The sequence below is a fragment of the Oncorhynchus clarkii genome, chromosome 1, assembly GCF_045791955.1.
Source record: "Oncorhynchus clarkii lewisi isolate Uvic-CL-2024 chromosome 1, UVic_Ocla_1.0, whole genome shotgun sequence".
In the NCBI taxonomy this organism is placed as follows: domain Eukaryota; kingdom Metazoa; phylum Chordata; class Actinopteri; order Salmoniformes; family Salmonidae; genus Oncorhynchus; species Oncorhynchus clarkii.
The window spans coordinates 33,108,885-33,180,973 of record NC_092147.1 but is presented as its reverse complement, the minus strand read 5'-3'; the positions used below and the strand labels follow the sequence as shown (position 1 = coordinate 33,180,973).

The window sequence follows — 72,089 nt, the reverse complement described above, 5'->3', positions numbered from 1 at the left end:
TTTATTTAATCAATTTTATATTCAGGCTGTAACACAACTAAATGTGGAAAAAGTCAAGGGATGTGAAGGCCAGTGTGATCGGCCTACTTCAATTTTTTTTCAAACTAAAGGAAAGGAATAGGTTATCCCTTTCAGGGTCAATAACAAGAGAAAAACAACGTAAAAGCACTTGCCATCACTGTGTTAATTGAGAATACAATTAATGTGATTATCTAGGCATCTTTGGCCTGTTATGGTTCTCAATCAGAGGCAGCTGTCAATCGTTGTCCCTGATTGAGAACCATACTTAGGTAGCCTGGTTTCACTTTTGAGTTGTGGGTGCTTATTTCCTGTTTAGTGTTTTTTGTCTTTCACCTTACGTGACTGTTCATTTGTTATTTATTGTTTTGTTCAGTATTTCGTATTAAAACAAGATGAACACTTACCACGCTGCACCTTGGTCCTCCTCTCTTTCTCCCAACGACGAACGTTACAATGTGTTGGAGTGGAATGTTGTGATGGTGTTTGATGAGACCACAGGGCCTCATTTACGCCATATCCAACTAACTAATGTCGTAGAGAAAGAGACAGGTGAAGTTAAACTAGCCCGGGTCATTGGAAATGGTAGATTGCTCATATTTTGTGGTAGCCAGGATCAGCAAGGGAAGATTCTGCAAACGGAAAAGCTTAATGGGAAGAAGATTAAAAGCCATGTACCTCGTGCTTTTTGCAAGGTTGATGGGAGCCATCACTGGGGTCCCAACATCTATGTCCACAGATGATATTGAAGAACATGTGAAGGGAGGCAGAGTGATTGAGGCCAAAAGGTTAATCAATAGGAAAGAGGGTCAAAGAAGTGAAAGCTTATCAGTGATGCTGAGGTTTGAGAAAGTTTTGCTGAAAAGTACAGATAGGAGTTCTTAGTATCAATGCTAGAGAATTTGTCCCATATGCACTGCAGTGTTTTAAATGCCAGATAATGGGACATGTAGCTGTTCAGTGTAAAGGAAAGAAAATATGTGCCAAGTGTGGAGAGGAACATGATTACGGAGAATGTGGAAGCAATGTGAAGGTTAAGTGCTGTAATTGTGGGGGAGAACACAGTGCAGCATTTGGTGGATGCCAGCTCCAGAGAGAGGCTAGAGAGGCTCAGAGATATAGGATCAGTCATGATGTATCATATGCAGAGGCTATAAGACAGATTGGTGTAACTACAGTGCGTACTCATGGAGTTTATATGGATGTTCCTGTAGTAAGTGGACCTACTGTCTGGGCTGGTGCTTCTGATGGTCCAGGCATGGTTTCGAGGCCTGTTCAGAAATCTTGCGCTCATTAACGTGTGGTATAATAATAATAAAGTTGACTTCATATCTTTTATTGGTAAGGTTATCCTACACGACTCGTGTTGTGGAAAATAGAAATGTCAGGTTGAAGGTTATTGTGGATACTGCAAAAGAGATATTGTGGGTAACAGATGTTACTGTTGAAATGGTTGTTGACATGCTGAACAATCCTAAGGTTGGAATGTTTCAGCATGATATAGATCATTTAACGGGGTAGAGGGGTTGGGGAAGGCTGTTGGTGGAGGGTGTGGTAGAAGTTTTTCAGGATTTATTTGGTTTTGTATTTTTAATGGCAATACAGGCAATACAGATTGAGCATGATTGATCGTACAGTACATTCCAGCACAGTAGGTGGCGGCATGCACTTTAAATGTTTGTTTGAGGACCGTCATGATTTCGTAGAAGGAGGAAGAAGACGAAGAAGAAGGACTTTTATAGCTTATGGAGCATTCAGAAACAATTGTCCTGGTCATAGCAATCATCATGTTGTCTTGTTCACTTGTCAGTTCCTTATTTACATTTATCTAAGTGTGCGTTCTCTAATTCTCTCCTTCTCTCTTTCTCTCTCTCGGAGGACCATGCCCCAGGACTACCTGACATGATGACTCCTTGCTGTCCCCAGTCCACCTGGCTGTCCTGCTGCTCCAGTTTCAACTGTTCTGCCTTATTATTATTCGACAATGCTGGTCATTTATGAACATTTGAACATCTTGGCCATGTTCTGTTATAATCTCCACCCGGCACAGCCAGAAGAGGACTGGCCATCCCACATATGCTCTCTCTAATTCTCTCTTTCTTTCTCTCTCTCGGAGGACCTGAGCCCTAGGACCATGCCCCAGGAATACCTGACATGATGACTCCTTGCTGTCCCCAGTCCACCTGACTGTGCTGCTGCTCCAGTTTCAACTATTCTGCCTTATTATTATTCGACCATGCTGGTCATTTATGAACATTTGAACATCTTGACCATGTTTTGTTATAATCTCCACCCGGCACAGCCAGAAGAGGACTGGCCACCCCACATAGCCTGGTTCCTCTCTAGGTTTCTTCCTAGGTTTTGGCCTTTCTAGGGAGTTTTTCCTAGCCACCGTGCTTCTACACCTGCATTGCTTGCTGTTTGGGGTTTTAGGCTGGGTTTCTGTACAGCACTTTGAGATATCAGCTGATGTACGAAGGGCTATATAAATAAATTTGATTTGATTTGATTTGATTTGATTTAAACAAATAGATCATGGATATAGCCTACCAATTAATGGGTTGTCGTTTAGGCTGCAGAAATGGTCATTAAAGTGTTATTCTTTGAGACAGATCGACTGTGTGGTGCTGTGATTGTCTTTTCAATAAGCGTGTGAGTGAAGGCATTAGCAACACGTACCTTTCTCTATTGTGTCTGATGTGTTGGGGTGTAATAGTCCACCGTTCACCTCATTTCAGTAGGCTAAACAGTTCAATAGTCCCGTACCCCATCCGTCCTACATCATCTATTAAGAGGCTGTCCTGTAGTCTATACATTTAATCAATTGTTATTTCAACCATTCTCCTTGTCCATGTTATCCAGGATTTGCGTAGCTTCTTTTGCTGATTTCAGTGTGATGTCTCTTTCCTTCCGTTGCCATTTGACCTGTAGTTGTGCGCTGGGGTACACCAAAGTGAACAGGTTTCATTTTTCCACATTGCTTTTTATTTATTGGGGTCAAATTTTCTGCGTTTTATAGAGTTCTCTGCTCATGTCATTGTTGATGTAGATTCGATGGCCCTCAAACATCAAAGGTTCGACTCCCGACTTTTTGGCTTTGATGGCCAATACAAAGATTTGAACGACAAAAGATTTGAATGGCGATGAAGTCCTCCATCCTGTTTAGTCTTTCAGTAAGCCCCATCCTGTTTAGTCTTTCAGTAAGCCCCATCCTGTTTAGTCTTTCAGTAAGCCCCATCCTGTTTAGTCTTTCAGTAAGCCCCATCCTGTTTAGTCTTTCAGTAAGCCCCATCCTGTTTAGTCTTTCAGTAAACCCCGCTGTTTAGTCTTTCAGTAAGCCCCATCCTGTTTAGTCTTTCAGTAAGCCCCATCCTGTTTAGTCTTTCAGTAAGCCCCGCTGTTTAGTCTTTCAGTAAGCCCCATCCTGTTTAGTCTTTCAGTAAGCCCCATCCTGTTTAGTCTTTCAGTAAGCCCCATCCAGTTTAGTCTTTCAGTAAGCCCCATCCTGTTTAGTCTTTCAGTAAGCCCCGCTGTTTAGTCTTTCAGTAAGCCCCGCTGTTTTTGTTCATCCATGGTTTGCTAAAACTTTTGGTGTGATTTTCTCCAGGGTTAAGCCGGATTCTGACTCCACGCATTTACCCAGGTCAGTCATAGCAGTTATATCAGTTCTTCATCTGCTTAGACAGTTTCTCATTGCCAGTGCGCATTTCTGTTAATAGTGTCTCTAAACTCACTTTAGTCAAGTTGTCAGCTACTTGATCACATTGTTTTGTAATGTTTGTTTGTCTCTATTTCTCAATTTAGGATTTGCCTTAACATGCAGTTTCTAACATAACCTTTCAGTTATTTCTTGACTTTCGAGTCGAGTTTCCTATTTGAGGCATATTTTTTGTAAAGAAAGGGAAAATAGTACCACAGTATGAATCCAAACAGAGGTCAAACAGAGGTCAAACAGGGAAATGGTTCCAATCGTTTTTCCACCATTCATTTTTCCCATGGTGGACTTTAGAACACTTCAAATAAGGGCTGTGTTCCATGTAGGCTTACCCTGACATGAAGTTTTGATAACAGTGTAGGACAGTGTAGGACAAGATTACTTTTCTCAATATACTGAATTTGCCTGTATTTACCCCCAAAAAATGAAATGATAATTAGATGCTAATGTGGCTACCATAAAGAACTACAAATGCCATGATAATCTGGAAAGGTAAGAATCTCTGAATTAACTCCATAATGTTAGCTAAATGTAGTAATGAATAAATTGGCTACATTTCTTTAAACAGGCAATTCTGTGTACTGTCCTGTGCACCTTCACCTGACTACCTCATGGTCACCATACAATAAATGATTGTTTTCTATAAACATTGCATTGGAGACGAAATATAGTTTACATGTTGTCAACAATCTAAACCAACACCATCTGTTTTGCCCCATAGTTGCGCACGCATCAGTTTTGTTGCTAAACAACCAACCCGTCTATTGAGCAGCGTTGCTTTATGAGCTAGGTGGTGGAGACCAACTACAGTGCTGCGCAATTCGCAGCAATTTCACCAATGCAGGCAGTGACTCTACCTCCGTCAGCAATGCCTTTTGCTTTTACCGCTGTGACACTCTTTTTGCCTACGAGCCCAGTGTGAACCGACAGAGTTCGCCCATTGGTTGTTGCGTCACATCGCCTGAACAAAGAAACGCACCCAGAGTGGGGTGTGTGTTTGTGTGCATCTGTCTGTGTCTGTGTCCCTACTGTTTGCTAGGTGGATTTGTCTGAATATAATCATAAAGCCTTGTTCTTGTCACCTGGTTAGTTTGTGTCCAGGGGGATGTTATGAGATAAGCTGGTATTTTATTATGTCAGCACACAGATATCCATAGCATCCAAGGAACCTATTTTCTCATTCCTGCCAAGACATTTAGGATACAGAAAATCCCACTAGATTACCCCATGTAACACTTGGGATTCAAACCGGTGACCCTCCGGTTGGGATAGGATAGGAACCAGGTAGGAGGAACTTTAATATCCCCAATGGGAAAATTGTCTTGGACACATAGTACTGCTGTAAACAAAAATAGACACTGGTCATTACACACTCAACATAATACATACAATTTGAGATTTCAGTCGAACTTGGTATTCCGGGCCAGACGGAACTCCTTGTCGGTACTCCTTGTCCCAGTTTGTAATCTCAACATATTCAAAGCTGATCACTATTGTTCCTGTTCCCAAGAGCTCCAAGGTAACCTGCCTACATGACTATAGCCTTGTAGCACTAACAGCTGTAATTATTAAATGCTTTGAAAGGCTGGGCATGACACACATCAACCCCATCATCCCAGACACCCTAGACCCAATCCAATTCACATACCTCCCCAACAGATCCACAGATGACACAATGTCAATTGAACTTCACACTGCCCTCTCCCACCTGGACAAGAGGGGAAATAACTATGGGGAAATGCTGTTCATAGTATACAGCTCAGCATTTAACACCCTAGTCCCCTCCAAGCTCATCACCAAGCTGGGGACCCTGGGACTGAATTCCCCCCTCTGCAACTGGAACCTGGACTCCCTGATGGGCTGGCCCCAGGTGGTGAGAGTAGGCAACAACACATCCACCACGCTGAGTCTCAACACGTGGACCCCTCAGGGGTGTGTGCTTAGTCCCCTCCTGTACTCGCTGTTCACCCACAACTGTGTGGTCACTCACGACTCCAACACCATTATCAAGTTTGCTGACGACACAACGGTGGTAGGTCTGATCACAGATGGTGATGAGACAGCCTACAGGGAGGAGGACAACAACCTCTCCCTCAACCTCAGTAAGACAAAGGAGCTGATTGTGGGCTATAGGAGAAAGAGGGGAGTGTGCGCCTATACACATCGACGGAGATGTTGTGGAGCTGGTCGAGAGCTTCAAGTTCCTTGCCATCCATATCACTAAGGAATTAACATGGTCCACACACACCCGCATAGTCGTGAAAAGGGCACGACAGGGCCTCTACCCCCTCAGGAAACTGAAAAGGTTTGCATGGGCCTTCGGATCCTCAAAATGTTATACAGCTGCACCATCGAGAGCATCTTGACTGGCTGCCTCACAGCTTGATATGGCAAATGCACCGCCCTTGACCGCAAATCGCTACAGAGGGTGGTGCGGACAGCCCAGTACATCCAGGACCTCTATATCAGGCGATGTCAGAGGAAGGCCTGAAAAATTGCCAAAGACTCCAGCCGCCCAAGCCATAGACTGTTCACAATGCTACCGTCCTGCAAACGGTACCAGGCTTAGAGACAGCTTCTTACCCACAAGCCATAAGACCGCTAAATAGCCAGACTGCTACATAGTCAATTAATAGACTATGTAGATAACAAACTATCTGCACTGACTCTCTCTCACTGACCTTACGCACAATCACTAGACTATATATACACACTTACTCACACTACATTAACAGTCCCACACAAAACCCTCAGACATTCACATACACACGCACACACACGCATAACAGACATTGCATAACACACATGCATACCGACACAACACAAACACACATTACACACACACTAAAATTTGCTGCTGCTACTCTGTTCTTTATTTTACTCCTATTTTTATCTATCCTGCCTTCATGTACATTACATATCTACCTCAAAAACCTTGTACTTCTGCATATTGATCTGGTACTGGTGCTCCCTGTATATATCTCCGTTCTTGTGTATTTCATTGTGTTATTGTTAATTAGAAACTACACCAGTTGTATTTGGCACGTGACAAATAAAATTTGATTTGAAATGACCAACCGTATCTCTGTAACTACATGGTCAGGAGATCAGGAGCATTTTTTCTGTTCAACTCTATGTAGGAAGTAGAGGACCCTGGAGCAGACACTCTCTAGTTGGACCTTCCAGCTAAATACATTGTCCATACACACCTAGGTACTTGTACGAACTAACCTGTGCTATGTTGGCATTGCGGACAACCACAGATTTGAGGTCAAACGCCATCTCTTCCATTTTCTTTACATTAACAAGGAGATTTTTATTTTTTTATTTTTTTAACCTTTATTTAACTAGACAAGTCAGTTAAGAACAAATTCTTATTTTCAATGACAGCCTAGGAACAGTGGGTTAACTGCCTGTTCAGGGGCAGAACGACAGATTTGTACCTTGTCAGCTCGGGGGTTTGAACTTGCAACCTTCCGGTTACTAGTCCAACGCTCTAACCACTAGGCTACCCTGCCGCCCCGGCAGATGGTGCTCATCACAACACGACAAACTTTTGGATCTCTGACCTGTACACAGTAGTATCAGCATCTTGATACATCTGACCAAGAACGTCGGTATCTTCTGAAAGCTTGACATTGTAATTATCAGGATTACCGCCGGTGCATTAATTTGTGTACAGTGTGAAAAAGACGGGAGAACTCACACAACCCTTCGGGGCCCCAGAGTGCTAATGTCTCAAGACTCAGAGAGTGTACCTTTAACTCTAACCTGGATCCAGCTAGTCAGGAATGAGTGTTATCACCTAATGGTGTAGGGTTTAACACCCATCTGCTTCAACTGGCCCTCTGGTTGCAGACTTGACTGCCATTGCATGCCATTTGTGGAGACTGCCTTTATTTATGACCGTAAACAGTAAACACTGTGGATGCTGGAAAAAACATAAATCACCGGGGAGGCTACATCATGATAGTATCAGAGAAGTCAAAACATTGTGTTGAGAGAATGAATTACTGTTACCAGAGATATGCTTCTCTGTTTCCAGAGATATGCATGTCAGTCTAAGCACTGGAGATTAGACAGGGTTAGACTGTGGCTTGGTAGTAGGGGCTGGGATGTGACTGGGTTAGTTCGGGCTGGGATACAGGACTTTGAGAGAAGGCTGGGGCTGTGTTAGGTTGGGGTATAAGGAAATGAGAGCACCGAGGCTAGGTAAAGCACAGGGTTGTGTTGAGTCTGTCATGTGAATGACCTATGGTGTAGCAGCGGCTGGGGGGGGGGGGGGAGACATGGAGAGGAACAGGCAGCAGCATTGTGTTGAGAACCGACATAGTAGCAGAAAGGTTACTGAATAAATAGAACACAGTGGAACATCTGCTGTTGACCAAACATACCCCAGGCACTTCTCAGTAGACTACATTCTCACTCACACACACACACAAAAACGTAGTCCCTCACTCACTCATCCTATAGCACACAATACACTCCTTAATCAATCAATCAATCAATCAAATGTATTTATAAAGCCCTTTTTACATCAGCCGAAGTCACAAAGTGCTATACAGAAGCTCAGCCTAAAACCGCTAACAGCAAGCAATGCAGATGTAGAAGCACGGTGGCTAGGAAAAACTCTCTAGAAAGGCAGGAACCTAGGAAGAAACCTAGAGAGGAACCAGGCTCTGAGGGGTGGCCAGTCCTCTTCTGGCTGTGCCGGGTGGAGATCATAACAGTACATGGCCAAGATGTTTAAATGTTCATAGATGACCAGCAGGGTCAAATAATAATAATCACAGTGGTACTAGAGGGTGCCACAGGTCACAGGTAAATGTCAGTTGGCTTTTCATATTCGATCATTCAGAGATAGAGACAGCAGGTGCGGTAGAGAGAGAGCGAGTCGAAAACAGCAGATCCGGGACAAGGTAGCACATCTGGTAAACAGGTACGGCGCCCTTAACCACTGTGCCACCCGGGAGGCCCCGAAAAATGCCTTTTAAGACTATGACCAACAATGTTCTATGAATCTTAATGGATCAAATGCTTGCACTGTTGGGTTTGTGGTGATAGCTATGAGAACCATTCCAAACAATCAGAAGGATCTGAAGGCTCTGTTTAAGAGACTACGAACCTCCTGTCTCTAGCTGACATTACTCACACTCAGGCACCTGCCTCCAGGTTCTTTAGTGTGTTTTTCCCTGGGTATGGAGTTTCTGTGCCCTAGACCAAATCTCTAGACACTCAGAGAAAATTGGAAATGTTGCTCGAAATGCCGTGAAACAATTGAATGAGGAATTAAAAGATTTGCGTAAATTGGCTCTGCAAAACAGAGAGGCTCTTGACTATCTTTTGGCAGGTCAAGGGGACACTCATGCAATCATTGGCGATGAATGTTGAACTTTTGTCCCAGATCACTCTTCTAATATGACTGATCTTGCCAAATACATTGCCACTGTTGCTAAGAATAATTCCCCACAACTAGAGTGGGCGTCTCTGTATCTTGGTTGGAATCCCTATTTGGAAGTTGGGGATCCCAAATTGCCAAATGGGCTGCAGCATGTGTTTTTTGCTTAGTTTGCATAATTTTGTTAATAACATGCTGTGTATTTTTTATGAATTCACTCCCGTTAATAGAAGTATAACCTGTATTATGATGATAGTATTACCATACTAATTAGATTGTATAACCTAGAATGAAGGATTTCAAAGTGTCTATCTCATAAAAAAAATTATGATTATTATCATAGAAGATAAATGTAGGGAATGTGGATGAAAAATGTATAGTCAATAAAAAAAGTGGTCAGATGAAGCAGATGCTAAGCTACAGGACTGTTTTGCTAGCACAGACTGGAATATGTTCCGGGATGCTTCCGATGGCATTGAGGAAGCATCCCGGAATGGCTATGCCCTCCGACAAACCATCAAACAGGCAAAGCATCAATACAGGACTAAGATAGAATCGTACTACACCGGCTTTGACGCTTGACGGATGTGGCAGGGCTTGCAAACTGTTACAGACTACAAAGGGAAGCACAGCCAAGAGCTGCCTAGTGACACGAGCCTACCAGATGAGCTAAATTACTTCTATGCTCGCTTCGAGTTAAGTAACACTGAAACATGCATGAGAGCATCCGCTGTCCCGGACGACTGTGTGATCACACTCTCCTCAGCCGATATGAGTAAGACCTTTAAACAGGTCAACATTCACAAGGCCGCAGGGCCAGACGAATTACCAGGACATGTACTCCGAGCATGCGCTGACCAACTGGCTAGTGTCTTCACTGACATTTTCAACCCCTCCTTGTAATACCAACATGTTTCAAGCAGACCACCATAGTCCCTGTGCCCAAGAACACTAAGGTAACCTGCCTAAATGACTACCAACCCGTAGCACTCACGTCTGTAGCCATGAAGTGCTTTGAAAGGCTGGTCATGGCTCACATCAACACCATTATCCCAGAAACCCAAGACCCACTCCAATTTGCATACCGTCCTAACAGATCCACAGATGATGCAATCTCTATTGCACTCCACACTGCCCTTTCCCACCTGGACAAAAGGAACACCTAGTATGTGAGAATGCTATTCATTGACGACAGCTCAGCGTTCAACACCATAGAGCCCTCAAAGCTCATCACTAAGCTAAGAACCCTGGGACTAAACACCTCCCTCTGCAACTGGATCCTGGATTTCCTGACGGGCCATCCCCAGGTGGTAAGGGTAGGTAACAACACATCCGCCACTCTGATCCTCAACACAGGGGCCCCTCAGGGGTGAGCGCTCAGTCCCCTCCTGTACTTTCTGTTCACTCATGCCTGCATGGCAAGGCACGACTCCAACACTATCATTAAGTTTGCCGATGACACAACAGTGATAGGCCTGATCAACGACGAGACAGCCTATAGGGTGGAGGTCAAAGACCTGTGCCAGGACAACAACCTCTCCCTCAACGTGATCAAGACAAAGGAGATGATTGTGGACTACAGGAACAGGAGGACCTGGCACACCCTCATTCTCATTGACAGGGCTGTAGTGGAGCAGGTTGAGCGCTTTAAGTTCCTTGGCGTCCACATCACCAACAAACTAACATGGTCCAAACACACCAAGACAGTCGTGAAGAGGGCACGACAAAACCTATTCCACCTTAGGAGACTGAAAGGATTGGGCAAGGGTCCTCAGATCCTCAAAAGGTTCTACTGCTTCACCATCGAGAGCATCCACTGGTTGCATCACTGCTTGGAATGGCAACTGCTCGGCCTCTGACCGCAAGGCGTTATAGAGTGTTGTGCGTATGGCCCAGTCTTTAATTTCTTTTGGAGATTATTTCCTTTTCAAACAACCAAAAGTGACCAGGTGTAATCTGAATAAAGGGGAAAAGGCCATTCTTGAACATAGATGAGACATTCCTATTATTAACTATTAAAGCATTAGACCTCTCACTAAACATTAGACCTCTCATGTTAACATTAGAAGCCTACTCCCTAAGTTTGTTTTACTCACTGCTTTAGCACACTCTGCCAACCCAGATGTCTTAGCCGTGTCTGAATCCTGGCTTAGGAAAACCACCAAAAACCTTGAAATTTCCGTTCCTAACTATAACGTTTCCACCAAGATAGAACTGCCAAAGGGGGCGGTGATGCAATCTACTGCAAAGATAGCCTGCAGAGTTCTGTATTACAATCCAAGTCTGTACCCAAACAATTTGAGCTTCTACTTCTAAAAATTCACCTTTGCACTAACATGTCTCTCACTGTTGCCGCTTGCTATAGACCTCCCTCTGCCCCCAGCTGTGCCCTCGATACCATATGTGAATTGATTGCCCCCCATCTATCTTCTGAGCTCGTGCTACTAGGTGACCTAAACTGGGACATGCTTAACACCCCGGCCATCCTACAAACTAAGCTTGATGCCCTCAATCTCACACAAATTATCAATGAACCTACCAGGTACAACCCCAAATCAATAAACACAGGCACCCTCTTAGATGTCATCCTAACTAATTCGCCCTACAAATACACCTCTGCTGTTTTCAATCAAGATCTCAGCGATCACTGCCTCAATGTCTGCATCCATAATGGGTTTGCGACCAAACGACCACCCCTCATCACTGTCAAACGCTCCCTGAAACACTTCTGTGAGCAGGCCTGTCTAATCGACCTGACCGGGGTATCCTGGAATGACATTGACCTCATCCCATCAGTAGATGATGCCTGGCTATTCTTTAAAAGTGCCTTCCTCACCATCTTAAATAAGCATGCCCCTCTCAAAAAATGTAGAACTAGGAATAGATATAGTCCTTGGTTCACTCCAGACCTGTCTGCCCTTGACCAGCACAAAAACATCCTGTGGCGTTCTGCACTAGCATCGAATGATATGTGATATGCAACTTTTCAGGGAAGTTAGAAACAAATATACACAGGCAGTTAGAAAAGCTAAGGCAAGCTTTTTCAAACAGAAATTTACATCCTATAGTACTAACTCAAAAAAGTTCTGGGACACTGTAAAGTCCATGGAGAATAAGAGCACCTCCTCCCAGCTGCCCACTGCTCTGAGGCTAGGAAACACTGTCATCACCGATAAATCCACTATAATTGAGAATTTCAATAAGCATTTCTCTTCGGCTGGCCATGCTTCCCACCTGGCTACCCCTACCCCGGTCAACTGCCCGGCACCCGCCACAGCAACCCGCCAAAGCCCCCACCATTTCTCCTTTACCCAAATCCAGATAGCTGATGTTCTGAAAGAGCTGCAAAATCTGGACCCCTACAAATCAGCCTGGCTAGACAATCTGGACCCTCTCTTTCTAAAATTATCTGCTGAAATTGTTGCAACCCCTATTACGAGCCTGTTCAACCTCTCTTTCGTATCGTCTGAGATTCCCAAAGATTGGAAAGCTGCCGCGGTCATCCCCCTCTTCAAAGGGGGTGACACTCTAGACCCAAACTGCTACAGACCTATATCTATCCTACCCTGTCTTTCCAAGGTCTTCGAAAGCCAAGTTAACAAACAGATTACTGGCCATTTCGAATCCCAACATACCTTCTCCGCTGTGCAATCTGGTTTCAGAGCTGGTCATTGGTGCACCTCAGCCACACTCAAGGTTCTAAACGACATCATAACCGCCATCGATAAGAGACACAGTAATGTTACTGTGCAGCCGTATTCATCGACCTGGCCAAGGCTTTCGACTCTGTCATTCACAACATTCTTATTAGCAGACTCGACAGCCTTGGTTTCTCGAATGATTGCCTCGCCTGGTTTACCAATTACTTCTCTGATAGAGTTCAGTGTGTCAAATCGGAGGGACTGTTGTCCAGACCTCTGACAGTCTCTATGGGTGTGCCACAGGGTTCAATTCTTGGGCCGACTCTCTTTTCTGTATACATCAATGATGTTGCTCTTGCTGCTGGTGATTCTCTGATCCACCTCTACGCAGACGACACCATTCTGTATACTTCTGGCCCCTCCTTAGACACTGTGTTAACTAACCTTCAGACAAGCTTCAATGCCATACAACTCTCCTTCCGTGGCCTCCGACTGCTATTAAATGCAAGTAAAACTAAATGCATGCTATTCAATCGATCACTGCCTGCACCTGCTCGCCCGTCCAGCATCACTACTCTGGACGGCTCTGACTTAGAATACGTGGACAACTACAAATACCTGGGTGTCTGGTTAGACTGTAAACTCTCCTTCCAGACTCACATTAAGCATCTCCAATCCAAAATTAAATCTAGAATCAGCTTCCTATATCGCATCAAAGCATCCTTCACTCATGCTGCCAAACATACCCTCGTAAAACTGACCATCCTACCGATCCTCGACTTCGGTGATGTCATCTATAAAATAGCTTCCAACACTCTACTCAACAAACTGGATGCAGTCTATCACAGTGCCATCCATTTTGTCACCAAAGCCCCATACACTACCCACCATTGCGACCTCGCTTCATACTCGTCGCCAAATCCACTGACTACAGGTTATCTACAAGTCTCTGCTAGGTAAAGCCCCACCTTATCTCAGCTCACTGGTCACCATAGCAGCACCCACTCGTAGCACGCGCTCCAGCAGGTATATCTCACTGGTCACCCCCAAAGCCAATTCCTCCTTTGGTCGTCTTTCCTTCCAGTTCTATGCTGCCCATGACTGGAACGAATTGCAAAAAGGTCTAATGCTTTAATATTTAATCATTTCTGCCCTCCGAATTCATATTCGTTATATAAATAGCCCCTTTTAATTTTGTCTGGCTTGCCATTCCAAATAAAATGGAATATTTTTTGCTCATATAATTTAAAAAGCAGGTCACTACGTGTAGGCAAAACCAACCAAGGAAATTGGTTCACCTCTGATATGACTAAAGAGTTAATCAGGGTGATTTTTCCACAAATAGACAGGTATTTTCCTTTCCATGGTGGCAAGATCTTATCTATTTTTGCTAACTTTCTATAAAAATGTATTGGAGCGAGATAATGTCTTTATTTTGGGATTTGTATACCGAGTATGTCCACACCTCCTCCTCCTCATCTCCTTTACCATTTAATTGGTAAACTACACAGTAATGTAAAATGTGAATTTTATTTAGTGATCCAATACATAATATAGTAAATACACTTATCATAATTTGGTTTTAATCCAGAGAGGATAGCAAAAGTATCTAGATCCTTTGAGGCCGTGGAGAGATTCTAATTGTGGTTTTAAAAGAAAACATGTATCATCAGCGTACAATGATGAAACACCTTAGTTTTTAAGCCACAGATTTCTAATCCCTTAATATTATTGTTTGATAAAATTTTAACAGCTAACATTTCGATGGCAATAATAAATATAGTGGACAACCTTGTTTTACTCCTCTAGATAGTTTAAAACTTTCTGAGATGTAGCTATTATTTACTATTTTACACCTAGGGTTACTATACATAACTTTAACCCATTTTATAAGAGATTCCCCAAAATTGAAATATTCTAGGCATTTATATAAACTCCAGTTGTACTTTATCAAAAGCCTTTTCAAAATCAGCTATGAAAACCAGGCCTGGTGTCCCCGATATTTCATAGTATTCTATTGTTTCCAGTACTTGTCTTATATTATCTCCAATGTATCGTCCATGTAAAAAACCTGTCTGACTAGGATGAATCATATCTGACAATACTTTTTTAATTCTATGTGCCAAGCATTTTGCTAGAATTTTTGCATCACAACACTGAAGTGTAAGAGGTCTCTAATTTAAACTTTTATATACCACTTGGGTCCTGTTTCAGTAATACTGATATCAGACCTTGTTGCATGTCTGATAATCAACCATTTATATAGGAGTGGTTAAAACATGCTAATAAAGGTCCTCTGAGTATATACAAAAAAAACGTGTATACTTCCACTGGTATGCCATCCAGCCCTAGAGTTTTCCCAGACTGAAAGGCTTTAATTGCATCAAGAAGTTCCTCCTCTGTAATTTGTTCTTCACATGAGTCTTTCTGTACAGATGTTAATTTTACATGGTTATTAGGATAAAAAAATCCATACAATTAGTTTCAGTTAGTGGAGATGGACTGAAACAAAAACATATTCTTAAAGTACTTTACTTCCTCTTTCAAAATATCATTTGGTGAATCATGCGTGACTCCATCATTTGTAACAACTGTCTGTATGTTAAGCAAAGTTTCTATCAGAACAATGTTCTCCTTTTTAAGTTCATTCACTTCGGGTTCAATCGTATTGACTGTCCCTTTTAGCTTGTTTGTTTCCTTCTCCAATGTCGCAGATTTTTCGTCACTCATCTCGAGGCTTGCCTTCAACTCTTTTATATCCTTACTGACTAATTCAAGCATACCCAGTTTGTCATTTATTGATTTTAACAGATCGGTTTCGACCTTTACCATTCCCGGTGGTGAAAATATTAAATTGTCTGTCTGTAGAAGAGTCACGTTTTCGTTTTGAAATCGGTTCCCCTGTTTTACTCTCCATCATGTTTGGGTGTTGCTTGTTTTCGTAATATTTGTCGATAAATGTCTCTCGTTTTAAGATTTGTTTTGTGTTATTATCCAGATTGAAGGATATCACCCACCAGATTGTGTAGTGCTAATATTTAGTCTAACTTGCCGATATTGAATATTACGTTTTTGTCTTGAGGTGCTCGACATAACGTTCAGTCCGCCATTACCTGTCTCAGTCCCGCCCTCTCTGTGTGTTCTTTGTCACGTTGCCGAGTGTGTGTAGGCCCTGTTGCAATCAGACAAGACATTAACACCATAGAGAATTATTTATTTCAGCTTTTATTTCTTTCATCACATTCCCAGTGGGTCAGAAGTTTACATACACTCAATTAGTATTTGGTAGCATTGCCTTTAATTGTTTAACTTGGGTCAAACGTTTCAGGTAGGCTTCCACAAGCTTCCCACAATAAGTTGGGTGAATTTGGGTGAAGTACGTTCATCTCTAGGAGACAGAACACGTGTCCTTCCTGAGCGGTATGACGGCTGTGTGGTTCCATGGTGTTTATACTTGCGTACTATTGTTTGTACAGATGAACGTGGTACCTTCAGGCGTTTGTACATTTCTCCCAAGGATGAACCAGACTGGTGGAGATCTTTTCTAAGGTCTTGGCTGATTTCTTTTGATTTCCCCATGATGTCAAGCAAAGAGGCACTGAGTTTGAAGGTAGGCCTTGAAATACATCCACAGGTACACCTCCAATTGACTCAAATTATGTCAATTAGCCTATCAGAAGCTTCTAAAGCCATGACATCCTTTTCTGGAATTTTCCAAGCTGTTTAAAGGCACAGTCAACTTAGTGTATGTTAACTTCTTACCCACTGGAATTGTGATACAGTGAATTATAAGGGAAATAATCTGTCTGTTAACAATTGTTGGAAAAAGGACTTGTGTCATGCACAAAGTAGATATCCTAACCGACTTGCAAAAACTATAGTTTGTTAACAAGAAATTTGTGGAGTGGTTGAAAAACGAGTTTTAATGACTCCAACCTAAGTGTATGTAAACTTCCAACTTCAACTGTATACACAAGGTCCTGTGATACTCCTAATCCTATTGTGAAATAGAAAACAACATTTAGCATTTTTAACTGACATGTTCAGGTTGTACTTCCCAATTCCAAAGGTTTTCTCATTTTAGAGGAGCTGTAGAGAAGGCGCAGTGTTGCATAAAAAATTGTTAACTTGCATAAAATATCTCCCTAAGCCTTTGGGTGCGGGATCCTCTTAAGTATAATCCATAGAAAATTAAATGGACAGCGCTTTGAAGGACACATTCAATAGGCACAATGTCACATCCAAGAGTCAGTGGTAGAGCTCTGAGGTAGTAGAGCTATGCAGCAAGCACTCGGGTGAATTCAGGGCTTCATGATGCACATTGCTTTAAGGGAAATATCCCCATCCAGTACAGTAAACCCCCCATGCCTCAATAATAGTCTCTTCTATCAGAAGTCATCCCTTTTTCCCCATCTTAATTAATTATATTAATAAAACCATGTTTTAAACTGAAATAAAGTGTAACATTGGTGCACCCTGTCATTGTCAATAAATAAGCAAGGTCCTGATTACATACAAATACTGTATGATCACTGATATTTAACAAGATGTGTGTGTGTGTGTGTGTGTGTGTGTGTGTGTGTGGACTGATTCAGACTTGGGTGAGTGGACTCTCTGGCTAACCAGTAGTACTGTGGACCTCCATGTTAAGATTTAAGTACCTCTGCACTAGTTCAGGAGTGTCTTCTTCCAGGACAGTTAGTACTATGTTCTGTATTTCATAATCACCACACCCTCAAACAGTTTGAATGACAGGAGATATCACCCAATGGTATGTCAGGAATCTCCTCTGTCCTGCCCTCTCGTTAACCAGTCGACAGCTGTAAATGGCTGATGCGAGGAGTGGGGACATTAAAGTGCGCCAGTTTCCTTGATTTCCTTGTGGCCACGGATGTGTCGTCGTGAGTTACAGCTGCGTCGTAGTGGGTTATGGCTGCATCATTGTACAATTTGGCTGTGTGGTTGTGGGTTACGTGCCACTGCGTTGAGTGCGCCGGTTCCACATGCCACGTTTAGAATGGTAGTGATGCAGGAAGTTCCTCAGGTAGATACGCTCCACCTCCAGACCCGACTGCAGAATCCTGACACAGAGCAACAGAATGCTATTAATGATCAGATTGTTAGAGCAGGCATGAGCAATAAAACACACACAGACATGCACCAAACAACCCAACACAGATAAACAAACAAACACACACACACCTGTCCAGCAGCTCCCAGTCCTCCCCGCCCCAGCGGTCAGTGAAGTCGTGTGTGTTCATGCCTCCTGCTGCATCCAGGTCAGACTTATAGATCCCCAGCAGACCAAACCCATTCACCTCCCAGTAACCTGGAACACAGCGAGAGACGAGAGAGAAATAAAGAGAGGTGGAAGTGTGTGTGTGTATATCAGTGGAGGCTGGTGAGAGAATCTATAGGAGGACGGCCTCATTGCAATGACTAGAATAGAGTCAATCATGTGGTTTCCATATGTTTGATGTGTTTGATAACCATTATATTTATTCCATACCAGCCATTAAAATGAGCCTGTCCTCCTATAGCTTCTCCCACCAGCCTCCTCTGATGTGTATGTGTGTGTGCGTGTACCTCTGGGCTCCTTGGGCGTAGCCCCACAGTCCAGTCTCATGACGATGGGGGCGAAGGCCATGTGTCCCTCCACACAGTGTTTCCTGACTGAGTCGATGATGGAGGGGGGGAAGTGGATGTGAAGGTCACACAGAAACGCTATACTGTGCTCATCCTGGGGAGGAAGAGAGAATATTTATGCCCATTTCATGAAACTAAGGACACAAAACAGGACACACCCTGTGATGGTGTCACTGAGGATGTCATACTCACAGTGATGAGGTCGATGCCAGCCTGTAGACCAGCGGAACGCTCAAAGTTTCCACTCAGTTTCACGTACTGGTACCTGGTACACAGAGGCATGAATCAGGGGTGAAAGTAAGCCATACGATTAAAACATTAGCCTATCACAATAAATAAAATAAAGATGCCAACAAAACTGTAGGCTATAACACCATCATTTACCATTACCGCATCTCAGCCACTTGAAAAATGTGTAAATTGAGTTGAAAACGGGTAGTATGTGCTACAAAATCTGGTGTGGTTTCGTCTCTGCGATGAGAATGTTGTGACATTTTGCCAAGGCATAGATGAATGTCCGAGACAGAGACAACAGTGGAATGCATCAACCTAAACTCAATCTAGGCTCCATGTGTCTCAATTCCAAAATGTCATTCCACTTTTTTGTGATTTGTAACAGATGTCTTTCCATCACTGTTTGGATGCTGAAGTTATTTTAGAGTGGAGGAATGTGCCCAGGTAGTCTACGGGAGCCTTTAAGGTGATTTGTTTGACAATGTTATTAACATTTTATGACTTGTGCTTATGGCACACTCTGCGTACCTGTGCAGCGTGGATGCCTTTAGTGCTGCCTCTATATCCATGTCAGTGCTGTTGTAGTCAGTGATGATGAGGTTGAAGTAGGGGTCTCCAGTGGTCTGGTAAAGACCCTCCATGTCAACTATCAGCTGCTGCACCCAGCGGGCCTGGTTCTTTACTGAAACACACAAGCACGTACACACAGAGTAATACATCCTTATGTCACCATACAACATTAGGAGAGTAACAGTGTGTGTGTGTGTGTGTGTGTGTGTGGTACCTGGTACTATGAAGTGTACAGTGGCAGCCGGGTTCCAGTGGAAGCCTAGAGGCTTGCATAGCAACGTCTCAGGGGCACGGCGAAGGACTCCCCTGGGGCGAGATCGATTATGGCGAATCAGAGCATAGATGTAGTGTGACAGACGAAGGTGTTGGCCAGTCATGTCCCTTAGCTCCAGCTCCAGGAAGTACCTGCTGCCCTGAATCCCATCCACTTTCCTCTCAACATTCAGCACACGCACCAGGGAGAAATGCCTAGGGAGGGACAGAGGGACAGGGTTAACACAAACTTCCACACACACATATACTGTACACACACGCGCACACACACACTGACCTGTTGTGTCTGTGGTTTAGTTTGTCCATGAAGGCATTGACGACAGGCAGAGCATCACTAGGGCGGAGCAGCAGGTTACCAGACACGTTACAGCTTAGGTCTATCCAATCAGAACGCATCGCCTGGAGGTTAACAGGGGTCACCTGGAATGTCTGAGCCCAGTTCACCTCAGGGTCAAACACCGGTGGAGGCGTGGAGTCATAAGCCAGCCCCTCCTCCTCTTCAGAGTCTCCCCCAAGACTCCATAAAGACTCACTCACACCCATCTCCTCCCCCTTTCTCTCACCCTCCCCCCCTCTGTCAATCCCTTCAACCAGATGGTTCCTTCCTCTGACCTCGCCAGGGGGAAGAGCCCTGTGGACTGTGTTGTCATAGTCAGGTTGCGGTCGTGAGTTTATACGTGTTTGTGCTCGGAGGATGATATCTGTATCTAGGTCCTGGACTCTCTTCCTAGTCACAGTTGCTTTGTGGTACAACTTCACTAGAGGTGATTTAATCTTAGTCCCACCCCTCTGACCAGGCTGTTGAACGCGCCGGCGCCTCCCTTGCAGCTGGGGTAGCCGAACTTGTGGTCTGTCTCTGTCTGCTGATCTGTCTGCTAGTCCGTCTGCTGGTCTGTCTGCTAGCTTTTCTCTGTCTGCTGGTCTGTCTCTCTCTGCTGGTCTGTCTCTCTCTGCTGGTCTGTATCTCTCTGCTGGTCTGTCTCTGTCTGTTGGCATGTTCTGGTCTAGTTTTTGTGGTGAAGGTAAAATCTTTAACCCAGTTGAGTTCTGTTCTGCTGGTCCCTCTCTTGGTCTGGGTTGATTTTGGTCTGCTGGACCCAGATCTTCTCTGTCTGCTGGATTCCCTCCTGGTTTCTGTTCCCCTTTTCGGGACTTTTTTTTTTGTGCTGGTCTGAGCTGTTCAACTGGTCTATCTGCTGGTCTGTCTGCTGATCTCAGCTTTTCTTCTGGTGTATTCTGTATAGGTTTATGTGACCCAGGACCATGAGGGATCTCTAACCCATCCAGTTCTGTTGCTCTGGTCTGGACTACAGCTGCTGCATTAGATCCTCTCCTCTTCCTCCTCCTCCTCTTCTTGTATGTGAGAGTATCAGACATGTTTCTATGTGTAGGTGCCCTGTCGGCCTGTGGCAGGGAGAAGAGTTTGCGTTGTCGTCTCTTGGCGTAATCGTCATAGTCGTCTCCATAGTCAGGAGGGGTGTGGTCTGTCTCACTAGCCCCTCCCACATTTGGAGGAGCCTCGCCATCTAACCCCTCCTCTGGGACCGCCTTTCTCCTCATCAAGATGCCAATATCTACCAGTCAACACACAGATGGAGAAGAGTGTTCATATAAAACGAACGCTGACCGATGACATTTCATATACTTTTTAACAGAAGAAAAATGTATGTGTGTCTCCCCTACCTCTGGCTCTGTTCTCTCCCTCCTGCCCCTCTGGCTCATCCAGCCGCATGTACCTGGAAAAGCCATACCTAGAGAGTGGAGATAAGGAAGGGAGTAGAAAGGGAGAGAATTTCATCATTGCACTCTGTCTGTCTCTCTCTCAGACACCATTATCCATAACATCTGTGATAGCACCCTGCCCTCTGCTGGATCGTAATGGTAATGACCTCATACAGGATAAGCCTCTGCTCAGACCAGGGCCCGGTTTCCCAATAGCGATGGAATTTAGGCTAACGAGCATTTTAAAGATGCATCTTTCCTACAACGGCCAAAGATGTAACATTCGTTTCCCAAAGAACCACGCAGAGAGAATGTTAAGTTCGTCATTAAGGCATAGTGTTGATACTGATAGGATCGAAAGAAAGGCTGCGCTGCATTAGTATCGGTCTTATTGTGGATGGCTGTTCACAAATCTAAATGTGTATTTAAACCCAATAATGGTTGAATTAAAGAAGTTTAAGCTGCCTATCAATCATTTTTTTTGAAACCAGTGGAGAGTCAGTGAAAAACGTGCTCTTGCAACAGCTGCATAGTGCGGATTACAGCCTATGGAATAAAAGTGGGGCTTTTATTGTTCAATCTGATTCATGCTGATAAAAAAAGATATATCCGTAGGCCTAATGGACACATGCTAAAGCTCGCACACTTTTGATAGACTTAAAAGGGGCAATCTGTAGTTGCTACATCCATCTTTTGACTTATAAGTTATATACAGTTGAAGTTGGAAGTTTACATACACTTAGGTTGGAATCATTAAAACTTGTTTTTCAACCACTCCACAAATTTCTTGTTAACAAACTATAGTTTTGGCAAGTCGGTTAGGACATCTAGTTTGTGCATGACACAAGTCACTTTTCCAACAATTGTTTACAGACAGATTATTTCCCTTATAATTATCTGTATCACAATTCCAGTGGGTCAAAAGTTAACATACACTAAGTTGACTGTGCCTTAAAACAGCTTGGAAAATTCCAGAAAATGATGTCATGGCTTTAGAAGCTTCTGATAGGCTAATTGACATAATTTGAGTCAATTGGAGGTGGATGTATTTCAAGGCCTACCTTCAAACTCAGTGCCTCTTTGCTTGACATCATGGGAAAATCAAAAGAAATCAGCCAAGACCTCATAAAAAAAATGGTGGACCTCCACAAGTCTGGTTCATCCTTGGGAGCAATTTCCAAACACCTGAAGGTACCACGTTAATTTTTACAAACAATAGTACTCAAGTATAAACACCATGGGACAGCGCAGCCGTCATACCGCTCAGGAAGGAGACGAGTTCTGTCTCCTAAACTTCTGACTCACTGGGAATGTGATGAAAGAAATAAAATCTGAAATAAATCATTTTCTCCACTATTATTCTGACATTTCACATTCTTAAAATAAAGTGGTGATCCTATCTGACAGGGAATTTTTACGAGGATTAAATGTCAGGAATTGTGAAAAACTGAGTATAAATGTATTTGGCTGAGTTGTATGTAAACTTCCGACTTGAACTGTATATATATATATCCATTGATTCTTGAAGAATATAACTTATAAATACCTCATGAGCTTAGTTCAACTGTCACACTCCATGGGAACCCAAAATATTAGCTTGTTTTACTCCAATGTTTGTGAACATTGTGAATGTAAACAAACACTGTACAGCCTCATAACATGGTTAAAACAATAACTTTATCATGGATGGTCAGACCTTGTATCCATAGCTCTGTTTATTCATCTGAGAGTGGTTACATTTCTCCAGGCGGGCAGGTGCGGGCAGCAATCGGTTGAAGAGCATGCATTTCGTTTTACTAGCATTTAAGAGCCGTTGGGAGGCCACGGAAGGAGTGTTGTATGGCGTTGAAGCTCGTTTGGAGGTTTGATAACACAGTGTCCAATATATCCTCCAAACACTGGCTTCGAGGTCATTATCAGTTTTATATAAAGTGTTACCGACATATTTTCATTAACTTTATTTTGATGATTTTATTCATACTATTTCATCCTTCCAGAAGATATAGTCCCGAAACAAATCTAGGGTTGCTACCCAAGCCGGCTGGTCGGTCGTTCTATTGGTTCGGTTGCCAGAGACGCGACCCAGCTGTTCGTTCCAAATGTTCCATTGCAAAACTGGCTGACAGCGTTCTTATCCCTAACTTGCTAGCTAGCCAACTACAACTAACTTACAGTCACGTCAAACAGTGCAGACAACAGTAGATGCATTTGTTTAAGCTGTTTTCTAGTGACATTTATTTGGATACATCCATAACAATGAACTAATGAGGCGCGATTTCACATGGCATAGAAAATGTACTCTCTGTTAGGACACTAACGTTATTCAGAGGAGCTAACCAACAGCACAATTAACACAATAACTTCAAACTGAAGCTGGAAAGACTGCAAATTAGCTGCACTTCGTTTCGTTTGACCTTTTTCAATTGACATTTGTATATCCATAAAAAATTATGCCAGCTGATTCATGACTTCGACTGGCTGAAAACGCTGCCTGCCTCTCTCTCGTCCCGACTCCCGACCCCAACAGGTTCATTACTATGGGACAGTTGGAGATCGAATTTGAATATTGAAACAATGTTGCAAATGTCGGACAGACAGACAGCAAAAAGTAATGTGAGAAGTTTATTATAGTGGAGATCAAGTTTATAACTTCCCTGCCTGGGCTGATGAGACAGTGGATTGTGCTGTCAGATGGAACAGAGTAATAGGCATTTTAATGTCATAGATTTAGCCGGTGGTAATTTGTGGAATAGACACCGGCTGGAATGCGTTTTCAACCAATCAGCAATCTGGATTAGACCCACCCGTTGTGTAAACGGCTAAGGGCTGTGTCCTGGCACTCCGCATTGTGTGCTAAGAACAGCCCTTTTAGTCATGGTATATCTGCCGTATACCACACCCACCCGGGCCTTATTGCTTATTAAGTATACAGTGCATTCGGAAAGTATTCAGACCCCTTGATTTCTTTCACATTTAGTTACGTTACAGCCTTATTCTAAAATTGATTAAAAAATAATTTTTTAAAACATCAATCTACACAAAATACCCCATATGACAAAACTGCTTTTCAGAAATGTTTGCATATAAAAAAAAAAGCAAAAAAAATGAAATAACTTATTTACAAAAGTATTCAAACCCTTTGCTATGAGACTCGAAAATGAGCTGCATCCTGTTTCCATTGACACTCCTTGAGATGTTTCTACAACTTGATTGGAGTCCACCTGTGGTAAATTCAATTGATTGGACATGATTTGGAAAGGCACACACCAGTCTATATAAGGTCTCACAGTTGACAGTGCATGTCAGAGGAAAAACCAAGCCATGAGGTCGAAGGAATTGTCCTTAGAGCGCTGAGACAGGATTGAGTCGAGGCACAGATGTGGGGAAGGATACCAAAAATGCATCATTGAAGGTCCCCAAGAACACAGTGGCTTCCATCATTCTTAAATGGAAGAAGATTGGAACCACCCAGACTCTTCCTAGAGCTGGCCGCCTGGCCAAACTGAGCAATTGGGGAAAAAGGTTATTGATCAAAGAGGTGACCAAGAACCCAATGGTCACTCTGACAGAGCTGCAGAGCACCTCTTTGGAGATGAGAGAACCTTCCAGAAGAACAACCAACTCTGCAGAACTCCACCAATTAAGCCTTTATGGTAGTGGCCAGACATAAGTCACTCTTCTATAAAAGGCACATGACAGCCTGCTTGGAGTTTGCCAAAACAACAAGATTCTCTGGTCTGATGAAACCAAGATTGAACACTTTGGCCTGACTTCCAAGCGTCACATCTGGAGGAAACCTGCCACCATCCCTACGATGAAGCATGGTGGTGGCAGCATCATGCTGTGGGGATGTTTTTCAGTGGCAGGGACTGGGAGACTAGTCAGGATCGAGGGAAAGATGAACAGAGCAAAGTACAGAGAGAACATTGATGAAAACCTGCTCCAGAGCGCTCAGGACCTCAGACTGGGGCGAAGGTTCACCTTTCAACAGGACAACGACGCTAAGCACACAGCCAAGACAATGCAGGAGTGGCTTCGGGAGAAGTCTCTGAATGTCATTGAGTGGCCCAGTCAGAGCCCGGACTTAAAGCCGATCGAACATCTTTGGAGAGACCTGAAAATAGCTGTGCAGTGACGCTCCCCATCCAACCTGACAGAGCTTGAGAGGATCTGCAGAGAAGAATGGGAGAAACTCCCCTAAAACAGGTGTGCCAAGCTTGTAGCGTCATAACCAAGACGATTCGAGGCTGATATCAATCCCAAAGGTGCTTCAACAAAGTACTGAGTAAAGGGTCTGAATACTTATTTAAATGTGATATTTCAGTTTATTTTTACATTTGCTAAAATATCTAAAAAACTGTTTTTGGTTTGTCATTATGGGGTATTGTGTGTAGATTGTTGAGGGGCATTTTTTTTAACCACTTTATAATAAGATTGTAAAGTAACAAAGTGGAAAAAGTCAAGGGGTCTGAATAAGTGAAAACAAAGATCTGACATTGATTGATTTATCTAGACGAGTCCCCCACGCTTGTCTCAAAGCAGTGTGATGGCACTGTCCCAATCATAACGGTGCTGAAATGATCATCTAGGTGACCACACACGACTATTGCTTTAAATTAGTATAGAGGTTGTATATGACTTCGGGAGTTTCAGTATAAGCGAGAATTTGATATATGCCTTTAATTGCATTAACCTACTTTATTCCAATATTTTCAACATTCAGTTGATCATAGCTAAGGTGAGGTTTCCTCTCTCTGGGCTTTTTCTAGGCCGAATGGCTGTTTCCTCATCTCCTCACTCCATCGCTGCCCACATCCGCAGCGTTGTTCTCAACACCCGTTTAAATCAATTTAGCTTACTGCTTTCTAGATAAATGCGGGTTTGGGCTAATTTAATTTCTGTGATGTCGGACCAGGCCTGGGCTCTGGCTTTAGATCACCGGACAGGGGTCTAATTTTCTGATGAGAACTCTATACTGCATTCGGGTCTCGTGTGCAGTCCAGTAGTGCCAATTATGTGTCTGCTTCGAATTTATGGCGACTTGTTAGGCTAAAGGCTTTCATGCCACAACCTATTTTGGCAAAAAATTTAATAGCACATTATCCAATCTGCTGCTCCACATGTGTATTTTGTTGAATTGCATTAGTGTGACATTGGGGGGAAATGTTTAGGGAAATGTGAAGTGATCCCTGGACAGTCCAGGGATCTCGGTTACCCGTGTTAATCCCTAATACTGTGTAGGCTATTCATCTTTTTCTGCAGTCATCTCTGTTTTCATTGGAAGCATCTTTTAATCCTTCACTTGTTTGTAACAATTGCAAAGACATTGACAACATTGTATTTGTAGGTCAACTTCATTGTGAAGGTATCAGTGGTCACAGAGAGACAGATAAACATCTTGATTCTATGTCTAGCAGAGATCTTCTGTGTATAAAGTGGCATGGTAGGGGAAAAAACACATCTAAAGACACACTTAGCTGTTCTAAGACTGGTCTGAAGCAGTTGGTAAATAACAAGCGTTTTCTAGTGCAACTTTAGTAACAGTGGTTTTGGCAAACAGCTCACAGATTTAAAGATGCCCCTACGAAGGTTCTTATGATAAATTTAGCCTTAAAATGCTTTTGGGAAACTGTCCTCAGAGCCATAGGGAAAATCTAAATTGCATACAATTCACATCCTCTCTCCTCGCCTGCTTCTCAAAACCCCTTGGATGAGAAAGCCAGAGGTCACACCCCTCTGACCTTCTCTTCCAATGGGTTTTAAGGAAGTGAGGAGAGAGGACGCAAGGAGTATGCAATTGAGATTCTCCCATAGAGGTCATACATTTCACTGTCGGCTCTACTTCATAAAAAAAATCACTCTCCCTTTCCATCCCCTTCTCACCTGTCCAGGTCTAGGGGACTGTTGTGGTAGAAGCAGGTGTTTTCTGTCTCCATCTGTGTGAGCCGTGTGTAGTCATTGGGGTAGATGTAGGACATGTGGACCTGGAGACACACAAACAACATGGTAAAGACCCGCTCATAGCCAGCTAACAACACATCAACCCACTAAACAAACTCATTTCTGTAAACTATAGGGATTGTAGTAGTTACAGTACTTACAAACTGCAGACCCTGGTATCGCAGCAGAGGGAAGCCTTTGATGATGTAGCTTGGTTTATAGGAGCAGTCAGGTAACACACCACGGAGGTACCTACTGTCTAGGGCAGGGACTACACACACAGAGTTGTTGTTTTTTCTATCTAACGACTGTAGTGTGTGTGTGTGTGAGTGAGAGTGTGAGGTCTTACTCTGGTAGATGGTGTCCCGTGGGTCAACTCTCCGCATGTCGGCCACAGGCTGGCTGCTCAGCTGGTTGTCAGGCTGGTTGCTAGGCGTGCGGGTGTGACTGGCGGCCGTTTGGGGTATGTGAGTGGTGTCACTCATCCTCAGAGCGGACTCATCTGTACACACATACACACGTCTGAGATAACGGTTAGGTAGTTCAAATAAGTTAGAAGTGTGTGTCCGTGTGTGTGTCCATGTGTGTGTGTCCGTGTGTGTGTACTCACTGGTATAGAGGGATATGTACTTGGAGCTGATGACTGTAAAGCTTAGACCCTCCTGGTTCAGCTGCCACTGTATCAAAACAATTGCACACACACACACTTAATACTACTGCCTGCGTGCACACACAAAGAAGAAAGAGTAGAGAAGGGAAACTCACCGCCACCTCCATGTGGTCTGTTCCTCTGTCGTTCTGTTTATGGACGATCTCAAAGAAGTACATCCTCTGAACTGACAGCCTGCAGAACACACACACACACACACACACACACACACTTGCTAGTTTCTGATAGGTGGTTGTAGATGCCTGCCATCTCATGACTATCACCTCCTTCCCTCTATCACATCATTTAACCTCTCTCCCTGTTCCCCTCCCTCTTTCATTTAACCTCTCTCTAGCCTGCGGTCCATGCTTGATTAGGGTTTTTGTGACAGCGTCCTTTGTCAGGATCAAACCCACATCTCCCTGCACCATCCATCATCGTACACACACACACAGGTACACACACACACACACTTCACCTCAGAGGTAGGTCTGTGTGTGCATCCTGGCTCAGTGCCATAGCTCCAATACACCACAAAAAAGAAGAAAAAACAACCTGTGCTTAAAATAACTCTCAGCCCTGTGTTTAGACATAGATTCATTCCCCCCGGCAATCATAGCCTTCACTAATACAAAAGCACCCACAAAGTGTTTAGCCGACTCACCTAACCGGTCTGGATGTCTGACTGGCGTACTTCCCAAACTCACCAGGTGCCGTCCACTCCATGCCAGTCTGAAAAACACCCCACACTTGACAGCTCATCGTACTTAAAGACAGGAAGAGAGCTGCCATAATCCCAAATAAACACACTCATGCCTGTCACTATCTCAGGTATGCAGGTACACACCAACACACACACACAGAGCCCACCTTGCCGATCCAGGTCAGTAGCTGCAGGTTGAGTGGAGAGTCATCCCGGCTCAGCCAGAACTCAGAGTTATCATCAGAGCTCACCGCAAACACAAACTCACCTGGAGCACACACACACAGTTAGATGACAAATATTTGTCAGAGCATTCTTTGAATTGAATTAGTTGTTCCTCTGGGTTCAGTGTTTGGACCTCTGTGGTTTAGTCGCCTTGTGGCATGTAAAGTTGAATGCCTGTCTTACTGCACCAAACACAGTTGTTAAAAGCCTTGGTGTTACCACCCACCGAACTGTCTCGATGCCCTACATGAATTTCAACTTGTACTCCAGGATGGATGGAAGGGTACCGTCAGTATAGGGGTGGAGATAGCCAAAGATCCTGAGGCCATAGTTGGTCCATCTAGGAGAAACAGCCAGCTTCTTTACAGTGGTTCTAGACTAAAGAGAGAGATAGAGAGACAGAGGTATGGCATGTCGTGTATATGATGCTGGGGGAATCACATGGGCGTGTAGTGTGTGTGTGTGTGAGTGACTCACGTGTGGGTAGAGTGGGTAGTGCAGGTTCTTGCGGAGCTGAGCTGTAGAGCTGCCACACCAGTCCTCAAAGATATGGAGATTAACCTGTCCTTTATACTGGAGAGAGAGAGAACATGACAGTGAAACAATGACAACATAAACCATGCTCTCTTTATGCGTCTCAGCCTCCAGTATTTATGTTGCAGTAGTTTGTGTCGGAGGGCTAGGGTCAGTCTGTTATATCTGGAGTATTTCTCCTGTCTTATCCTGTGTCCTGTGTGAATTTAAGTATGCCTTCTCTGCTTTCTCTCTCTCGGAGGACCTGAGCCATAGGACCATGCCTCAGGACTACCTGGCATGATGACTCCTTGCTGTCCCCAGTCCACCTGGCCGTGATGCTGCTCCAGTTTCAACTGTTCTGCCTGCGGCTATGGAATTCTGACCTGTTCACCGGACGTGCTACCTGTCCCAGACCTATTATTTGACCATGCTGGTCATTTATGAACATTTGAACATCTTGGCCATGTTCTGTTATAATCTCCACCCGGCACAGCCAGAAGAGGACTGGCCACCCCTCATAGCCTTTTTCCTCTCTAGGTTTCGGCCTTTCTAGGGAGTTTTTCCTAGCCAACGTGCTTCAACACCTGCATTGCTTGCTATTTGGGGTTTTAGGCTGGGTTTCTGTACAGCACTTTGAGATATCAGCTGATGTACGAAGGGCTATTTAAATACATTTGATTTGATTGTCATAGGCTACCTGGCTAAAATGTTTGCTTTCTAGCCTAACTTCCTTTCATGGGCAACGTTAGCTGGTTAACATTAGCCTTCTACATCTAGCTATTGAACTCCCCTCCTCTCAATCCATGAGCACAATCTATGAATTTATGATTGGATCAGAATAATCATTGGCCTGTATGGAGAATAAAGTCCACATTTTATCTAGCCACCGGAGGACAACAAAACGAGATGCCACAATTCAAGTTGTTTCTGTCAATGAGTTATTTATCTTGAAGCGATGTGATGGGAGTGAAGCCAAATTCAAGCTGGCTTACCTTGACACTTTTTTTGGTGCGCCTGGACCATTAACAGTTGAGCTCAGTCAGTTTAGCTCAACTCTGATTGGCAAAATAATTATTTGTCAATTTTTGGGGGAAGCCTGGCTTCTCTTGGCAGCCATGAATATACGCCACTGACATTACCCCATAATGACAAAGTAAAAACAGCTTTTAGAAATGTATGAAAATTTATTGAAAAATGAGTCAATACTTTGTAGAAGCACCTTCGGAAGCAATTACAGCTGTCTTTGTTGATCATTGCTAGATAACCATTTTCAGGCCTTGCCCTAGATTTTCAAGCAGATTTAAGTCAAAACTGTAGCTTGGGCTTGTGTTTTAGATTATTGTTCTGCTGGAAGGTGAATTAATCTTCTAATGTTTAGTGAAAAGCAGACTGAACCAGTCCTTAACGATTACAAGCATACCCATGCTTGAAAATATGGAGTGGTACTCGGTAATATGTTGTATTGGATTTGCCCCAAACATAAACATTTTGTATTCAGGCCAAAAAGTGAATTGCTTCGATACATTTTTTTGCAGTATTACATGAGTGCCTTGTTGCAAACAGGATGCATGTTTTGGAACCATGCTCAAAGGGATATTCAATGTCTGCTTTTCCTTTGCGAACCTCCCTGGTCTTTTTGTTTGAAATGTACTGCTCGAATGAGAGACCTTACAGAGATGAGGTAGCGCAAAAAAATGAAATACATGTGAAACACTATTATTGCACACAGAGTGAGTCCATGCAACTTGTCAAGATAAGTTTTACTCCTGAACTTATTTAGGCTTGCCATAATAATGGGGTTGAATACTTAGTGACTCAAGACATTTCAGCTCTTCATTTTGTATGAATTTGTGAACATTTACATTTCTCAAATTGCTCTCTCATGTCTTGGCACCTTTAGGTTTGGATTTCAGGGAGATGGTGGCGGGCGGGTGTGTGTCTAGAAACCTTAGATTGGTAAATTTCACTGGAGTGAAGGAAGAACTAACAAATTCCTGCCATTGGCCAGTCCAGTGTTGTGATTGGCTATTGCGAGCCGTCTGTTTAGTGGTTTGAGCTTAAAATTAATTATAATACGTATATTATACCTTGAGTTGAGTAGACTTTACACTGAACAAAAAAATACACGCAACATGTAGTGTTGGTCCCATGTTTCCAGAGCTGAAAAAAAAAATCCCAAACATTTTCCATATACACAAATAGTGTATTTTTCTCAAATTTTGGCACAAATGTGTTAACATCTTTAATTACTTATTTGTTAGCCAGCAACTTTTGTATGAAAAACAAAAAGCAGACAGTTCTAGCAGACACCATAAAATGAGTCCACTAATTGCAGGAAAGAGACAATATTTAGGGTATTAAGCCCAAGGACACACACACACACACACACACACACACAGGGATTTTTTTATTATATGAAGACAAAGGGTATACTGTTACCTGCTACAGTACATAACCAGTCCCAAATAATATAATGTAAACTCCAACTGACATGATAAACCAGCTAAACTCAGGTTAACATGTCAGAATACATTTGCATGTAGAGGAATTTGACTGTGAAATGGTGCTGCCACAATAAACAGAATATACAGAACAAAATATATATACAGTGCCTTGCGAAAGTATTCTTTTTGTATCCAAATCCGGCTTTAAACTTCTTCACAACAGTATCTCGGACCTGCCTGGTGTATTCCTTGTTCTTCATGATGCTCTCTGCGCTTTTAACGGACCTCTGAGACTATCACAGTGCAGGTGCATTTATACGGAGACTTGATTACACACAGGTGGATTGTAGTTATCATCATTAGTCATTTAGGTCAACATTGGATCATTCAGAGATCCTCACTGAACTTCTGGAGAGTTTGCTGCACTGAAAGTAAAGGGGCTGAATAATTTTGCACGCCCAATTTTTCAGTTTTTGATTTGTTAAAAAAGTTTGAAATATCCAATAAATGTCATTCCACTTCATGATTGTGTCCCACTTGTTGTTGATTCTTCACCAAAAAATACAGTTTTATATCTTTATGTTTGAAGCCTGAAATGTGGCAAAAGGTCGCAAAGTTCAAGGGGGCCGAATACTTTCGCAAGGCACTGTAGATGCAGAATTTCCACAGATCCACATACAGTATGTACACTATATGCTACATTATAAATTATGCATGTAAGAAATGTGCAGAGTACAAAGAGCAATGTGCAGTTCTGGAATGATAGTGCAGAGTGAGACGTCCATGGATGAGAAGATCATCATGGACTCGGTGACCGGTTAGTGAGGCCCACAGCACAGGGGAAGAAACTGTTCAGGAGGTTTTGGTCGTGATTGACCTGAACCGTTTGCCAGAGGGGAAACTTTGGAAGTGGGAGGGTTTGGCGATGATCTTTACTCCAGCCTTCCTTTCCTTGGAGTCGTGCAGGACCTTGGAGGTCAGGTTGCAGCCAATGACCCTCTCAGCAGACCGTCATTTTCTGATTGGGAACTACCATTGTCTATTAATTACAGAATCTAAAATTATTTCAATTTGACATTTGCAGTTGTATTGAATAGTCAGTAATACAGGAGAAAAATTGCATAGGGAGTCAGATCAGATGTTATAAGCAAGCCAGAGCCATCTGTGCAAAGAGCACAAGTAGAACAAAGATAAGTGCAAACAATAAACATATCATTCAACATAAGTTTCCACCTAAAACAATGACGAGCTCTGTCCCAATTAATCTCTGCTCAACGCCTCACTTCCTCTCTACTCACATCCTTGTCAAAACCCATTGGAGGGGATCTGAGGCGAGGAACCTTGGGTTGTCTCCTCTAATAGGGTTTTAAAAGGAGGCGTGATGGTCAATCCTTGCATCCATAACTCTGTTTATGAATTTGAGAGTGGTCAAATTTCTCCAGGTCCATTCCTCAGCTTTTTGCCAAAATGGGTAGTGGGTACGTTTTTTTTATTGTTTCAACTGCTGATCGCCACTTTAAGAAACACATAAATGAGCATACATGACTGTTGGGAGTGTGGTGACATACCTTTAGCTCTCAGGTGCAGCAGAGCTGACCACCCTCTGGCTGTTGTCCAGACAGCAGTAGAGCTGGAAAGTGCCCCAGGCACTCTTTGTGACCATGTCACCTCCCTCAGAACCAGTTTCTCCAGGTTCTTACAGTGGGGCATTAGCATAATCTTTAGAGAGTGCAGAACAATACAGGACATGGAATTACATTTAGTGTGGATTTGAAGTCCCAACATAAAATTATTTTACGATCCATAGACATTGTTAAAAAGTAGGGCACTGGGGAAGGTGGAGCAACACATATGTGCTGAGTTGTGTAGTAGTCCAGGGCGATGAAGTAGAAGCCAGACTCCACCTGGTCAAATGTGTTACACACACACACACACACACACACACACACACAGTGTCCTGAGAATGAGTGAGAGAGGAAAATAAGATGTCAAAAAAGTTATATTGGAGTTTAAAATGTTTTGACATCTTAATATTGCATTCAAGGTAACAGTCTATTTTAAGACTGCTGTGGCTGAATCAAAAGAGGCAACTGTGGATAATCATTCAAATAAGTGATAAAACACGATGTGGGACTGAGCCGAGCTGTAGGGCAGCTCACTTTATAATGTATGTCAAACAAAAACAAATGATTTCAAAGTGAAACAAACCACACAACTCTATGCACAAGGACTACTACTTTGAACAACTTGCAATCATTGGTTTGTATGACGTACATTTTAAAGTAATTAATCTGAGTCACTCTTAATAATGTGGAATTGCCCAGTACCAATCCACACCACTTGTCAGACCCTATGACAGCCTGCTGTCATTTCATGCCCAACACACCTCGAGGAGAGCTATCCTCCTATAGGTTTTCAATTCACCCCTTACCTACACTTCTCATACTGTTTAGCAGTAGCTTGGTTTCCATCCAATTGGCAAAATAGTTATGAGAATATAAAAAAATATGGGCATTTTCCCACCCAACTGACTTGTTGCAGATAAAGATCCGTGCGTGATGACGTAGTGCACACACAGTGCATACTTTTTCACTAAAGTTTTTCATGTACCGAATAAAAATCTAAAGTTCAATGCGTTTCCAACCCATTTTCAACTCTACTGATAGTTTTGTCACAAGCTGTTTCGTTAAATAGCCCACTCTGGTCTTGACACATGAACTCTAGCCAACAGCTGGCAGATAGGCCTACTCTGCGGGTATGTTAGTCTACATAATGATATCATTATGGATAAGAACGAGAATATTTTTATTTGTTGAACGGCAGTCAAGCATCAATCATCATGTCATCAGAATAAGCCCCTTGACATTTATTGGAAGGGAGCGTCAAGCTCATACCGTGCACCTTCCCCACCTTGTGAAGTTACTCATCATTTATTTCATTGGTATTCTAACAAACTGCATGGTTTCCCAAGTCCTAGTGAGAGGACCACACACCAGGTCATTGCGTGACTCCAAGTTTACTTCAATATGATGGTTATTATATCAATATTTGCACATACTGGTGTTTCCACAGCCATTTCTCGCATAATTAATTTTACAGACACAAAAAGATCCCAACATGTCGAACAAACAATTTATCCCTTTTTTTATGACTTTACTCACATTAAAAACTGTGGATGGAAACATGGTTAATGACTGTCACATTCATTCAGTGTAGAAAAATATTTCTAACCAATAGAAAGCAGCTGGTCATCATACTCTGTACGTGATGTCCTATGCACAATGCCTTCATACAGCAAATTAGAGGAACTCAGTACCACTAATGATTAAGTTATGTGGGTGATTGGTGGATGTCATGGTTAACCTGCAGGTAGTCCCCAGAGTGCTGTGCATAGAGGAGAGCCAAGGTAACCTACTTGGAACAGAATGGATCCTGTATCTTGTCAGCTGAGCAGAGAATAAATTCGTGACAGTGGACCTGGATGGAAAGAGCAATGAGAGAAACGGTTTGAGGTCATTCTCATTTATTGTAACTGCGCAAAAACTGACAGAGTAAAAGTTAACAAATCTTTTTAAATCAGATTGTATCTCAAAGTATGCAGTTAGTGGTTTACAATATTGGCTATTATTTGGTTCAAAGCCTGACATCTCTTGGCTCCCTCTCCTCAATCACTGACCTCTTCCCCAGTGAAGGTCATCCCTGTCTGTTCTCACCCTGCCTCTCCTCCCTCTTCTGCCACCCATGCTGGTCTTCCAAGTCTTCCTCCTCTTCTAAACCCCTCCTTGACTTAGCCAGAGACGGTATAGAAAACAAAACCACTTTGGCTTTAGTTAAACCACGTTTAAATGTTAGCTAGCTAGATAACTTTGGCTAGTTAGCTTCCTAGCTAGCTGACGTTAACCTAGCTTGCCTCGTCAATAGCCTGCCTTTATAAGATAATAAATAACTACTTACTACAATTTCAATTTTGAAATCATAGTTGATTAGCGAGCTAGTTGATGAGCTAATTCTCTACTGAAAAACTATCATACTTTACCTTTTCATGATGGTCAGCCTTCGTTTCATCCCTATGGTAAAACATCTGGTTAGAGAGCAGTCAAGCCGTGATTTGTCCAAAAACCAGACCAATTGCGTTTCAGTAGACTGCTATAGGCTATGTTCATTAGCTAGAATTTCCACTGGTTATAAAATTATAGTAAACAGTTGCGAGAGCAAAATGGATTTTGGAGTACAAACTGAAAAATTGGTATGAGACTAGGGCTGGGCGAAATGGCCAAAATATTATATAACGGTATTTTTTATTATTTTTTAAATAAGATGGTATTTTTGGTTTTGAATAATAAGTGTTCTACATTTTCTTAATGAGTAGCGAGCGAGTGGTCCTAGGGTGGCAACACATACATTGTAAGTGATTTTAATGAGCACTTTTATAATTTCAGCATTTCCTGTACTCAATTGCAGTGGTGGAAAAAGTCCCAAATTATCATACTTGAGTAAAAGTAAAAGATACATTAATAGAAAATTACTCAAGTAAAAGTGAAAGTCACCCAGTAAAATACTACTTGAGTAGAAGTATAAAAGTATTTGGTTTTAAATATACTTAAGTATCAAAAGTAAAATGTCAAATTCCTTAAATTAAGAAAACCAGAGGGCACCATTTTTTTTTAAATTTACGGATAGCCAGGGGCACACTCCAACACTAATTTACAAACAAAGAATGTGTTTAGTGAGTCCTCCAGATCAGAGGCAGTAGATGACCAGGGATGTTCTCTTGACAAGTGCGTGAACTGGACCATTTTCCTGTCCTGCTAAGCATTCAAAATGTAATGAGTACTTTTATGTGTCAGGGAAAATGTATGGAGTAAAAAAATACATTATTTTCTTTAAGAATGTAGAAGTAAAAGTAAAAGTTGCAAAATTAAAAAAGTAAAAGACGTAAGTAATACTTGAAAATAGTTTTACTTAAATACACCACTGCTCAATTGAGATCATTTCCACACTGCCACGCAGGGCAAATAATCTAGGACTTATTTTTAACCAAATGTTGCAATTGTGATTTGACTTGCGAATTAGAGCAAAACTGTTGGAATCATGGAAATATAATGGCTATTCTAATTATATAGTTAGAGTATAATAGTGGGCACTTTGAATACAGTGTTGTTTGAGATGACAACAAATTAAAATGCCAGGGAGGAGTTATTGTGACAGGGTAAGAACTAAAGTGTTGATAAGTGTTTCCTAGGGGACCCTATAAGCTTTGGCTACATTGCATGTTCTCTTAGCTACTTCATGTAGCTAACATATTCTTGCTTTGCATATTCCTCTTTGATTTAGAAGATACTGTTGCACAAACAACATGCTGATTTAGGTCTACACCATCACTGGTATTATCAGGCTGTATTAGCAAGCTAGGTTTGCCCTTACCCCGTACATGTATTAGCGGCTAACAATTAGCGTCTCACATGATTTAGGACAACTTGCTAAGAAAAGACAAACTAGCTGTTTGCTGATGTAAGAAACCAACTAATAGTGTAATTATAGAACGCTAGTGGATTTATATTAAGAAGCAAAGTGAAAACAGCATTGTTGTCATCAACATTGTTGCATGGGGGGGGCATATTTAATTTCTGAGTCTTGGCATATAGTATTTCTTCAGGCGAACAAAAGTCTCCGCTCTCGATTTAAATGCAGTTCTGCTCGCTCAAAGTCACACTTGCAAGCACTCAAGTTTCATTTGCGCGCACCACGCTGGCCTGCACTCGCGGGGCCTGTCCTCTGCTCGTTTGACCACATTTATTCTCGCTCTCGACTCAAGTGTTTGCTCGCGCAATAATGTTTCATCTTGCTCGCGAGCGCCATCTTGCACTCGTTTGACATAGAACCATGCATGAGAGCACCAGCTGTTCCAGATAACTGTGTGATCACGCTCTCCATAGCCGATGTGAGTAAGACCTGTAAACAACTTAACATTCACAAGGCCGTAGCGCCAGACGGATTTACCAGGACGCATACTCAGAGCATGCACTGACCAGCTGGCAAGTGTCTTCACTGACATTTTCAACCTCTCCTTGACCTAGTCTAAAATACCTAAGTTTCAAGCAGCATGCCCCCATTCACATCAACGAGGCTGTAATGGAGCGGGTCAAGACCTTCAAGTTCCTCTGTGTTCACATCACTAACGATCTATCAAGTCCAAACACACCAACACAGTCGTGATGAGGGCATGACAATGCTTCTTCCCCCTCAGGAAGCTCCTCAAACAGGTTTACAGTTGCACCATTGAGTGCATCTTGACTGGCTGCATCGCCGCTTGGTATGGCAACTGCTTGGCATCCGACCGCAAGGCGCTACAGAGGATAGTGTGTATTAATTAGGGCCGATTTCAAGTTTTCATAACAAATCAGTAATCTGCCTTATTGGACGCCGATTACATTGCAATCCACAAGGAAACTGCATGGCAGGCTGACCACCTGTTACGCGAGTGCAGCATCAAAATGACCTTGTGGCTGCAAGGAGCCAAGGTAAGTTGCTATCTAACATTAAACTTATCTTATAAAAAACAATCAATCTTCATATAATCACTAGTTAACTACACAGGGTTGATGATATTACTAGGTTAACTAGCTTGTCCTGCGTTGCATATAATCAATGCGGTGCCGGTTAATTTATCATTGAATCACAGCCTACTTCTACTTCGCCAAACGGGTGATGATTTAACAAAAGCGCATTTGCAAAAAAATGCACAATCGTTGCAATGTACCCAACCATAAACATCAATGCCTTTCTTAAAATCAATACACAGAAGTATACATTTTTAAACCTGCATATTTAGTTCAAATAAATGCATGTTTGCAGGCAATATTAACTAAGGAAATTGTGTCACTTCTCTTGCGTTCTGTGCAAGCAGAGTCAGGGTATATGCAACAGTTTGGGTCTCCTGGCTCGTTGCGACCTGTGTGAAGACAATTTCTTACGAACAAAGACCGTAATTAATTTGCCAGAATTTTACATAATTATGACATGACATTGAAGGTTGTGCAATGTAACAGCAATATTTAGACTTAGGGTTGCCGCCCGTTCGATAAAATACGGAATGGTTCCGTATTTCACTGAAAGAATAAACGTTTTGTTTTCAAAATTATAGTTTCTGGATTTGACCATATTAATGACCTTCTTACGCCACTCGACAACATTCCGCTGAAAAGGCAGCGAGCGAAATTTAAAAATATTTTTTAGAAATATGTAACTTTATAACATTAACAAGTGCAATACACCAAATGAAAGATACACTTCTTGTTAATCTACCCATCATGTCCGATTTCAAAAAGGCTTTACAGTGAAAGCACAACATATGATTATGTTAGGTCAGAGCTAAGCAACAAAAACAGCAATTTTTCCAGCCAAAGTTAGGAGTCACAAAAAGCAGAAATATAGATAAAATGAATCACTAACCTTTGATGATCTTCATCCGATGACACTCATAGGACATCATGTTACACAATACATGTGTTGTTCGATAAAGTGCATATTTATATCCAAAAATCTCAGTTTACATTGGCACGTTACGTTCAGTAATGTTTTGCTTCCAAAACATCCGGTGATTTTGCAGAGAGCCACATCAATTTACAGAAATACTCATAATAAACATTGATAAAAGATACAAGTGTTATTCACAGAATTAAAGATAGATTTCTCCTTAATGCAACCACTGTGTCAGATTTCAAAAAAACTTTACGGAAAAAGCCACCATGCAATAATCTGAGTACGGCGCTCAGAGGACAAAACAAGCCAAAGAGATATCCGCCATGTTGGAGTCAACAGAAGTCAGAAATAGCATTATAAATACTCACTTACCTTTGATGCACTCCCAGGAATCCCAGTTCCACAATAAATGTTTGATTTGTTCGATAAAGTTCATAATTTATGTCCAAATTCCTCCTTGTTGTTAGCGCGTTCAGCCCAGTAATCCAACTTCATGACGCATGAGCAGACGCAAAGTCCAAAAGTTCCGTTACAGTCCGTAGAAACATGTCAAACGAAGTATAGAATCAATCTTTAGGATGTTTTTAACATAAATCTTCAATAATGTTCCAACCGGAGAATTCCTTTGTCTTCAGAAATGCAATGGAACGCGAGCTAACTCTCACGTGAACGAGCGTCACGAGCTCGTGGCACTCTTCGAGAACACTGACTCAAAGAGCCTTTATGAGCCCCCACTTCCCAGTAGAAGCATCAAACAAGGTTCTAAAGACTGTTGACATCTAGTGGAAGCCTTAGGAAGTGCAATTTGACCCAATAGACACTGTGTTTTCGATAGGCCAAGAGTTGAAAAACTACAAACCTCAGATTTCCCACTTCCTGGTTAGATTTTCTCAGGTTTTCGCCTGTTCTGTTACTCACAGACATCATTCAAACAGTTTTAGAAACGTCAGAGTGTTTTCTATCCAAATCTACTAATAATATGCATATATTAGCAACTGGGACTGAGTAGCAGGCAGTTTACTCTGGGCACGCTTTTCATCCAAACGTGAAAATGCTGCCCCCTATCCCAAACAGGTTTTAATGACCAAAGGCTCGTATTTCTGTGTTTATTATATTATAATTTAGTCTATGCTTTGATAGAGCAGTCTGACTGAGTGGTGGTAGGCAGCAGCAGGCTCGTGAGCATTCATTCAAACAGGACTTTACTGCATTTGCCAGCAGCTCTTAGCAATGCTTGAAGCACAGCGCTGTTTATGACTTCAAGCCTATCAGCTCTCGAGATTAGGCTGGCAATACTAAAGTGCCAATAGTCAAAGGTATATGAAATACAAACCGTATAGAGAGAAATAGTCGACATGTCATAATTCCTATAATAAATACAACCTAAAACTTATTAACTGGGAATATTGAAGAACTGGGAATACTGAACCACCAGCTTTCATATGTTCTCATGTTCTGAGCAAGGAACTTAAACGTTAGCTTTTTTTACATCGCACATATTGCACTTTTACTTTCTTCTCCAACACTGTGTTTTTGCATTATTTAAACCAAATTGAACATGTTTCATTATTTATTTGAGTCTAAATAGATGTTATGTATTATATTAAGTTAAAATAAAAGTGTTCATTGAGCATTGTTGTAATTGTCATTACTACAAATATATATAAAAATCATCCGATTAATCAGTATCGGCTTTTTTTGGTCGTCCAATAATCGGTATCGGCGTTGTAAAGTCATAATCGGTCGACCTCTAGTAGTGTGTACAGCCGAGTACATCACTGGGGCCCAACTCCCTGCCATCCAGGACCTCTATACCAGGAGGTGTCAGAGGAAGGTCCTAAAAAGGGTCAGACTCTAGCCACCTAAATCATAGACTGTTCTCTCTGCTACCACATGGTAAGCAGTACCGGAGCGCCAAGTCTGGGACCAAAAGGTTCCTAAACTACTTCTACCCACAAGCCATTAGAATGCTGAACATTTAATCAAATGGCTACCCAGACTATTTGCATTGATCCCCTTTTTTGTTGTTGTTGCACTGACTCTCTTCCACTGGCTCTATGCACACTTACTGACACACCAACACATACACACACACACACTTTTGGGGCAAGCCTGGGCAGGTTGTGGAAGGTTCCTGTTGGTGAATAATGTACCTCTGGCCTCCAGGGCTGTGGGGTGTAGCTGGAACGCCAGGCTTCTGAATAATCCTCCCCCACATCACTTCCAACCTGGAACACACAGATGAGGTAACTACTTTTCTGGGTTTTGTGATAGGTGTGTATGGAAAAACTGGTATGTGACAAATTCTGTCTCCCACTCTCCCTTACCCTCCACTCCAAACTCTCTCTCTCTCTCTTCTTCTCCCCCTATCCTTACCACTCTTTCTTGGGTAGGTCTTCTCCTGGGACTGCCCTCACTGGTAGGACTGAAACCTGTAGCAGAGAGAGAGGGAGAAATGTTAAGAAAGAAAGGGAAACAAACTGGCACTAAAATTAGGAGTATTTACAAGAAACAAACAAACACAGACACACACACTTTATCTCATTGGTTCTAGTTCATAGTTAAATCATAGATCTAACTCTAAACACACAATCAGCTGGTCATAACAATGGAAATGACACATACGAATCTGAACATACTGCACACACACACATGCACACTTGAACACACTCCTTGCTTCCCGTACAACCCTCTACTGCTGATGTTCCAACAAGTGTCCTCTGCTTGATTCAGGGTCATGTTAACCCGCTGAGCTAAAGGCATCGGGTCTGGTAAACAACAACAGCCTTCTGGACTCAGAAACACTAGCCAGGTGTGTGTGCGCACACAAACAAACAAACAATACAATTAGGCTACCCTGTGTGTATTTATAGAGGCAGTGCTACAGGGTTAGCATGTGTGTGTTTGGGGGGTTGCAATGGGGAGAAAGAACTTTAAGTACTGGTAGTCTGGAAGTCTGTAATTATCACCAGGGTGGAGACACACAGGGTAATTTTAGAGTGGTAGTTGAGGACAGAAAAAGAATGATATTTTTAACTCAAGGAATAAGAGATTCTATCCCCTTCCTATCTCCCTTCTCATGTTTGTATGTCTTTCTCTCCTCTCCCTGTTCCTCCCAACTTCTCTGCACTCTCCTCTCCTCTGGCTAAGTGTGTGGGCACATAAACAAATCTACATCTGTCCTAAAACTATGCACACAAAAACCTGCACAAACATACATATGTTAAGAGGGTGATGTCCTCGCTCCTGAGAATAGCCCCATCTGAGGAGGGGGCTCAGGAATGCACTGTGTGTGTGTTTGTCCAGAGGGAGGTGTATTATTCATTTTCTCTTCTTCACAAACACACACCTGTGTGCGTGTATTGACAGCAGGGTTTCAAAGCCCTGTTCCCTCCAGCCCCAGGTATGAGACTACCACTGCTACAAACGAATGTGTGTGTGTGTGTGTGTGTGTGTGTGTGTGTGTGTGTGTGTGTGTGTGTGTGTGTGTGTGTAGACAGCAGGAGAAAAAGGACGGTGGGAAAGAAAAGCCATCCACAAAGACTAACATCTACATGTAAAGGAAGTCACACCGCTTGATTAGCAAGTACCACTTCCTTCTGATTAGGCTCACACCGAGGCTCGAACCGAGGCCCTCTGCCTTGCTAGAACCTTAGGGTTGTTGGCACTGAAAAATTCCCCCAAATAGTTGTTGCAAGAACCCCAAAGGAGCTGGGGTTCATCAAGGATCCTCTTTAGTTCTTGGGGGTTCTTGCAGGAACCTAACTGCTCAACAGAAACATTTTGATTTGAATTTGAGACAACAGCTGGTGCAGGTACTTAAAACTGCTTAGGGATAGGCATCCCGTCAACGGGACAGTTGTAAATCATGCAGCGCCTTCTGTCACGATCGCAGATTTTAGAGAAACAACAAATGTCGGTACATATAAGTGTCTTATATTGGCTGAATGCTTAAATTCTTGTTAATACATCTATTACTGCAAAATAATGACATGCTATTTTTCACTGCAATAGGTTTGATAAATTCACCTCTAAAGGTTAAATGTGTACTTACATTCTGAAATCTTGCTCTGATTTATCATCCAAAGGGTCCCAGAGATAACATGAAATGTTGTTTTGTTAGATAAAATCATTTTTCATAGCCTAAAAAGGTCCATATAGCATGCACGATTGATTTTGTATTGCAAAGATCGGAATCTGTGAAAATCTAACCCTAAACGTTGTTTCAACCAGTCATATCCCATCCATATTTATTCCTCAGAGATCCTAGAGCGTAACCAGACTTCACTATATCATTAGGGGTGTAGTATATCCTATTGGACACCAAATTTGGTCAGAGAGCGACGCCTTCATTGCACGCCGATGACGCCAGCGGTCTTCACTTGATCGACTGTAACTTTGTCAAATAAGCACCAATCGGGGTCAAACAAAGCTAGCCAATGAGCTGGGCTTTATGGGAGTAAAGCCCATTCTGCGACAGAAACCCTGTGTCTGTCGCAGAATGTAGCTGCTAACCTTGTGCGACAGCAAGACTTTCCCTTTTGGACAAAAATTATAAGAATATGGAGTGTTATAAAGTTATGAAAACTGCTTGTTTTGCAAATGTTGAACTTATAATATGGCTACTAATACTGGAAAAGCTAAATCAAAGTCCAAGTATACAGATTTTACAATATTCTTGTAGAAAAATTGAATGTTAATGCAAATGTCTCCTTCACGATTTGCCCAAATGTACCTGGGTGACTTCACACTAAATGTCATGTAGTTTGCTCATATACTTCAAGTTATCCGTCTGAAACTTTGCACATCCACTGCTGCCATCTTGTGGACACTATCATAATTACAACTAGAGTGATGGCTAGACGTGGGACCTTTGCTGCATTTCAAAGATGGTGGTATACTTTTTTTTTTAAATTTTGTATTTTCTTCTACCAGATCTATTGTGTTATATTCTCCTACATTTCCACAAACTTCAAAGTTTCCTTTCAAATGGTATCAAGAGTATGCATATCCTTGCTTCAGGGCCTGAGCTACAGGCAGTTAGATTTGGGTATGTCATTTAGGCGAAAATTGGAAGGAAAAAAGGGGGCCTATCCATTAACTGAAGAATTGAAAGATCTCAATTTAAGGTAACGTTTCTCCCTTGTATGACATACATTTATATTGTTTATGATTATACCATCTATCTTTTCATATTTGTGAAAATGGATGTGTTGTTTGACACTTATCTCCCTTTTAAAATCCTTTCTAAAACAGAATGGACACAATTCAATGGATATCAATCAACAAAGAGGTAAGAATATCCTAAAGACTATAGATGCATAGGGCGCAGGTGACTGCTTTTGTGTGTGTGTGTCAGCAAGTATACTGATGAGGAGGCACATAAAGGTACTGTGTGTACAATTGGTATTGGTTTGCCTCATAATGTTATGCAGATCACATGTATCATCTACAGTTAATGTTTATTAATGGTTTCTCTAAAACCTTACAGGACTCAGTCTCATTAGCCATTTTCCTCCTCCCTTACCTCTTCAATGAACATCCAAGAGGCCTCTACATTATGGACAAGGAAGGCTATGTGTATGAAAACCATTTTTAAAAGTGATGTTTTTTCATTCACATTTATCACAAAAACCAAGGTATGAATACTGTTGTGCACCTTTTGTTAATAAAAACACATTTTATTTGTAACATGCACCGAATACAACATGTGAAATGCTTACTTACACGTCCTTAACCTACAATCATCTGTATAATTGTAATTGTTAGTATTCAGACTTCACCCTCCATACACCTCGAACGAAAATCTGTTTGATCACTATGCACTGCAAAATCATTCTGGCTATGGATAGCCAACAGAGGACATCAACATGCCAGAGGATGTACCCATTGGACTTGGGGCTCTGCTGGGAGTTTACTTCATATATATATATAATCTGCTTTTCCATTAAAATCATAATAAACACTGACAACTAAAATATTGTGATGCTGATTATTATTATTAACAATAATAACAACAATAATAATGCTTAAAAATAAACCCTCTTCGAGGAACCATTAATGGGGGTTCTTTGAAGAACCACCGTTCTTCTTCGAAGAACTTATAGGGGTTCCCCCATAGTTTCAATTTGAAGAACCCCTAAAGTATTATCCAGAAACGTTTTCACTTTAGAGTGTAAGGAACAAAACTACCAGTACACCTACACAGGGCCGGTTCAGGGCATAAGCGGTCACTTAGGGCCCCCGACCCAATTATTATTTTTTTTAGTAAGTAAGTATGGTAGAATGGTAGAAATTTGGTTGCGTATCAGAAGTTTTCCTCTTGTTATGTCAGTCACTTACAGTCACTCAATTAGCAATTACAGCTAACAATTTTTAGATTGGTAGTTAGTCTAGCCAGCTAAACTTGCAGTAGGCTTAATCATTGCTGAATAACAGCTGGGCATGCAGGGCATGTGCCTAGGAGCCCAGGCCTCCAGGGGGCCCCTATTGATTTTGTTATTCATTCTCATTCAAATGTCATTTTAACATATACTGCGGCGGCAGGTAGCCTCGTGGTTAGAGCGTTGGACTAGTAACCGGAAGGTTGCAAGATCGAATCCCCAGGCTAAAAATCTGTCATTCTGCCACTGAACAAGGCAGTTAATTAAGCCACTGTTCCTAGGCCGTCATTGAAAATAAGAATTTGTTCTTAACTGACTTGCCTAGTTAAATAAAGGTTAAAAAAATGCATTCTTCTTTACGAAATGTGCAGAATTGCAGGAAAGTAGCTGTAAAACTGCAAGTTTTATTCCTGCCCAAAGGCAAAATGACTAGAAGTGCATGAAATGTGTTATACAATTGCAATGTTCTCAATGCCATGGCAAAATGTGTAGAATTGCAGAGAATTCTCTTTAAAACATACATTTCTCCCCAACGACAAGAGGGGGGAACACTAAAATGTTTTACCCCAAGGTAGGGGCCCCGCAAACCAAATCTCGCATAGGGCCCCCAAAAGGCTAGAGCCGGCCCTGCACACACATGCACAGTGCATTCGGAAAGTATTCAGACTGCTTGACTTTTTACCCATTTTGTTACGGTAGAGCCTTATTCTAAAATTGATCATAAAAAATTGTTTTCTTCAATATATACACAATACTTCCGAATGCGCGCGCACACACACACACACACACACACACACAAGCTGATCATCATAGCAACGGTTCAGATGGCCAATATAGCCTACTCACGGCTATTGGTGATCCTCCACACACTAGTAGCTACAAACTCCTGGTAAACAGCGAAAGCTCCCAGCATCAGCAGGGCTAAGAACAGCAGATGTTTCCGACTCCGTCTCAGCTTCTTCAGCGGGAAGACCGATTTGAACATGTTGATTGATCTCCCTGCTGCTTGCTCCAGAGTACTCAGTCAGTCATTGATTCTGCCACCGTGAATTTAACGGCTTTGTTCGGCAAAGTTGGACCAGACTGACCAGTCTCGCGACCCTGTTCGTGACACACCTGCGGCGCCCCCAACACTCCCACCTAGCGATGGTCCCGAAACAGCTTTTATTTCATCCCGTAAAAAAAACGCGCTGGCTTCGGCTGCTCTGACTCGAGTGCTATCTTGGATTTAACCGAATCGACACTGGCACGTGGGTTGTCTGACTAGGCTGCAGAACGAATTAAACAAAATGCCTACCAACCCACTGCACATGCACACAGAACACGGACAAACAAATTGCGCACCCGGACAGCGAGAGAGATTTAGGGGTGTGGTTACGTGGCCCACATTTAATTCGCAGCCAGTGGCACAGGGAGTTTCGGGAATCCTTGGGACTAGGTTTAAAATGGTAAAGGTTAGGTTCAAGTTTCAGGAATGTTCAAGGATAGGATATGGACGTAAAAAAGGATGACCCCATATCGATTACCTGGGAGACATAGGCCTGTCACATGATCCCACATGACCTTGATTCTAATCTGTTCTTTGTCAAAAACTTTTGTTACGCAGTCTAGCAGATAGTGTACTGTATATTTGTGAGAGTGTACCAAAAACACCCCCCTTTACATCTGAATATGTTCAATACCAGTGGATGACTTATTATATGGTTTTAAATGAGGTCAAGTCAATATATGAGGCAGCAGCACCACACCTGTTAAGTGTTTTTGTAATACAGTGTTTTGTTGTCATAGTCAAACTAACTACACATCAGGATAACAGCCCTATCGCTGGGGATTGAGTAATCTATGTCAGTGTGTTTGTGTGTGGCAGCCTGTGTGTGTTTTATCAGAAGAGAGAGTACCTGTAAAATGTCACGCCTTGGCGCCCAGTGTGTGTTTTACCCAGCAGTGGTGTAAAGTACTTAAGCTAAAATATTTATTTAAGTCGTTTTTTTGTGTGTATCTGTACTTTACTATTTCTATGTTTGACAACTTTTACTCAGTGGTGTAAAGTACTTAATTAAGTAGTTATTTTGGGTATCTGTACTTTACTATCCTATTCATATTTTTGACAACTTTTACTTTTACTTCACTACATTCCTAAAGAAAATAATGTACTTTTTACTCCATATATTTTCCTTGACACCCAAAAGTACTTGTTCCATTTTGAATGCTTAGCAGGACAGGAAAACGGTCCAATTCACACACTTATCAAGAGAACACGTGGTCATCCCTACTGCCTCTAATCTGGCGGACTCACTAAACACAAATACATTGTTTGTAAATTATATCTGAGTGTTGGAGTGTGCCCCTGACTATCTGTCAATTTTCAAAACAATCTAATGGTCCCATCTGGTTTGCTTAACATAAAGAATTTGAAATTATTTATACTTTTACTTTTACTCTTGTATAGTATATTTTAGCAATTACATTAACTTTTGATACTTAAGTTTATTTAGAACTAAATACTTTTAGACTTTTGCTCAAGTAGTATTTTACTGGGTGACTTTCACTTTTAATTGAGTAACTTTCTATTAAGGTATCTATACTTTTATTCAAGTATGACAATTGGGTACTTTTTCCACCACTGCTTTTACTTCACTACATTCCTAAATAAAATGATGTACTTTTTACTCCATACATTTTCCCTGACACCCAAAAGTACTCGTTACATTTTGAATGCTTAGCAGGACAGGAAAATGGTCCAATTCACACACTTATCAAGAAAACATCCCTGGTCAGCCCTACTGCCTCTGATCTAGAGGACTCACTAAATGCAAATGCTTCATTTTTAAATGATGTCTGAGTGTTGGAGTGTGCCCCTGGCTATCCATACATTTTTTACTGTCTGGTTTGCTTAATATAAGGATTGGAAAATTATTCATTCATTTTTACTTTTGATACTTAAGTATATTTAAAACCAAATACTTTCAGACTTTTACTTAAGTAGTATTTTACTGGGTGACTTTTAAGTTTACTTTCTATTCATTTTCTATTAAGGTATCTTTAATTTTACTAAAGTATGGCAATTAGCTACTTTTTCCACTCTTTGTGACCCTGGAGAGGCAGATTGTGTTAATGCCGTAACAGGTTCGCGTCAATTCTTCAATCTTCATACAGTGCCTTGCGAAAGTATTCGGCCTCCTTGAACATTGCGACCTTTTGCCACATTTCAGGCTTCAAACATAAAGATATAACTGTATTTTTTGGTGAAGAATCAACAACAAGTGGGACACAATCATGAAGTGGAATGACATTTATTGGATATTTCAAACTTTTTTAACAAATCAAAAACTGACAAATTGGGCGTGCAAAATTATTCAGCCCCCTTAAGTTAATACTTTGTAGCGCCACCTCTTGCTCCGATTACAGCTGTAAGTCGCTTGGGGTATGTCTCTATCAGTTTTGCACATCGAGAGACTGACATTTTTTCCCATTCCTCCTTGCAAAACAGCTCGAGCTCAGTGAGGTTGGATGGAGAGCATTTGTGAACAGCAGTTTTCAGTTCTTTCCACAGATTCTCGATTGGATTCAGGTCTGGACTTTGACTTGGCCATTCTAACACCTGGATATGTTTATTTTTGAACCATTCCATTGTAGATTTTGCTTTATGTTTTGGATCATTGTCTTGTTGGAAGACAAATCTCCGTCCCAGTCTCAGGTCTTTTGCAGACTCCATCAGGTTTTCTTCCAGAATGGTCCTGTATTTGGCTCCATCCATCTTCCCATCAATTTTAACCATCTTCCCTGTCCCTGCTGAAGAAAAGCAGGCCCAAACCACGATGCTGCCACCACCATGTTTGACAGTGGGGATGGTGTGTTCAGGGTGATGAGCTGTGTTGCTTTTACGCCAAACATAACGTTTTGCATTGTTGCCAAAAAGTTCAATTTTGGTTTCATCTGACCAGAGCACCTTCTTCCACATGTTTGGTGTGTCTCCCAGGTGGCTTGTGGCAAACTTTAAACAACACTTTTTATGGATATCTTTAAGAAATGGCTTTCTTCTTGCCACTCTTCCATAAAGGCCAGATTTGTGCAATATACGACTGATTGTTGTCCTATGGACAGAGTCTCCCACCTCAGCTGTAGATCTCTGCAGTTCATCCAGAGTGATCATGGGCCTCTTGGCTGCATCTCTGATCAGTCTTCTCCTTGTATGAGCTGAAAGTTTAGAGGGGCGGCCAGGTCTTGGTAAGACTTCCGGCGCCGACAGAGATGGCCGCCTCGCTTCGCGTTCCTAGGAAACTATGCAGTTTTTTGTTTTTTTACGTGTTATTTCTTACATTAGTACCCCAGGTCATCTTAGGTTTCATTACATACAGTCGAAAAGAACTACTGAATATAAGATCAGCGTCAACTCACCATCAGTACGACCAAGAATATGTTTTTCGCGACGCGGATCCTGTGTTCTGCCTTACAAACAGGACAACGGAGTGGATCCTATGCAGCGACCCAAAAAAACGACTCCGAAAGAGAGGGAAACGAGGCGGTCTTCTGGTCAGACTCCGGAGACGGGCACACCGTGCACCACTCCCTAGCATTCTTCTTGCCAATGTCCAGTCTCTTGACAACAAGGTCGATGAAATCTGAGCAAGGGTAGCATTCCAGAGGGACATCAGAGACTGTAACGTCCTTTGCTTCACTGAAACATGGCTCACTGGAGAGACTCTATCCGAAGCGGTGCAGCCAACGGGTTTCTCCACGCATCGCGCTGACAGAAACAAACATCTTTCTGGTAAGAAGAGGGGCGGGGGCGTATGCCTCATGGCCAACGTGACATGGTGTGATGAAAGAAACATACAGGAACTCAAATCCTTCTGTTCACCTGATTTAGAATTCCTCACAATCAAATGTAGACCGCATTATCTACCAAGAGAATTCTCTTCGATTATAATCACAGCCGTATATATCCCCCCCCAAGCAGACACATCGATGGCTCTGAACGAACTTTATTTAACTCTCTGCAAACTGGAAACGATTTATCCGGAGGCTGCATTCATTGTAGCTGGGGATTTTAACAAGGCTAATCTGAAAACAAGACTCCCTAAATGTTATCAGCATATCGATTGCGCAACCAGGGGTGGAAAGACCTTGGATCATTGTTACTCTAACTTCCGCGACGCATATAAGACCCTGCCCCGCCCCCCTTTCGGAAAAGCTGACCACGACTCCATTTTGTTGATCCCTGCCTACAGACAGAAACTAAAACAAGAGGTTCCCACGCTGAGGTCTGTCCAACGCTGGTCCGACCAAGCTGACTCCACACTCCAAGACTGCTTCCATCACGTGGACTGGGAGATGTTTCGTATTGCGTCAGATAACAACATTGACGAATACGCTGATTCGGTGTGCGAGTTCATTAGAACGTGCGTTGAAGATGTCGTTCCCATAGCAACGATTAAAACATTCCCTAACCAGAAACCGTGGATTGATGGCAGCATTCGTGTGAAACTGAAAGCGCGAACCACTGCTTTTAATCAGGGCAAGGTGTCTGGTAACATGACCGAATACAAACAGTGCAGCTATTCCCTCCGCAAGGCTATCAAACAAGCTAAGCGCCAGTACAGAGACAAAGTAGAATCTCAATTCAACGGCTCAGACACAAGAGGCATGTGGCAGGGTCTACAGTCAATCACGGACTACAGGAAGAAATCCAGCCCAGTCACGGACCAGGATGTCTTGCTCCCAGGCAGACTAAATAACTTTTTTGCCCGCTTTGAGGACAATACAGTGCCACTGACACGGCCTGCAACGAAAACATGCGGTCTCTCCTTCACTGCAGCCGAGGTGAGTAAGACATTTAAACGTGTTAACCCTCGCAAGGCTGCAGGCCCAGACGGCATCCCCAGCCGCGCCCTCAGAGCATGCGCAGACCAGCTGGCCGGTGTGTTTACGGACATATTCAATCAATCCCTATACCAGTCTGCTGTTCCCACATGCTTCAAGAGGGCCACCATTGTTCCTGTTCCCAAGAAAGCTAAGGTAACTGAGCTAAACGACTACCGCCCCGTAGCACTCACATCCGTCATCATGAAGTGCTTTGAGAGACTAGTCAAGGACCATATCACCTCCACCCTACCTGACACCCTAGACCCACTCCATTTTGCTTACCGCCCAAATAGGTCCACAGACGATGCAATCTCAACCACACTGCACACTGCCCTAACCCATCTGGACAAGAGGAATACCTATGTGAGAATGCTGTTCATCGACTACAGCTCGGCATTCAACACCATAGTACCCTCCAAGCTCGTCATCAAGCTCGAGACCCTGGGTCTCGACCCCGCCCTGTGCAACTGGGTACTGGACTTCCTGACGGGCCGCCCCCAGGTGGTGAGGGTAGGCAACAACATCTCCTCCCCGCTGATCCTCAACACTGGGGCCCCACAAGGGTGCGTTCTGAGCCCTCTCCTGTACTCCCTGTTCACCCACGACTGCGTGGCCACGCACGCCTCCAACTCAATCATCAAGTTTGCGGACGACACAACAGTGGTAGGCTTGATTACCAACAACGACGAGACGGCCTACAGGGAGGAGGTGAGGGCCCTCGGAGTGTGGTGTCAGGAAAATAACCTCACACTCAACGTCAACAAAACTAAGGAGATGATTGTGGACTTCAGGAAACAGCAGAGGAAACACCCCCCTATCCACATCGATGGAACAGTAGTGGAGAGGGTAGCAAGTTTTAAGTTCCTCGGCATACACATCACAGACAAACTGAATTGGTCCACCCACACAGACAGCATCGTGAAGAAGGCGCAGCAGCGCCTCTTCAACCTCAGGAGGCTGAAGAAATTCGGCTTGTCACCAAAAGCACTCACAAACTTCTACAGATGCACAATCGAGAGCATACTGGCGGGCTGTATCACCGCCTGGTATGGCAACTGCACCGCCCTCAACCGTAAGGCTCTCCAGAGGGTAGTGAGGTCTGCACAACGCATCACCGGGGGCAAACTACCTGCCCTCCAGGACACCTACACCACCCGATGTCACAGGAAGGCCATAAAGATCATCAAGGACATCAACCACCCGAGCCACTGCCTGTTCACCCCGCTATCATCCAGAAGGTGAGGTCAGTACAGGTGCATCAAAGCTGGGACCGAGAGACTGAAAAACAGCTTCTATCTCAAGGCCATCAGACTGTTAAACAGCCACCTCTAACACTGAGTGGCTGCTGCCAACACACTGACACTGACTCAACTCCAGCCACTTTAATAATGGGAATTGATGGGAAATGATGTAAATATATCACTAGCCACTTTAAACAATGCTACCTTATATAATGTTACTTACCCTACATTATTCATCTCATATGCATACGTATATACTGTACTCTATATCATCGACTGTATCCTTATGTAATACATGTATCACTAGCCACTTTAAACTATGCCACTTTGTTTACATACTCATCTCATTTGTACATACTGTACTCGATACCATCTACTGTATCTTGCCTATGCTGCTCTGTACCATCACTCATTCATATATCCTTATGTACATATTCTTTATCCCCTTACACTGTGTACAAGACAGTAGTTTTGGAATTGTTAGTTAGATTACTTGTTATTACTGCATTGTCGGAACTAGAAGCACAAGCATTTCGCTACACTCGCATTAACATCTGCTAACCATGTGTATGTGACAAATACAATTTGATTTGATTTGATTTGGTAGATTTGCAGTGGTCTGATACTCCTTCCATTTCAATATTATCGCTTGCACAGTGCTCCTTGGGATGTTTAAAGCTTGGGAAATCTTTTTGTATCCAAATCCAGCTTTAAACTTCTTCACAACAGTATCTCGGACCTGCCTGGTGTGTTCCTTGTTCTTCATGATGCTCTCTGCGCTTTTAACGGACCTCTGAGACTATCACAGTGCAGGTGCATTTATACGGAGACTTGATTACACACAGGTGGATTGTATTTATCATCATTAGTCATTTAGGTCAACATTGGATCATTCAGAGATCCTCACTGAACTTCTGGAGAGAGTTTGCTGCACTGAAAGTAAAGGGGCTGAATAATTTTGCATGCCCAATTTTTCAGTTTTTGATTTGTTAAAAAAGTTTGAAATATCCAATAAATGTTGTTCCATTTCATGATTGTGTCCCACTTGTTGTTGATTCTTCACAAAAAAATACAGTTTTATATCTTTATGTTTGAAGCCTGAAATGTGGCAAAAGGTCGCAAAGTTCAAGGGGGCCGAATACTTTCGCAAGGCACCGTACATAATTATTTTTATGCTAGGTTGTAAGGGCATATGTTAGAAAATAAGAACCCTGACTCATGTAGCTCAATATTCAATTAATTCAGCAGGAATCTCTATTCCGTTACATTAATGTCAAAGAGCAGGTGAAAGCTAATATCTGGGCTCGGCCTCCATCATGTTGCTTTAACCTGTCCTGCTTTCCCCTTCTTTCTCTCCAGCCATAGCATGTGATCTTCATCTGTTTACCTATTATTTGAGATGGAATCTAGGACACCGGTGTGTGTGTGTGACCGAAACAGGAAGTAGAGACACCTGATAATGTCATGGCCTACCATTTTCCATATGCACAAAAAGCTTATTTCTCTCAAATTTTGTGCACAAATTTGTTTACATACCGTGACGAGATCCTGAGGCCTAATGTCATGCCATTCATCCGCTGACATCACCTCATGCGACAGCATGATAATGCACGGTTCCATGTCGCAAGGATCTGTACACAATTCCTGAAAGCTGAAAATGTCCCAGTTCTTCCATGGTCTGCATACTCACTAGACATGTCACCCATTGAGTTTAGGATGCTCTGAAATGGCGTGTACCACAGCGTAATCCTGTTCCCTCCAATATCCAGCAACTTTGCAAAGCCATTGAAGAGGATTGGGACAACATTCCAGAGGCCACAATCAACAGCCTGATCAACTCTATGCGAAGGAGATGTGTTGCACTGCACACCAGACTGGTTTTCTGACCACGCCTCTACCTCTACCTTTTTTTTACAGTATTTGTGACCAACAGATGCATATATGTATTCCCAGTCATGTGAAATCCATAGATTAGGGCCTAATGAATTTATTTAAATTGACTGATTTCCTTATGGGAAAGGAAAGGGGGGATACCTAGTCAGTTGTACAACTGAATGCCTTCAACTGAAATGTGTCTTCTGCATTTAACCCTCTGAATTAATCGACATCCACGGAACAGTGGGTTAACTGCCTTGCTCAGGGGCAGAACGACTGATTTTTACCTTGTCAACTCAGGGATTCGATCCAGCAACCTTTCAGTTACTGGCCCAGCACTAACCACTAGGCTACTATTTTCATTTTAAATGTGGCAAATAGTACTTAAATAAAAAAATTATGCAAACTGGATTTTTGCATTACAGTTTGTCTGATTATGCATGCATAAATGGTCAAATAAATTGCGAATGAGATATTGATTTATCTTTACCCAATTTACATTTTTAATTTTGGCAGCTATACGCTTCCATACAATACAAGCTCACAAGACTGGTTTATTTAAAGTTTAAATGCAATGATCGTGAAAATTGATTCTTTTGATTTTTACATGCATTTTTCTATATCTGGGTACTCTGATCAGGTTGTAGATATACTGTACTATACAAGGCCTCGCAGACTGTTAACTGATGTCTATTTCCATTAAGGAAGCCTTATGAAGACAGTTTAGAGTTGTGAGTGCAATTATATTTTTGTGAAAATACACTTTTCTACCTAGATACTCTGGCTAGGCTGTAGATATACCATACATACTCAGATATGGTGAAAATTGATTATTCATAAAGATACATATTTTCCTCTAATGCGCTTGTATGGTATATACAAAGCATTAGGAACACATGCTCTTTCCTTGACATAGACTGACCAGGAGAATCCAGGTGAAAGCTATGATCCATTATTGAGGTCACACACTTCAAATCAGTGTAGGGGAGGTAGGGGGAAGAGAAGCAGTGGCATAAAGTATTTAAGTACAAATATTTTAAAGTACTACTTAAGTTATTTGGGGTATCTGTACTTTATATATATATATAAATAAATAATGTATGACAACTTTTACTTAACTACATTCCTAAGAAAATAATGTACTTTTTACTCCATACATTTTTCCATGACACCCAAAAGTGCTGATTCTATTTCAAATGCTTAGGACAGAGAAATGGTTTAATTCACACACACTTCAAGAGAACATCCCAGGTCATCCCTACTGCCTCTCATCTGGTGGACTCACTAAACAAAAATGCTTTGTTTGTAAATAACGTCCGAGTGTTGGTGTGCCCCTGGCTATCCGTTAAAAAAAATAAACAAAAATAAGGAAAACAAATGGTGCCATCTGGTTCTCTTAATATAAAGGAATGTACATTTATTTTACTTAATACTTAAGTATATTTAAATCCAAATACTTTAGACTTTTACTCAAGTAGTACTTTACTGGGTGACTTTTACATGAGTTATTTTCGATTAAGGTATCTTTACTTTTACTGAAGTATGACAATTGGGTATTTTTTTTCACCCCTGGAGAGATGCGTTTCAGGGGGGCAGAAGATGCATTTCTGATTTAACAGTTGGCCAAAGAAAGTTGTATTGTACAAAACATGTGGATACACAAAAACAAGAGTTTGAGTCATTTCTGTTTATTAGATCCTACAGAGAACCAACCGTAATGCTCCAATCAGAAAGACCCCCCCATCAACACAAGAATTTGACACCCCAAACCCCACCCACTGACCAATCTCACTCCCTAGCTGCTCCGTCCTGTTCCAACACACTTGATTCTACAAACCAACTGCTATACAGGACTGTGATTAGCTGAATCAGGTATTATTCTAGAGCCAGGTCCGCTGGAGCTGGATGCTGTAAGTCTGCATCTCAAATGACACCCATTATCTATATAGTGCACTACTTTATAGCAGCCTCCTCAGGTTAGACACAGGGCACTGGTCAAAAAGTTGGACATATGTCATCTACAGGGTATCGAGTGTGATTTGGGATGCAGCCATAGACTACAATAAGACTATATATGTAATCTGACTGAGGTTTATACTGGCTGAGTTCAACCAGGAGAAGCTGCTAGTTCATATCAGCTACCACACACACACACACACTTTCCAGTCGTGAAGTAAATCATCCCATTAAGAACAGTTAAAGAGAGAAATCATAAACCCAGGGTAAGAACATACAGTGTTTGAGAAGCAGAGAGCAATTGTTTAGTGAGCATGACTTCTGCTAGAGAGGGTGCTGCTACGGTCAGCAGACACAGTCGCACACACACAGGGAGCAGACCCCAGGAATTGATTAGTTGGCCTTGGAAGGGGGGGTGGTGATTACACACATCTAGTACTGAGCTTCCAACTCCATTAAGCAAAGAAGTCTGAGTAGGGGCGTGCAGGGAGGGGGCAGCCTGCTACATGCTAACCAGAGGGAGGGGGAATCCTTTTAGCCACACCTCTGGAGTGCAGTCAGCTACAGAAGGCCCACCCAGCCAGCTAGCTGCCATGATGATAGCACACAGACACACAGGAGATACAGTCGAGCCATGGACACACATGCACTTCTCTCAAACACACTAACACTTTCACTCTTTAGAAACACAAATGTCTGAAGTTAAGTCTTCATGACAGACAGACTACCACATCTGTCTCCAGCAGTCATTACTCCTGTCCTCCACTCTCCTCCACCTCCATCCCTCCTCCGTTCTCCATCCCCTTGTCAGCCTCCTCCTGATCATCACAGCAGAGAGAGAGTAAGAGAGATATTAATACAGTTTAGTTCAATGTTCAGAGGTGATGTAGCTTCATAGACAGGTTGGCTGACAATGTCATGAAAATTATGCGTCTGTGGCCAGGAAGCGTGTGTGGTTATGATTCTGAATGGTCAGATAGCTAGCAACAACGACAAGCTGCTACCATGTAGGGAATTGTAGGTGGCTTGTTAACGATACCATGTCTTGTTTTTAGGTGTTTTGACTGATGTCATGTCTATGCTAATATGGTTAAAATAACAATGTATTTGAGAGACGTGCTCATAATGCAAATGTATTTATGTTTTCAACTAACATTTGGAGACCAATTATAGTTTGCATGTTGTCAACAGTCTAGGCCAACCCAGTATATTTTGCCCCATAGTTGCGCAGTGTTGTCATGGTACCAGAATTGACTTCAATACCAGGTTTAGTATCACAATACTCAATACCACAGAAACAAGACATATTAAACAAAGTCACAGAATGGCACTTGATCCAGACAGAAACTCAGCTACTGCTCTGTTCAATCGTTGGGCACCTTTCGAGTTCAATATCATTACATGTGATTACATTACACATTTATTTTTTTAAACATCAACATTGTTCAGAGCATTTGGAAAGTATTCAGACCACTTGACTTTTTCTACATTTTGTTACGTTAAAAAAAAAATATACATTTTAGATTGTATTTTCAATAAATTGGCAAAAAATTCAAAAACCTGTTTTTGCTTTGTCATTATGGGGTATTGTGTGTATATTGAGGGGGGAAAAATATATTTTATCCAATTTAGAATAAGGATTTAGAAAAAGTCAATGGGTCTGAATGCTTTCCAAATGAATCAGGCTAGGCCAATTGTGCGTCGCCCCATGGACCTCCCGGTCGTGGCCGGCTGTGACAGAGCCTGGCCTCAAACCCAGAGTCTCTGGTGGCACAGCTTAGACCACTGCGCCACCCGGGAGGCCCATAATTATACAATCAATTAGACTTTTGTTTTTTTTACCAATTACACAACGGTAATCATTTATTTGAATGGTAAATCTTGATTTACCCAGTTTATCAATAGAGATGTAGCCTAGGCCTATCCACAATACAGGTGAAGGCATTTTCAATAGGAGTGTGTACACGCATTGAGTTATTGAGCTTGTGTTGGCTGATTTCATGGGGCTAAGATAACAAACAACCTGCTTTCCTTCCATTTTGGACTTATTATACTGATCAACATCATTTGCATAGAAGTATCTTAATTTATAAATGACTAAGTGGATCGTGCCTGATCCACTTAGTCATTTATAAATTAAGATACTTCTATGCAAATGTTGTTGATCAGTATAATAAGTCCCAAATGGAAGGAAAGCAGGTTGTTTGTTATAATAAGCTATAATAAGGGGTCGACTGTGCTGATAGACAAACTTGATCCGCGAGACACATGAGAATTACAGAAATGAACACATTCTAATACCAAAATGTTTTTCATTTTCATGTTCTAATATCGAAAAAGTACCAAAGTTTTGGTATACCGTCAGTTTTGTTGATTATCAACCAACCTGTCTATAGGATGCTAAGTGTGAGTTAGTCTGCCCTCTGGTGGTTAATTTAGAGAACTACAGCCTTGTTCTGTGTTTTCTTCAGTATTCCATCACCACTTACATTGGGGCAAGGGGAATTGTGTGGTGTGGAAGGACTAGGAAAAGTGTGTAGTGTGTAGGGGCTAAGGGCTGTTTGTCTCACCTTAGCGTCTCTCTCAGCAAACTTCTGGAACATGTTGGCATAGAGCCTCTTGTCCTTCTCATGCTGCTCCTTAATCTGTTTCTGGCACAGAGCCACCTGGAAGGGCAGAAAAACAGAGACCCAGATCAGACAGACAGCAGGGCATGAGATGGGGCATCCAGAAGAGGAGGGGGAAGTTTCGACTGAGGCACACAAAGACCATTCTAGTACAGTACCTGGCTTTTGGCGGCCTTGTTGCTAGGATACAGTTGTATGACACGCTGGAAGTCTGCTCTCGCCCTATCAAACTCCTTCATGGCAAACAGCGCCTCCCCCCTCCGGAATAGAGCCTTTTCATTAGTGTCGTCCAGCTCCAGGGCCTACACACAAGAATGAGAGAGAGAGCAGGAACCATAGGTGAATAAGTATGGTGTGGAATATTCAGGAAGTCAGATATGTTCAGATACAGTCAGGTGTGTGTCTTCTGAGTGAGTGTACCTTGTCACAGTTGTCAAAAGTAGAGCTTGGTTCCTGTAGCTTGAGGAAGCACATGGCCAGGTTGAGGTGAGCAGCCAACCGCAGGGCTTGAGCCTTCTGCTCCTCCCCCTCGGGTAAACTTGATTCATTCTCAAGCCAGGACACAATCCTCTTATACTGGACAGACGCTTGGCGATACTTTCCCTCCTACACACAAACACATATCATATTACATCCTGTGTAAATCTGCACCAATGTTTGAAGCTACTTCCCTTCACACAACAGAAACGTTAATACACACCCACCTTGAAGTACTGTGTTCCCTTCTCCTTGACAATGATGCTCTGCTCCAGTTTCTCTGCGGAGTTCATTTCCCAGGATTCCTTGGCCTGTGGAACAGGAAATACTTTAGTCAGCCAGCTAGCATATCACCTCTCAGAACACCAGACACATTTAGGGAACGTTCAGTAGGCAAAATGTGTGGAAATGCCATTAACAAAATGCAGAAGGGATGTTTCTGGACAGGACCGTCTAGTTGATATGGCTAAAGGGTCATACCTTCTCGAAGGTGGTCAGTTTGAGTTTGTACTGCAGAGTGGCTTCACCAGGAATATTGTACTTGCTGTTGCCTGTGTTTCCATAGCCATACCTTCACACACACACACACACACACACTTAGATATACAGAGCACAGGGGGCTGCTGAGGGGAGAACAGCTCATAATGGCGCAAATGGAATGGCAAACACATGGAAACCATGTGTTTAATACCATTCCGCTCCAGTCATTAACACAAGCCCGTTCTCCCCAATTAAGGTGCCACCAACCTCCTGTGATATAGAGTGCAGACAACTCGGCTAATATGCCCAGAGAACACACAATTACACATTTCTCAAAACAACATAGTATGTACACTAGGTTTGTAGTGGGTATTACTTGGGTTTGATGATGAAGAGGGACTCCTCTCCCTGCTCCATAGCCATCAGGGCTTTTTCCACTCCGCTTGGCAGACCCAGGCTCTCTCCATCTCCCAACTCAAACTTCAGCTCCCTCTTGTCAAACACCTTGCCCTCACAGCTGCCCTCCAAACACACTGCAGGGGAAAGAGAAAGATAGGTGTGTGAGAGCTGGTAGGTCTTAGTTTGGCTTGGCGTATCCCTGTTCCTTATTGATGATACGTTTGTGTGTGCGCGCTCGTACCTTCTACGGCAGCTCCTTCATTAGGCTTGGTGTATCCCTCTCCCTTAGTGATGATGCGACGGATGATTCCTCCATCCTCTCCCTCAGTGATGTCCTCCCCCCGAAACTCAAACAACTCCACCTAACACACACAAAACATTCAATTTGAGCACTCTTACAAAGTCACACGTCAATGTTGGCACAGAATGTGTATCTCAAAAACACAACTTCTAAATCCCTGACAGACAGAGGGTTACCTGGAAGACAAGTGTAGCGTTGGGGGGTATCTTCGGGGGGCTGCCAGCAGTGCCGTAGGCATACTCTGGTTTACAGATCAGCTGGCTGATCTCTCCTACTTTCATAGTAGCCACTCCCAGGTCCCACGCCTTGATGACCTGGCCTACACACACACACACAGTTATAGTAGCCACATCAAGGTCCAATACCTTGATCGCCTGGCCTACACTAACAGACACACACCTTTGCCCAGCTCAAAGGAAAACTTCTCTCCTCGTTCACGACTGGAGTCAAATGGGGTTCCATCCAGCAGGGTGCCAACATAGTGAACAAACACCTTGTCCCCAGTCATAGGCAGCTCTGTCCCTGTGCCTTCCTGCTTCACCAACTAGAGATGGAGGTGAGGTAGAGACTGAAGATTAGTTGTGCTGTAGCAATGTATGTGGTCTAGTACACTGAACAAAAATTCAACCTAACATGTAAAGTTTCATGAGCTGAAATAAAAGATCCCAGAAATGGTTCAATACAGACAAAAAGCTTATTTTTCTCTAATTTGTTTTACATTCCTGTTCTTGCGCCTTTATCCTTTGTCAAGAGAATCCATCCACCTAACAGGTGTGGCATATCAAGAAGCTGATTAAACAGTATGATCATTACACAGGTGCACCTTGTGCCGGGGGCAATAAAAGGCCACTAAAATGTGCAGTTTTGTCACACAAGGCCACAGATGCTTCAAGTTGAGGGATTGTACAATTGGCATGCGGGCTGCAGGAATGTCCACCAGAGCTGTTGCGAGAGAATTGAATGTTAATTTCTCTACCATAAAATGTCATTATAGAATTTGGCAGTACATCCAACCCTGTTCGGGATGCCCTTGAATGGGTCAACATTGTGTTCCAGTTTCAGCCAATATCCAGCAACGTTGCACAGCCCTTGAAGAGGAGCATGCCAACATTTCACACACCACAATCAACAGCCTGATCAACTATATGCGAAGGAAATGTGTAGCGCTACATGAGGCAAATAATGGTCACACCAGATACTGACTGGTTTTCTGATCCACGCCCCTACCCCCCCCCCTTTTTTTAAGGTATCTGTTTTCCTAGTCATGTGAAATCCATAGATTAGAGCATAATGCGTTTATTTCATAACTCAGTAAAGTCTGAAATTGTTGGATGTTGCGTGTATTGGTCTCCAATGGAATGCTGCACGGTTGTTACCAGAGGCAGTTGCAGCACCTTCTGTGTGTGGTGCATACCTTAGATATATTATTGTCTCGGCCGTAGGCCAACATCATGGTGGCAAGACATATGAACTTAAAGGTTATAGATCTATCTGCTGGCTATCGAAGATGTGGGTAGCTAGCCAGTTAGCTTGCTAACCATGTAAGTCCAACGTCCAACGTTAGCAAACGGCAAAACCCAAATGTTGCCAATTCAGTCGTTGTCCTGCGAAAAACCATCTAAGTAGTCTTAAGTTAACCTAGCTAACCAAATGACAAATAAAATGTTAGAAATAGTTTAGGCTACCTTCGTTCTGGTAATATCATTCATTGCATTGGCTAGGTAAGCGAGCAAGCCCACGTTAGCTAAGCTAGCTGACTAACTAACGTAGCTTTCTCAGTTACCTTTAAAACCCCTCCATCTTTCTTCTGCGTGATATCCTCTCCCTCCATCGGGATGTTGTTCTGTTCTTCGTTGGTCACCTCTTCAGCAGTCATAGCCCTGGAGCCCCTGGCCTGAAACAATGTCTGCTGACGTTAGCTAGCTAACAATACGGCTGGCTAGCAGGGCGCAAGCTAGCTAGATAACTATGGTTCGGAAAGGAGAGCTGCGCCACAAATCAGCTAGATCAAGAATCCGTTTGTCTTGTTAGCTATATTTCGCACATTTAGCGCCAAATTATGCCGGATATCGACCGTTGTGCACCAGTCTCCAAACTGAATGTTTGCTATTGAGCTGCTTGGCTAATAAGTCAATGGGTCCACGTTGCTGTGTTATTTGCTTAGTTATAGCATCTGGAGGAAAAGCCGAGAACTTTCCAGATACGCAGCGAGGAAAGGGGGGTGGCGGAATTGTCGTTTGAAGCAAGTGACTCAATTGCCGTCTAACGAAACACACATAATGTCCACTAGCTCACACATTGTTTTATGGTGTGATAAACACATGTATTGGGATCTTTTTTAAACAATGTTTTATTTGGGGGAAAGCTGGCGTATTCAGGACAGCTCGGAAACGTAACATTTCGACTTGTAAACACATTGTAGAAAGATGAGGCCCGAGTTTCCCAATTGGAAATGGTCAGAATCAACTAATATGAAGCTCTACGCAAATAACTTGCTTTAATTTTAACTCGGAGTTTTCGACTTGTCATGAATAAACTCTCTCTTAAATAATACATTTTTCTTCAAATAAAAGCCCAGGCAGCCCAGCGCTGCGTTCATGATAATTTAGAACTCGGAAATGTCCGACTTGGAAACTAGTTGTAGAAAGATGATGTTTGGAAACGATCAGAATCAACCAATAGGAGGCTCTATGCTCATTTTAACTCAGAGGTTCCGAATTTCAGAGTATTCTTGAACACGCATGAGGTCTGAGCATATATGACAGATGTCTCTTTCTCTATCACTGGCAAAGAAAAATCTAGTCAGGGTGGGTGAACAGGGAAGGGAAATTGAGCACGTTCGAGAGGATCACTTTGTCAAGACCAGGGGAGAATGACTGCCCCCTTTCTTTGAAGACACTAAAGTTTAAGGCCGACAGCAGTACTGCAGGAATGTTTCTATTGCTTCTAATACACCACATGAATCTCCTTGAATTGATTATTTTAAAAATGCACACAGGGACACTTAAAGTCAATCTTAAATGGATCATTGTTTATTATCAGTTAACTGGAGAAGTTCCAACAAACTTGATGCACCATAGTGAACATCTGTCAGGAGCTCTAATGGGGCAGTCCCATTAGATTGCTTATATATAGACAAGTTATGTTTTCATGATTTAGCTTATTCATAATTCATTCATCATTAATGTTTGCTTAATTCATGTGACAAACAAATACTGGGTCATGTATATGACAGACCAACACCTCACAAGGCCTTTTCCTTGCTGAGACCTTGACACTGAGATATCTTTCATTCTCAAAACAAGGGTCTGGGCGTACTGCCAAATTGCAGATACTGATAGTGAGGATATGCTTAGTCAGTCACTTGCATGAACACAGAAAACAGTTATTAGTAAAGCACATGAATAGAGCACAGAAATTGATTTTTAGAAAAGCACAAAAACAAAAATGTCCATGGTGCTGGAGATCAGAGGTGTCCGGTGTGATAATGGCAGATTGAGTAGTGCAGAAGGTGTCGTATGCTGAGGCAGTGAAGAGAGTAGTAGAGGAAGATGGGTTCAGGGTGAGGGACCCTAAGAGGATCCCAATGAGTAGGCTGAGGCCAATAGAGAGTGATAGGAATAACATGTGCTCAGTCAAGAATGCAGAGTTAATCTCAGCCTATGCTGCCCTTCAGTCCCTTGACTTTTTTGCCCTAACGGAGACATGGATCACCCCAGAGAACACTGCTACTCCATCTGACTATGTTTTTTTTCTTCATCTGACTATGTTTTTTCTCATGGTCCGAGAGCATCTGGTGGTGGCACACTGCTACTCATTTCTCCAAAGTGGAGATTTTCTCTTTTCTCCCTCTCTCACCTGTCCATCTCCTCATTTGAATTCCATGCTGTCACTGTCACTTGTCCACTCAAGCTTAACATTGTTGTCAACTGCCCACCAGGTGTCCTTAGAGAGTTCCTCAATGAGCTTGACACCTTGGTAAGCTAAATTCCTGACGATGGCTCACTGCTCTTCGTACTTGGCGACTTCAACTTCCCAACATCTGCCAGTTGGCACTATGCATTCAGGCAGGTAGCGTTCTCCTGGCATCCGCTAAACCCAGATTTGTCCGTCAGACTGCCAGATGGTGAAGTGTGATTCATCACTCCAGAGAACGCGTTTCCACTGCTCCAGAGTCCAATGGAGGCCAGCGTTACACCACTCCAGCTGACGCTTGGCATTGCACATGGTGATCTTGGGCTTGTGTGTGGCTGCTCGGCCATGGAAACCCATTTCATGAAGTTCCTGACGAACAGTTCATGTTCTGATGTTGCTTCCAGAGGCAGTTTGGAATTCGGTAGTGACAGTTGCAACCTAGGACAGACGATTTTTATGCGCTACGTGCTTCAGCATCGGCGGTTCCTTTCTGTGAGCTTGTGTGGCCTACCACTTCGCTACTGAGCCATTGTTGTTCCCAGATGTTTCCAATTCACAATAACAGCACTTGCAGTTGAGCGGGGCAGCTCTAGCAGGGCAGACATTTGACAAATTGACTTGTTCGAAAGGTGGCATCCTATGATGGTGCCACGTTGAATGTTCCTGAGCTCTTCAGTAAGGCCATTCTACTGCCAATATTTGTCTATGGAGATTGCATGGCTGTATGCTCGATTTTATACACCTGTCAACAACGGGTGTGACTGCAATAGCCAAATCCACTAATTTGAAGGGGTGTTCACATACTTTTGTATATACTGTATAGTGTATATTAAATATTCCCCACAGCACCCCCCAAAATAAAAAATACTTTTGTAAACTAACACTCACATGTTACTTTCCCCCCCCCCCCTTACAGCTCTGACTTGGCTGATAGTAAGTACATTTTTCCTCAATAAAGTAGCTTCTAACTGTGATATGTGGTTGCCCCAACTAGCTATCTTAAGATGAATGCACTAACTGTAAGTCTCTCTGGATAAGAGGGTCTGCTAAATGACACATTTTTTATTTCATACTACAGAATAGTAGGCTGCATGCACCTATGCTATTTGTTGCGGCCCGCCATAATACAGAAGAATATATATATATTTTTAAGTTGGCTGTTATCTTTGCATCAGGTGACAGAAATCTAAATTCACTACCAGCGCTTTGAAAAGTTTATTTAATTGTACTTTCTTTTGGATATATTATCTCACATTCCTACTGCCAAAACGACCAACCACACAGACAACCAGTAAAGTATGTTAAAATACTTTTATTCAACATTCTGGCTTGTAAGTGGACATTTTCCAAAGAAATGTATGGCATTAATCTCAGACTGTGAACCAGAGGTATCACAGTCTAATTGTCAGGCAACCTATACTAGATGTGCATTTCCCTTTCTAAAAAGTTTTTACAGTACTGATAATTACAACTGTTGTATACCTGAGGCAGCAGGAGCATTATTATCAGTTATGGAGGAGGCTGGTGCCCCCCATTTCCCCTACCAGCCATACCCCATCCAGGAGCAGTTCATGCAGGCCCTGTACACTGCACTGGAGCACGGCAAAGTCGTCATCTTTGAGAGCCTCACTGGAACAGTGTTTGTGTGTGTTAATTTCTGTGTATTAATGTGCATGTGATTCTGTCTGTCTGTGTGTGTGTGTGTTCCAAAACAAATCACTGTGTCTGATATGTGGAGCTCTGAGCTGGCTGAGGGATCATGCGGAGAAGAAGAGACAGGAGGCAGACAGACTGCCTGCAGGGGCACAGAGGTAGATCTCTCTCCATCCCCCCATCCTCCTCTGATGAGCCTAACTGGATCACTGACTTTGTGCAGAAAAAGGCAAAGCGGGACCTGGTGTCTAAACTGAAGGTAGTGGAGTAGTTGGAAACTTGTTTGCCGATTGTCAGCATCACTTTGTGTGTGTGTCTGTGTGTCAGAATGAAGAGCTGCGGAGGAAGAAGAGGGAGGAAGCCTGGAAATGATCTGAAACAACTCTCAGCTTTAATTCACTCTGAAGATTAAGGTAGAGTATTACATTATAATACACAGTAGAGTATAGCTGTATACAGTAAAAGCTTGATTTTTTGTGTGCTTGTGTGTATAGAGCTATACGGATGATAAGGCGGTGAAGCTGCTGCAGCTCAGTATGGGCCCCCTGTGGGGAGGATCTAAACGACCCTTCAGAGGAGGAGCTTAAGAACGAGTTTTTGTTAAACCGCTTTTGGGTCCTCACTCACGTGCATAACAAAAAGACGTTGTGATAACGTAGAATACACAATAACATTACTCAAATTGATTTGACAGTTGCTCAGGTACAGACTCCCACTCTTTTCTGTACTTCTGGCAGTACAATATTGATTGAGAGATGTTGATTGATGTAAGTTCTGTTCAAGATCAAACATTTGTGACCAACTGTATTCATTGGGTTTGGCTTGTCGAACCCGTTCTACTGCTGCTGCAGTCAGCCAACAATGATTTGCAATTCGCTGAAATTGCTGCTGCCTATGCACGGACTGAGCGCCTGCTGCTGACGTCGCTCACAATGCACTTTTGCAGCCAGGCAATGATGTTGTGACTTAGGGTGTGACAGAGAAAATAGTGTGTCATTTAGAGGGAAAATGCGTGCATTATAGCTTTGAGTCACTTTTCAGAAGTTGCTAAAAGTTCCAAATACATTTTTAAAAGTAGCTACATTTTTCATGGTAGTCTGAAAAGATGCTAAATCTAGCAACAAAATTGCTAGGTGGGCATCACTGTTTGGTGGTGCGCGCTGGGCTATATTTGGCTGTATGGGATTCAGGTCTGAATAGTTGAATCGTAAAAGTTTTGTGATAGTTCCCGTTTATTGATTTTTGGTTTGATTGTTTAGGTAACACCAGTGATTTTGAACAGGAAGTTAATGTATTCTAAACATTATAATCTGTTTCCATTACATGGAACCATGTCAGGTCGGCAAAGTGGATTGCAGGTTGAGTTAATTTTATTTTAAAGGGACAGTGCACATTAATCACAGTTGTGGGTGTCTAATGGCAGGGTATTCCTATCAAGCATTTTGAGAGACGATTTGCAGACAGACCGAATGGGTTTTAATGTTGCAAAGCAAGCTTTGGCTAAACTAGTCAGGTAGTAGGAATTTCATAGATTTAAAGTAAAGAATTGTATCCGAGGGTAGCGCATGCTCAATTAATTACATATAAACATTGAGAAAATGTAAAACTAATGATTGGAGGGAGTACAATGGAATTAGAATGCTGACAAAGTGGTTTTCCTGGGAAAAGGAGGCTTCGTTGTCTCTCTTTGGAAATGTTTTCCGGGGCTATAATCTTGAAGGGAGCGAGTGAGATAGAGGCATGTTTCTACCAAAATTGAAAAGGCCTGGATATGTTTTGTTTGTTTTTAGCCTTAGGGTTTGAGGAGATTTCAATTTGTCCTAGAGACGAAATCTTAAAGAGGTACACACACTGGAAGTTTTATTTTCTGAGTTTTAATTAAACACGTGAATTCTTTAGGTAAAGGGAATGTTCTGGCTACCTGGGATACAAAATGTAGAAAATGGTTGATGGTTTTTCTTTGATTTGTATAATATAGTATGAAACACAACTATAAAAGGGTGGTATGACCTTTGACCTATATCCTGGCTTTCCTTTGTGGTCTGATCAGCCTCATGGGAGGGCCATTTGGATAATGAATTTAAGGTAATTTGTGATACTGATTTTAAGGTAAATTGAGTAATTGATAATTATGAACAAGTTTATAGTTCTTTGACATAGTTGTGAGTTGAACTAATGAGAAGAAAGAAATGGCATAGCCTTGGACTAATGGTAGACTCATGTTAAGTATTTAGAACCTAATCCAGGCCAACAGGACAGGGATATATGACATCTGTGGTGATTCAGGATTATTGAGAACATCGAGATAACCTTAATCAACCTATGTAATTACTTTTGAGATGGCCACCATAGACATGGATTTTAGAAATATCACCTGAGTTCAGACAGTGAGACATTTAGTCAATATTTGGAAACACCCCATATTTGATAGTGACTGTTATGAGAAAGAGCAACAGACAGATAGGAGGAAGGGCAGACGGAGAAGCCCTCCCCGCACTGCTGAGACCTTGATGGTTTGGGAGCAGAGAGGAGAGGGGTGGGGGGGGTGGGGGGGGGGGGCTGTTACTGAGTGGAGACAAAAGGGACCTGACACTGAACCATTGCCTAGAAATTATTCGGCACAACAGGCCGAAATAGTAGCATTGACTAGTGCCCGTGAAAGCAGCACAGATAAATCTTAAAGTAGATAAGACTCATGACAGAATTGTTACAGGATAATCCATCCACCTGGCAGGTGTGGCATATCAAGAAGCTGATTGAAACAGCATGATCATTACACAGGTGAACCTTGTGCTGTGGACAATAAAAGGCCATTCAAAAATGTGCAGTTTTATCACACAACACAATGCCACAGATGTCAAGGTTTGAGGGAGTGTGCAATTAGCATGCGGACTGCAGAAATGTCCACCAGAGCTGTTGTCAGAGAATTTAATGTTAATTTCTCTGCCATAAGCCACCTCCATCATTTTAGAGAATGTGGCAGTATGTCCAACCGACCTCACAACCTTAGACCACGTGTAACCACGCCAGAACAGGACTTCCACATCTGGCTTCTTCCCCTGCAGGATGGAGTGAGATGAGCCACCTGGACAGCTGATAAAACTGAGGGTTTGCACAACCAAAGAATTTCGACAAAACTGTTAGAAACTGTCTAAGGGAAGCTCATCTGCGTGCTCATCGTCCTCACCAGGGTCTTGACCTGATTGCAGTTTGGCGACGTAAACAACTTCAGTGGGCAAATGCTCACCTTCGATGGCCACTGGCATGCTGGAGAAGTGTGCTCTTCACGGATGAATCCCGGTTTCAACTGTACTGGGCAGATGGCAGACAGTGTGTATGGCGTCGAGTGGGCGAGTGGTTTGCCCCATGGTGGGGTTATGGTATGGGCAGGCATAAGCTACGGCCAACAAACACAATTGTATTTTATCTATGGCAGTTTGAATGCACAGAGATACCGTGACGAGATCCTGAGGCCCATTGTCGTGCCATTCATCTGCCGCCATCACCTCATGTTTCAGCATGATAATACACTGCCTCATGTCGCAAGGATCTGTACACAATTCCTAGAAGCTGAAAATGTCCCAGTTCTTCCAAAGCCTGCATACTCACCAGACCCATGTCACCCATTGAGCATGTTTGGGATGGTCTGGACATATGTGTAAAACCGCTTGTTCCAGTTTCCGCCAATATCCATCAACTTTGCACAGCCATTGAAGAGGAGTGGGACAACATTCCACAGGCCACAATCAACAGCCTGATCAACTCTATGTAAAGGAGATGTGTAGCACTGTATTTGGCAAATGATGGCCACACCAGGTACTGATTTCTTTTTTTTTTAGGTGTCTGTGACCAACAGATGCCTATCTGTATTCCTAGTCATGTGAAATCCATAAATTAGGGCCAAATTAATTTATTTCAGTTGACTGATTTCCCTATATGAACTGTAACTCAGTAAAATCTTTGAAATTGTTGCGTGTTGTGCTGTTTTTGTTCAGTATATATCTCAAGATACCCTGGCCTAATCAATCAATCTGTACCCCTAATCAATCAATCTTCTGGGGATGACAATTTCCTCTCCTCGTCATCACAGAGACTATGCGTGTATTGTTCTGTGTGACCGACACTGCTCCCTACCTGCAACGCTGGCCAAACTCCCCGACTAGATCAGGGCACACACACCAGCTTCGGCCCTGCCTTTGCTGGCCTGCGATGAGTAATCAGACACACAGTCGCATACACACACACACAGTCGCACACACACTCCTGTAGAGCACAACCCTGGAGCACAGGACCTCTGACCCAACACTTCTCTCTCTTCATGGAAAAGAAAAGGCAACAGCAGCAGCTATGAGAGGAAGGTGAAGTGGAAAGAGTGAGGCCAGGTGTGTACCCCTTGTCAAAAAAGTTAAGCTGCTTCACCTCTCTCAGCCTGGAGCCAGGACTTCTGATTGGACAAGAGACTCTCTCTCTTCAATTGGAGGGATGTTCTTATCAAAAGCACATATACACACACTCATTGAAGCATATACAGCACAGTGCCTTCAGAAAGTATTCTCACCCTTTGACTTTTTCCACATTTTGTTACAGCCTGAATTTCAAATAGATTAAATTGAGATTGTGTCTTTAGTCAAGAATTCAACCCCTTTATGGCAAGCCTAAATAAGTTCCGGAGTAAAAATTTGCTTAACAAGTCACATAAATTGCATGGACTCACTGTATGCAATAATAGTGCTTAACATGATTTTTTAAATGACTACCTCGTCTCTGTACCACACACATACAATTATCTGTAAGGTCCCTCAGTCGAGCAGTGAATTTCAAACACAGATTCAACCACAAAGACAGGGAGGTTTTCCAATGACTTGCAAAGAAGGGCACCTATTGGTAGATGGGTAAACATTTAAAAAAGCACATGGAATATCCCTTTGAGCCTGGTGAAGTTATTAATGACACGTTGGATGGTGTATCAATACACCTAGTCACTAAAAAGATACAGGTGTCCTTCTAATTGCCAGAGAGGAAGGAAACCGCTCAGGGATTTCACCACGAGGCCAAACAGTTAAGAGTTTAATGGCTGTGATGGGAGATAACTGAGGGTAGATCAACAACATTGTAGTTACTTCACAATACTAGCCTAGTGACAGAGTGAAAAGGAAGCCTGTACAGGTTGCTGTGCATTTTGTTGCCAACCTTACTTTGCTACCTGACAACTTTACGGTTTTTACTTTTTAATTACCGTTTATATTTTTAGTTTTTCCCTCACTCAACTTTTTTTCATTCAACTTTTTCACTCTGGATGCTTTATCTGGACATGGTTGGTCAGGACTTCCAACAGCCGAAGCTAAGTAGTAACATTAACATGATGCCTTCTAATTGCAGTCGCTGTACTCATAATATGCAGGAGAACAATTGCCTTACGGCGAGGATAGCTGTGCAGCAAGCCCAGCTTCAGACGCAATCGTTAGGCAAGGGTAATTTCAGTGTAGGAAAGGATGAAACAGCGTCTGTGCCACCAGTAAGTACAGATAGTAGTATAAATCCCCTCGCACGGTCCCCGCAGCCGGACAACTTTCTCATGGCTTCTGGAGGGAAATGCTGTAGGAATGCTCAACCGGTGTCTCTCATTCAGCCGACAGAAACTTTCAACCGGTTTTCCCCATTAAGCAGCAAGTCGGAGTCTGAGGCCGAGCCTTCTCTGGTCTCTACTCCTCCCGTTACGGGTCTGAGACGCCAAAGGCTCC

The 72,089-nt window shown here is 42.6% G+C and overlaps 2 protein-coding genes across 2 annotated transcripts; both read right to left on the bottom strand.

The window, feature by feature from the left end:
* Positions 1-15,976: 15,976 nt before the first annotated feature.
* Positions 15,977-46,844, bottom strand: LOC139406244 (beta-1,4-N-acetylgalactosaminyltransferase 3-like). Its single transcript, XM_071148718.1, has 20 exons — positions 46,406-46,844; positions 41,553-41,608; positions 41,330-41,404; positions 29,212-29,307; positions 29,022-29,112; positions 28,677-28,777; positions 28,471-28,538; positions 27,923-28,001; positions 27,768-27,834; positions 27,507-27,659; positions 27,319-27,428; positions 27,101-27,201; positions 21,179-21,246; positions 19,773-21,069; positions 19,437-19,690; positions 19,181-19,334; positions 18,611-18,683; positions 18,359-18,512; positions 17,975-18,101; positions 15,977-17,853 (listed from the first exon to the last, which is right to left on the bottom strand). The coding sequence occupies exons 1-20, from the start codon at positions 46,542-46,544 to the stop codon at positions 17,742-17,744; spliced, it is 3,375 nt and encodes a 1,124-aa protein (XP_071004819.1). The 5' UTR covers positions 46,545-46,844; the 3' UTR covers positions 15,977-17,741.
* Positions 46,845-56,212: 9,368 nt separating this feature from the next.
* LOC139406307 (peptidyl-prolyl cis-trans isomerase FKBP4-like) lies at positions 56,213-63,033 on the bottom strand. Its single transcript, XM_071148790.1, has 11 exons — positions 62,564-63,033; positions 61,180-61,324; positions 60,957-61,099; positions 60,721-60,841; positions 60,457-60,613; positions 60,081-60,171; positions 59,828-59,911; positions 59,544-59,729; positions 59,282-59,425; positions 59,067-59,162; positions 56,213-57,314 (listed from the first exon to the last, which is right to left on the bottom strand). The coding sequence occupies exons 1-11, from the start codon at positions 62,654-62,656 to the stop codon at positions 57,246-57,248; spliced, it is 1,329 nt and encodes a 442-aa protein (XP_071004891.1). The 5' UTR covers positions 62,657-63,033; the 3' UTR covers positions 56,213-57,245.
* Positions 63,034-72,089: the final 9,056 nt, after the last annotated feature.

What these genes read in the sequence shown, in the direction of transcription:
- LOC139406244 (XM_071148718.1), bottom strand. Translation starts at nt 46,544, where the DNA reads ATGTTCAAATCGGTCTTCCCGCTGAAGAAGCTGAGACGGAGTCGGAAA. An exon ending in CAGACCACATGGAGGTGGCG is followed by an intron (nt 27,835 to 27,922) that starts GTGAGTTTCCCT and finishes GTTTTGATACAG; the next exon opens with TGGCAGCTGAACCAGGAGGG. An exon ending in CTGGCATCGACCTCATCACT is followed by an intron (nt 18,513 to 18,610) that starts GTGAGTATGACA and finishes CTTCCTCCCCAG; the next exon opens with GATGAGCACAGTATAGCGTT.
- LOC139406307 (XM_071148790.1), bottom strand. Translation starts at nt 62,656, where the DNA reads ATGACTGCTGAAGAGGTGACCAACGAAGAACAGAACAACATCCCGATG. An exon ending in TTCCTTTGAGCTGGGCAAAG is followed by an intron (nt 61,100 to 61,179) that starts GTGTGTGTCTGT and finishes GTGTGTGTGTAG; the next exon opens with GCCAGGTCATCAAGGCGTGG. An exon ending in AACTGACCACCTTCGAGAAG is followed by an intron (nt 59,912 to 60,080) that starts GTATGACCCTTT and finishes CCTGTTCCACAG; the next exon opens with GCCAAGGAATCCTGGGAAAT.